General features: G+C 37.1%; 1 protein-coding gene across 1 annotated transcript; it reads left to right on the top strand.

The window, feature by feature from the left end:
• Window positions 1-25,218: 25,218 nt before the first annotated feature.
• LOC131029884 (large ribosomal subunit protein eL14z) lies at window positions 25,219-28,932 on the top strand. Its single transcript, XM_057960539.2, has 5 exons — window positions 25,219-25,424; window positions 26,383-26,484; window positions 28,124-28,253; window positions 28,337-28,449; window positions 28,587-28,932. The coding sequence occupies exons 1-5, from the start codon at window positions 25,422-25,424 to the stop codon at window positions 28,641-28,643; spliced, it is 405 nt and encodes a 134-aa protein (XP_057816522.1). The 5' UTR covers window positions 25,219-25,421; the 3' UTR covers window positions 28,644-28,932.
• Window positions 28,933-72,089: the final 43,157 nt, after the last annotated feature.

Below are 72,089 nucleotides of genomic sequence, written 5' to 3' on the forward strand. Positions count from 1 at the left end.
AATGGGAATTGCTGACAATACAAATTTGACCATTCTAATCTTTCCCACCAATGTGAGCCATCTTCCTTTCTAATTTTAAGTTTTCCTCCTACATTCATCCACCACTTCCTTCAAACATCGACACTCCTAAATAGGTGCCTAGAAGCTTCTCCACTCCAAAACCCAGTGGCAAAGCTATCCTCCTCTGTGTTGTTTTAACCGTATTGAAAAAATATATCCTCGATTTCTCCTTGTTAATATGTTGACCTCACACTCGACAATAGTCTTCTAGCACCTTACTTATGGTAGATGCTTCATCATATGAAGCCTTTCCATACACGATGGTATCATCGACAAAAAGTTGATGAGAAAAGGGGGCAGAGAATGCACCACACTAATGCTTGTCCAAACCTTTGCTCTTCTTAGCACTACTATTTTCATGCTAAGGGCATCTACCATGACTACAAATAAAAAAGGAGATAGAGGGTCACCTTGATGCAAACCTCTCCCCCCTTGAAAAAACCACATGGTAGATCGTTAATAAGAAAAAAATACCTAGGCGAGGATATACAGTTGAACACCCATTCCACCCATTGTTCATTGGTGCAAGAGAGCCTACCTATGAAGGCATGAGACAGGAGCAAGATTATTTTCTATTAGTTAGAAGCAATATAATAAGACCCTATGGGTCCTTTTTGTAATTCAATGTCCTAGGAGTGTGACAAGTTTGTCCATGTTTGGGTCAAATTGTCATCTAGGGTCTGGTAGAGCATATTGAGTAAATAAAGGTCACAATGGTCTAAATTGAGGGGTCAAGTGATCACAAATCTATTTGAGTTATTTTTGATGTTTCAGAATCAAATGTAATCATTTTGGGGGACTATGACATTCTAGAGTCTAAGTTGGTCGAATTATGCAAAAGTTGTCATATTGTCAATTTGTTGTCATGACAATTTTGCACTTTTGTAAATTGGGATTCTCCAATGGTCAATCAACTTGAAAAATAGTTGGAAGAGGTTGTGGTCATTTGGGAAAGACCTTTAAAGGCCCCAAACACCGAAGAATGTATGTTGGTTGAGTTTTGGTGATTTGGAAAGAAATTGAAGCATCAAGAACTATTAGAAACTCGAAAGAACCATCTAATTTCTGTTGATTGCATACTGAAGGTGAATTGGTAAGAATGCTCATGGCTTGGTTCTAGTAACTAGATTGTCGTACCTTTCTTTTTCTTTCAGTGTGAAGTCTTGAAGTGATCTCTGCCCCATTCTACAAGCAAATCCTTACTAGGTATCCTAAACCCTTAAACCCCTAGGATTTGACTGCAATAATGGGTTTTGGCCTATCAATCCTTAACTGAACACTCTATTGTTATAGGAGATGATAGGCCACTGTATCATATGTTAGTACCAAAAGCCATTAAGAGGATACAACAGGCTGAAGAGGATGGAGAACTAACCCTAGGTTTGGCATCCCTATGTGACAGACCGGTTTAATGAGTGCAGTGCGTGAGAATTGAATGATAGAGCACTAAAAAAGGGTTTGAATGTGGTAGAAGATTATTTTGGAGGTTTAAATAATATTTCATGGTCAGTGATGGTCACCCATTGGGAGGAATTAACCAGTTTGTGAAAGGCGTTCAGTCAAATAGGTCTAATAGCCCTATTAGGTCTGTCAGTGTACTACCGGTTGGGTACCAAAAACTGAGATATTGTTTAGAAATCCCAAAAGGGTATCCAAAAATATAACTTGTTTGTCTAGATCCTCAGTGTGTCAAAATTTATCACCAAATTCCTTCAAAAGGAGGCCTAATAGCAATCAGTTCAGGTTTGTGGGCAAATGAGTTTAGATTGGTGTTCTGATGGATCTAAACCATGAAATCCTATTTCATTTGTGTTCAAGTGTTGTGAGAACACCCCTCCAATTATTTTAGTATTGAAATTGTCAAGTGGGTCATTCAAACCCTTAAGCCTAGTAGTAGCCCACTCATTGTATGCAAGGGTGTGTGTAGCCAAACAAGAACTTGAGAAGTGTTTGTTGTTCATAAGTGGACATAGTGGAGCCTTGGGGTTTTCCAAGGTGTTTTTTTTTGTCATTAAACCATTTCTTGACTTGGTGTTGTGTGAGGATCTTTGGAAATAGAGATTACCAGTTGAGTTTGTGAACCTTAGAAGTTGACTGGTTAAGGTTAACCTCCTTCTAGTCTGTTACCTCCTCATTAAATTGGTATCAGAGCAGGATTTTGGAGATCACTTGGGTGGTGTGTTCTTAGTGTATGTCAGAGGAAGAGATTGAAAGAGGGGCTGATAGAATGCCTCCTAAGAGTATGTCACAAGATGCGGTGAAGAAGTTGATTGAAGAGATGCTTGAGTCCAAGTTTGAAGAATTGAAAAAGACTAAGGATAAGCAAGATGGAAGTGACACTGATGAAGAAGGGGATAAAGAAGATGGGGAATCCTCTAAGTGGGTAGAGGAGATACCTGCAGATCAGAGGGCATTTGTAGATGCCTTGAGGTCAGTCAATAGGGACACCATTGATGGGTTGCCTATGTATAGTGGAAGTATGGAAGCAGAAGAGGTGATAGACTGGATTGAAGCATTGACCAGTCATTTTGAGTACAAAGAAATCCCTGAAGATAAGAGGGTTAAGTTGGCAAAAGAAAGGTTGAAGGGGTCTGCTCTTACATGGTGGAACTATGTACAAGGAGAGAGAGTTAAGGACAAAAAAAGTATGATAACCTCCTGGGAAAGGATGAAAGCTAAAGTCAAGGCACAATTCATGCCCATTGACTATGAAGTGCAGATGTATAGAAAATTGCAGAACCTCAAACAAAGAGACCTTGACATGAATGCATATATGAAGGAGTTTCAAAAACTCAGTCTCAGATCAAAGAGACAAGAAGAAGAGTCAGAGAAAGTGGCCAAGTACTTGAACGACCTAAGGATGAATATCCAAGATGAGATCAAAATCTTGGCACCGGAGACAGTGAACAAGTGTTTTCAATTGGCCCTAAGGACAGAAGAGAAACTAAAAAAGAAGAAGTGAGCAGATTAATAGAGGTAAAGGAGGGAGAAGTTTCATAAGCAGAGGCACTTTTGGAGGAAGAAGTCCTAACTAGAGGTCTAGTGGTGAGTCTAGCCAAGGAGAGCAAGTTGGGGACTCAAGTAGCAAAGGAGGTTACCATGGGAGAAGACCTAATGGAAGAGGTGGGACAAATGGATTAGGGAGAGGATCCAAGTTCTCCAATATGAGATGCTATAACTGCAATCAGATGGGGCACCTGACCTACAAGTGTCCAGAGAATTCTCATTGTGGTTAGAGGAGAATCACTTTGACTCAAGAAGATGCAAGGAGTGTGACATCTCCTGAAGTGAATTTGACATCAGAGATGGGAGAGAACCTGATGATCAAGAGGACACTGCTCAAGGAACCAGGGAAGACTGATCCACCCCAAAGAAAGGCTTTGTTTAGAATCCACTACAAGATTCAAGGTAAGGTTTGTAAAGTTGTCATAGATTCAAGATCTAATGATAACATTGTATCTCTGGAAGCAATAAACAAGTTGAACTTGGAAATAATACCCCATAGTTGTCCATATAGGGTCAGTTGGTTGAACAAAGGGCAACACATACTCGTCAATGAACAAGCATGGGTAGAGTTCAGTATTGGGGGGTATAAGAATAAAATTTTGTGTGACATCCTTCCAATGGATGCTTGCCATCTTTTGCTTGGTAGACCATGGCAGTTTGACATAAAGGCTCAACATGATGGAGAAAATAATGCTTACTCTTTCCAAAAGGATGGTGTGACCTTTAGGATACAGTCAATGGTAGAAGGGGATCCATAGCATGTAGGATCTAGTGTAATTATGGTAGGGGAAAAATAATTCCTTGATACACTAAAAGAGGAAGGTGGAGTAGGTTTTTCTTTGATTGTGAAGCCCAAGGAAGAAAAGAAGAAGGGTGTGAGTGAGGTAGGACCTAAGGAGGTTAGGGAACTACTAGACCGATATAAAGGAGTGGTTGTGGAAGATATACCTAATTCCCTGCCAACTATCAAAGATAGTGGTCATTAGATCGACCTCGTACCAGGAGCAGTACTTCCTAACAAGGCAACATATAAAATGACCCCACAATAGAATGAAGAGATAGCTAGGCAAATTCAAGAGCTCTTAGATAAAGGATTGATAAGGAAGAGTCTTAGCCCATGTGCATTACCTACTATTTTATCCCCAAAGAATGATGGGAAATGGAGACTTTGTACTAATTCTAGGGCTATTAATGGGATCACCATCAGATATAGGTTTCCTATTCCAAGGATAGAGGACCTAACAAATTATTTAGGGGGAGCTACCTATTTCTCTAAAATTGATCTCAAGAGTGGGTACCATCAGATAAGGATAAGAGGGGGATGAATGGAAAACTGCATTTAAAACCAATGAAGGGTTGTATGAATGGCTTGTGATGCCTTTTGGTCTTTCAAATGCCCCTAGCACCTTTATGAGACTAGTGAATGAAGTGTTGCAGGAGTTTATATGGAAATTTGTGGTAGTCTACCTTGATGGCATATTGGTGTTTAGCAAGAGCAAGGAGGAGCACTTGAAACACTTGGAGATAGTCTTGAAGCGGTTGCAGGAGCAGAAGTTGATGATAAATTTAGAAAAGTGTAACTTCATGAAGCAGGAGTTGGTGTACTTAGGATTTGTCATCTCTAAGGGTGATTTGAAGATGGATTCTTCCAAGGTAGAGGCTATTCTGAACTGGCCTACACCTAAGGTAGCCAGAGAGGTAAAATTTTTCATGGTTTGGCAACATTTTATAGGAAATTCATTAGAAATTACAATGATATTTGTGCACCTATGTTAGAAACCATCAAGGGTTGTGGTAAGGTGAAGTTTGTGTGGACCAAAGAAGCAGATAAGAGTTTTGAGTGTGTAAAACAAAAAGTTGCCAAATACACAGTCCTAGTTTTGCTTGATTTTCTAGTAAGGTCTTCACCATTCAATGTGATGCAAGTGGTTTGGCTATAGGAGCAGTATTGAGCCAAGAGGGGAGACCGGTGGCCTTTTTCAGTGAAAAAATAAATGAAGCAAAGAGGAAGTATTCCTCATATGATTTAGAGTTGTATGCTATTGTACAAGCTCTGAAAAAGTGGAGGCATTACTTACTTCCGAAGTAGTTTATTGTGTATACTGACAATCATGCTCTTAGTTTTTTGAATGGATAGGAGAAACTCAGTCACAGACATATGAAATGGGTTGAAAGTCTTCAAGCATACACCTTCATCATCAAGCACAAGAAAGGGGTAGCCAATATGGTTGCAGATGCTCTAAGCAAGAGGGTGTTGACAGTGCAAGAAGTACAGTTGCAGAGTATGGGTGTTGAAGCACTCAAAGGATTATATAAAGAGGACCAAGATTTCAAGGAAATACATAAGATATGCTGTGTGAGTTTGCAAATGCTTTTCATGGAGAATTTTCTGACTATACCTTGCAGGATGGTCTTTTGTTCAAAGGGTGTCAGTTATGTATCCCTAGTTGTTCAATGAGGGATAATGTAGTAAAGGAGAAACATAGTGGTGGTTTAGGAGGTCATTTTGGGCTACATAAGACTTTGGACCTAGTTAGGAGATTTTACTTTTGGCCGAAAATGCAGACTGATATTAGAAAGTTTGTGGAGAGTTAGACTGTGTGTCAGAGAGCAAAGGGGGTCTCAACCAATGCGTGATTGTACCAACCTTTACCTATACCGAGTAGGCCATGGGAAAGTTTGGGTATGGATTTTGTGATGGGATTACCCAAGACAAAGATAGGTCATGACAATGTGTTTGTTGTGGTAGACAGGTTCAGTAAGATGGCTCACTTTATTCCTTGTAAAACCACAAATGGTGCTAGCTATATTGCAGGATTGTTTTTCAAAGAAATTGTTAGAATCCATGGGTTGCCTTTAAGTATTGTATCTGACTAGGACAACAAGTTTGTAGAGCATTTTTGGAGAACCTTGTGGAAAAGGTTGGGTATAAATTTGTCTTTTAGCTCATCCTATCACCCTCAGACCGATGGCCAAACTGAAGTTGTGAATAGGTCATTGGGAAATCTTCTTAGATGTTTGAAAAAGGATCATGGAAGTAGTTGGGATGTGGTGATTCCTCAGTCAGAGTATGCCTATAATGATTCAATAAACAGGAGTACAAGTCTGAGTCCTTTTGAGATTGTCTATGGTAGTCATCCAAGGGGAATCTTTGAATTAAGAGATGTCCAGGGGTTGGACAAGAGGAGTGGACATGTTGATGAATTTGCAGAGGCTATGAAAGAGGTGCATCAACAAGTCAGAGATACCTTACAATAGAACAGTCAAAAGGTTAAAGCAAGAGTGGATCTGAAAAGGAGAGATGTGCAGTATCAAGTGGGTGACATGGTAATGGTTCATCTCAGCAATGACAAGCTGCCCAAGGGAAGCCATAGCAAGTTGAGGATGCAAAAAAATGGACCTTGTAAAATTTTGGATAAATATGGTCCTAATGCTTACAAAATTGAACTTCCTGATGATGTTTCTATTTCATCTATATTTAATGTTTCTGATCTAACATTGTATAGGAGTCTTACTATAGGAGAATGTGCAAGTGAATCTGTTCAAGAAAGTGAAGAATGGATAAAACACTTACCACCTAAGGAACCACCTAAAATGGAGTGCATCTAGGGAAGCCAAGAAAACAAGGCACAAGACCTATTTTGAACACTTAGTTAAATGGTAGGGCCTTCCAGACTCAGAAGCTACTTGGATGCTGGAGGAAGTTATTAAAAAGCAGGGTGGTGATTTCTAGTAGTTAGTCTCTAAGAGGACTTGAGACAAATTTCACCCAGGGAGTATGGTGCAGGAGCACCTACCTAAGAAGGCATGAGCCAGGAGCAAGATGATTTTCTATTAGTTAGAAGCAATGTAATAAGACCCTATGGGTCCTTTTTGTAATTCAATGTTCTAGGAGTGTGACAAGTTTGTCCATGTTTGGGTAAAATTGTCATCTAGGGTCTGGTAGAGCAAATTGAGTCAATAAGGGTCACAATGGTCTAAATTGAGGGATCAAGTGATCACAAGTCTATTCATTCATAAAACCCAAATTTCTTCATAACCAGAATTAGGAACCTCCATTGTACATGGTCGTATGCTTTCTTAACATCTAATTTCAATATCATGCTCCTCAAATTTCCCTTCTTGATTGAATGTAGGATTTCATTAGTAATGATTATTCCATCTGGAATGTTACGACTAGGAACAAAATCACTTTGTTCAAGGGATATAATATTTGGGAGAATTCTTTTTAATTTATTAGCCATAACCTTTGCCACAATTTTATATATAATATTGCATAAAGATATAGGTCGAAAATAAGAGAAATAATGTACCTCTTGTTTATTTGGAATCAAATAAATGTTTGTGTTATTCTCTCCTTGAGCATCAATCTTCATTTTTTGGATTCTTCCAGTATTACCCAAATGTCTTTACCCATCACCTCCCACCATTTTTGGAAAACTAGAGCAGTGAACACATCTGGCCCTGGAGCCTTATCTAGGTTCATTTGAAAAGTGTCTTCCTTCACTTCTTTCATGAAGGTCGGAGCCATCAACATTATGTTGTCATCATCTGAAACTAGTGAGGGAATCTCATTAATAAAATCACATTTTAGAACATCCACACTCTCTTTTACACCAAGAAAATTATGAAAGAATTTGACCCCTATGTTCTATATACCTTTCTCTTCACTAATAATTCCACCATCATTATCTACAATTTGAGTGATTTTGTTCCACTCTCTTTTTCTTTTTTTTGTAGAATTGTGGAAAAATTTATAGTTATGATCCCCTTCCTTGAGCCAATTTTCCCTTGATTTAGATTTCCAATAACACTCCTCCCTTGCTAGTATTTCTTCATATTTCATCATTAATTATTTTTCTCTGAAGAGTTCATCCTAAGACATGCCCTGTTGGATGACCTGTTCACTCAATATTTCTAGTTCACCTTTTATCCTCTTCTTTTCCTTAAAAATATTCTTGAAAAATGTTCTATTCTGGTCTCTTAAATTTTCTTTTGATAGTTGGAATTTCTTACAAAAAATAGTCATCCTCATTCCTTTGATATCTCTAAAATCCCTCCACTAATTGGAAATAAGATCTACCATGCCAGGCCATATGAGCCACATCTTCTCAAACTTAAATTGGCTTCTTCATATTTGAACACCTTCTACAATACTCAATTCCATCGGATAATGATCAGATACTGAAGTTGGCTTTATCAGCGCACTTGTGGTTATAGCTTCACCAGACCAATCATCTGTTAGGAGAAATCTATCTGGTCTCACAACAATGTTTGAAAATCCTAATCTTCTGTTAGTCCAAGTGTACTTCCCATTTGAGGGAGCAATACCTGATAACCCATTCGAAGTAACAAAGTGAAGGAAGTTAGATTGAGATTGCATCATTCTTCCCAACACACCTACTTTGTAACTCGAGTGCAAGATGACGTTAAAATCCCCCGCAGAAATTGCTTTATTTTGTCGTCCTTGCAAATCAAGACTCGAGGTTCTCCAAAGATATTTTTTGGGGGGGGGGTTGTATGAATCGTATACATTATAAAGAATAAATTTCAAATCTAATGATAGACTTATGACTTCAAACTTCATCCAATCATGGTTTTCTACCAGTAACGAGTTTGGAAGCTTATTTGGTTTCCATAATATACATATTCCTCCTGAAGTCCCAATTGCTTCCTATACAAATCCTGACCAGCTGAAACAATATTTAACAAAGGCCTCAACATTGTCTTTTGATAGTTTGGTTTGGATTGAAGAAAAATAATATCAACCACCTGGCAATCAATTTGGTGCCTGATCAAGCACCATCTGTTAGGGGCATTTAAGCCCCTAACATTCTAGGTGAGAATTTTCATTGCCCTCCAAGGGAGGGTTTTCCTCGCCTAGATCTTAGAAGATATGTTTTGATGGAAGTCTGATTAGGAAGCAGTTCATCTTCTTCTCTCTTCCTATTATTTGTTTTCCTCCCCGTTTTTTCTCTCATTGGCATATCTTTTTGAGGATTAGCCATAGTCTGGCTAATGGTCCTAGGTTCCACAATTCCTAGTTCATCTTCCTCTTCTTTCAACTTTAACATTGGCATTTTAGACAGTACTTGAGGTTCAAATGCAGACTCCCTCATTTCAATGTTATCTCCCACCATATCAACATTCCTTTGTGAACATTTGCCTTCCTCATGCTCTGTTGTCTCTATGATATCCTTGCTACCATCCACCTTTAGACCTTCCATTTCCTTAATATCCTCTTATTTGTTTGTATGATTTACCGCCTTCTTCCTTTCTTTTTGTCTCCAGAATTTTTTGACCATTATTTTACAATTGTTAACATTATGATTTCTTCTTCTACATCTGATACAGAAAAATTTATCCCCCTCTTTTTCAATTTTTTGATTCCAACATTCAACAACTGACAATAATTTTATTTCTTTCAAGATAGAAATTATTACCAACACTTTTATATGGGCATAGTATATCTGATCACTCTCGCCCATGTCCATTTCTATAGTTTTCCCTAGCATATTCCCAATCTTCTTTGGACAATCTTCACTCAAGAATTTGAAGGGAAGATTATACAAACAAATCCATAATGATTTTTCCTTTGGATTAAGGGCAGATGGATTAAAATTTGCTACCCATTTCTAAACATATATGTAAAGATCCTCAATCCTCCATGGCCCTCTCACAAGATCCTCATTCCTCTTGTCTTCACTTTCGAATTCAACCATGAATAATTGTCTTGGCATAAAATAAACCTCTCTAGATTCCCTCCAATTTTGTCTCACCCATTCTCGAATCTCTTCTCTTGGTTTCTTTGCCCCCACAACACGCTCGATAATGGCCACATGGCAGTAGCCAACAATATCTTTGTCCACAATTTCTGAGAGTTACAAGACCACTTGCTTCTCCTCAAAACCAAGGTTTGCCTTCTTCTTGTTTGAATTCCCCTAAATCGCTCCTCCCCACCTCTCCATCAAAATTCGATTTTGACAAGCATCCCCCAATATTAAATAGTTTTCTTTTATCAGTAAATAATTCCAATATTAAATAGTTATCTTAATGTGACACTCACATTGAATATATTTCCTAGTGTTACACTACAATACTTAAAGTGGCCCCAAGAATGTTAACCCCTAGTGATACACATCCATCTAGGTTTCCCTATGTGCACCACATACATGATAATGAACAATATATTATTATAAACATTATGCAAGGTGTACAACACCTTATTCCAACATGCTAATCACATCATAGGCCTCATTTTTCTTATTAACATCCTCTATATTATGTGTATCCTTGTTAATATCATGAGCCTTGTCTCTATTTTTCCCCCCATCAATATTTGAGGAATTCTATCCCTTGGCTTTTTTTATTGGTAGCAACTTGTGCAATCTTCTTCTTTAGTTTTCTCTCTAAATTTATGCCTATAACTATTGTTGTTTCTCTTCGTCTTGGACAAGTCCTTTTTTGGTGTCTTTCATTATTGCAAAGGAAACACACATTTAGCCCACCTTATATCTCTAGTTTATAAGAAACACTATTATTTCCTATTTTTATTTCTATTTCATTGTGGATATCTACACTAGGTGATAGATAAATTAAGAACCTTGCACCCATGTGTGGTAAAGTGGCCCTAGTTTCTTCTAATTGGGGTACTTTGTCCATAGGCTACAACAAATGAGGAATCAAAGCTTAGAATTGAGACAAAAGGTTGTTAATTATGAGCCATTTAGGCATAGTACAAGCTAGGACTTTTTCATTCAAAACTCTTGGCTAACCAAGCTACAACCTTAAAACTAGATTTTACCATATTCTAGTATCCCTTGTCTAAAGGCCTCTTTTGAATAAATTATTGTGCTTTTTATAAAAGACAACAAATAAATGTTTTTGCGTTTTTCTATGAAATGACACATACAACCCTATAAGTTTTCCCTAGACATTTAAGAGCTATTCATAAAAAACTATTGAAGGAAGACTTTCTCTATCCATAGCAACAAAAATGATAGCAATATTTTTTAACCTACTCCCTTTTCTAGAAATAGTAGAGCACATATCTATGTTGGGCTCCATGAGAAGAACTAATTTGGGAGGAGATGCCTTACCATTTTTCTCCTCTAGTTTGTTGACCTTTGAATACCACTCCATCACCTTCAACTTGAACTTAAAATCTAGCTTCTTCTGGAATCTCCACTTTCTCATCAGTGCTAAGGATTTTTGTATAAGACTTCTTTTTTCATCTTCAACTACCAATTTTTTTCAATCTTCCTCCACTTTTTGCCCCTCCTCTTTCATATCTTCTTACACTTTGAGTAATTATTGCCAACAAGTATATTGGTACTTATAAACTTGATAGTAGTAGGACATTCAACCCAAAAATCAATTAAAAAATCATCAAATTAAAAAATAAACAACATCCAATAAAACACTTAAAATATCTAACATGGACTTGACAAACTAAACCACCCCAATCCAAATAAACAATGCCACAACAAAGAGGAAAAAGTAGATAATCCAATTAGATGCAGTAAAGAACACTAATCATAATCAATTTGAGAAGAGAAAGCTACTTCAAGGTTAACAAAGGAAGGTGTCTATTCTTCTCCATTAACCTCAAAGCACTCTCACATTCTTTCCTCCTTCTAGCCTCACAATTTCCCCCAAAATAAGTTTCTTATTAAACTTCATTACTAATATTTAATGGAGCACATTTCCTAATCACGACCCTAGCTCGTAAGGCTGGTTGTTGTTTATCAACTTAGCTAATTATGTTCCACTATGGAGTGTACTTGGTTACACCATCCACATTGTGAATTTACACACCAATACATGCACTTAGACTAATACCCACCTGTAAACTAGTGTTGTTTGAAAATTTAGTTGTTTCCCTTACAACTCTAGATTGCACTTGGTTATATTATGCACACTGTGAATATGCATGGAGGAACAGATTCTTGTATGTAAGTCAATGCCCTTTAGGTAGGGAAAAAACTTGCCCAATCACTCATGGGAGAGTATGAATCCAACCTAATCACTTGTGAAAGCAAAAACTCAAAATCTTCGTTTCTTTCGAATAGTTGTGTAAAGGATAAAATACGAAAGGAAAACTAGGCTTCTTCGAGAGTAACTTCATTGATTACACTAGGATGAAGCAATAATTTCAAGCCTATTTAAACATGTATAGACGATTTTAAAAAAAAATGTATTTTTAAATAAAAAGACAACATTGACTAACTCATAACTAACAAAGATTTCCAATACTTAACTTTGAAATAAGATTGAAAACTTTCTTTATTATTTGAAAAGATTTTTTGTCATATCATACATATATGAATTTTAAATTCCTACCAATAAAATTTTATGTTGAAGGCATATCTTATATGAAGTTTTCAACTTACTTATTGAAATCAATGGTTCAAAATTGACTAGAAGGATGCAAGACGATTGAATTGATCTCAATCGTATGTTTACATTAGTTTTAATTTCAAAAAAATGATAAAAAATAAAAATAAAAAACATATTTTTTAATTTGATTAATTAAAAAAAGAATTAATTCTTATAATGCTTATGGATTTGATTGTGTGCAAGATTTTTATCACACAATCGAATCCAGAAGCATTATAAGAATCACAAAATCTTGCACACAATTGAAACCAGAAGCATTATAAGAATTATAGCATGGATTGTGGAAATCTAATAGCATGAAAATAATTAATTTAAAAAAAATTAATTAGAAAAATAATTACTTTAAAAAAATGGTAAAAAAATAAAAAAACATATTTTAATATGATTAATTAGAAAAAGAATGCGCACAAAAGAAAAATCTACTATTTTATGCTTTTAATAATAATATCTTTTAACAGTATCTTCTTTTATTTGAATATTCCATTTTTTTTTTAAGTTTCAAAAGTGGAAAAGACAAAATTATCAAAAAAGAAAGAATTGGCTATTTTTTATATTTTTTTAAATGATTAATTGTTCATTCAATGTATTTTATTTTATTTATTTATGTTTTTTAATGAAATTACAAATAATTTCAGAATTATTAGAATTTATTTAATTTATAGTTATTTGTCTTATTAAAATTTTAATTATTGTTGAATACTTTTTTTTTAATTAGAAATCTATCTTTTATTTATATCTTCTTTTGATAAGAATATATTTTAATTAGAGAGTCTAATGAAATGCAGCATGAAAAAATGAAGCGAATGAACCGAGCGAATTTGTCATCGCGATTTCCTCTGCGGAATCTCCAGACCTTGTTCAACAGAGGTGGTTTTTCAAATGAACCAATATGCGCCCATGGTCTGCAACATGGGGAATAGGGCTCCCCAGCCTCAGGATAATTCATAATGGAAAGTGGTGAAACCTAGGAGGTTTCGCATGACAGCTATGAAAAACCCTCTGATGGTTGGAATTGGCGAGCAAAGTAAAATGAACAACCGCTGCCAAGGAGGCACTACGCCGGTCATCTCCAATAGGTTTAACCATTTGCAGAATCTTGAGGAAGGTTTCATAAAACCAGCTCCCTGGGTCAAATCTCATTCCGATAATGTTAGAAGTAGAGAAAATAAGAATTACAGAAGGGCAGTTGGTATTCAAACCAGACCTAGGGCTTTTGAGGGTAAGTGCAAGAAATTTTTTACGCCTCCTAAACCCTCAGGGGCTAAGTCGGTCACAAATATGAGTCCTAATTCAGATTTGGCAAATATTTTAGAGATTAATGACAATTTGGTTAAGAAGATTCAACAATCTTGCAAGGCTTTTGGGGTTTTCGCTAGATGGCGAGGACTTGGAATTCCATCAGAGGCTATTGCAGACTGGTTCAAGTCCTCCTTCAAATGGATAGTAAGTATAGCTATCTTGACTGAGGGTTTTTTGTATATTGATTGAGGAAACTCGAGGTATAAGGAGGAATTCTTAACAGGTAAATCTCCAACTTTCAAAGGTTTTGATTTTATTTTTCTAGAATGGCAATCAAATTTTAACCCAAACAAACTGAAATCTTTTAAGGTAGATAGACCAGTTATGATTCCTAACCTACCAGTAGAATTAATGGACATAGAAATTATCAGGAAAAGAGGTAATCACTTGGGTAAATTTGTAGAGATTAGTGATAAAAATAGGAAATATTCGAACTATGTAATGATAATTAATATGGATATTAGTGTTAAATCTTCAAGGCCCATTGAAATTAGAACTGGGGTGTCGTCTTTCCTCGTCTACCCTGAATTTTATAAAGGGTTTCTGGATTTAGACCCCACTCCCGATTCAATCTTAGTATTCCCCTCCTCTCAATCAAAACCTAGAACGATTCCTGAGGTAGACATTAGTTTCAATATGGAGCAAGAAGGGTTTGTGATCAAGGAAGTCTCTTTGTCGACTAAGCAACTTGAGGAGGTAGGAGAGGGGAAAATTATAGTAGACTAGTGCAGGGATGATAGGTTGATCCCCTCTTCTCTTCACACCCTCAAGGAATTGTTGTTGCATAAACTAGGCATGACTGCCTATCTAGAGATACCCCTTGTCAAGAAGGGGGAACTTTCTCCGGTTTCTAAGGATGGGAAGGGTGGGGAGAAGGAAGCCCTTCCTATTTCCTCTGATCAGGTTTCTAGTCTGGATGCTCGAAGCAACTCTAATGGCTCTCCCCATCTGAGGGAAGGCCCCACTAGATCAGAAAGGGTTGATTAAGAGGAGGATCAAGCCAACAAAGAGGTAGAGGTTAATTGCATTATAGACTATTTATGTGACTCAGATACCGAGGAAATTATGGAGAAACTATTGGATGAAATAATAGACAAGGATGAGCTCAATCTTCAGAAAAAAATGCTTAGTAAAGAGATTTTGGGCTTCTCCCCCCCCCTGGTGTCTTAGACATGGATGAACTTTTTTTAGATTTAGACAACAAGGAAATTTAAACATTGGGTATCTAACTCTGGGCAGATGACAAATCTACTCCAGATTGTGCCAAGCTTTGCAAAAAGAGAGGTAGGAAATCCTTATTGGAGCTAAGAGCTAATGATGGTACTGCGGAATGTCAGGTTAAACTCATGGACATGTTTCGTGTAGGGAAGGGGAAGTTCCTTCCCAAGGCATCATGAAAGTAGTTTCATGGAATGTTAGGGGCTTAAATGCCCCTAACAAACAAAGGATAGTCAAGCGATGCCTATCCTCTTACAGTCCAGAATTAGCTCTGTTACAGGAGACCAAATTAGGGAATGAGGATTTATCCTCCTTCGGCAAGTGATTAGGCTTTAGAAGGGACTCCAACCAATGGGGCCTCTGGAATACTTGCTATAATATGGGACCCACACAATATCCTCTTCTCACTTATGGATTCACATAACAATTGGATGAGTGGGAGGGTTACCAGCCTGAAAAATGATCTAGACTTTGTCATTATTAATATGTATGGGCCAATCCTTAATGAGGATAAAAAGAGAGTATGGGAGGAAATTGAGAATTTCACGGGTACCCTTAATCAGTTATGCATTTTAAGAGGGGACTGTAATGCAATTTTGCATCATATGAGAAGCGAGGAGCCTTAGGTAAAAATAATTGTGCTTCTCTTGACTTCGCAGATTGGATCCATCACTGTGGCATGATAGAGATCAATATGGTAAAGGAAGCCTTAACCTAGAATAACTGAAGGTTAGGTTTTAGCAACATTGCGGAGAAACTTGATAGATTATTTGTATTGGGTAGTCTCATCAACTTTCCCTATACCTTGGAGGCCTCTATTCTACCTTTCTCAGGACCAAATCACTTCCCTATTCAACTTGACATTCAGGGCACGGTTGGCCCAAAAAGATGCCCTTTTAAATTCTAGAATATGTGGCTAAAGGATGACAATATCCTTAAGCTTCTTAAGGAATGGTGGAATGCGACCAAGGTCTCTAGGTCTGGGATCTTCAAGGTTGTTAACAAACTTAAGATTATTAAGCAAAATCTCATCCATTGGAATAAGGAGCACTTTGGCAATATTTTTGACAATAAGGCCCAAGTGGAAGCTGAGTCGGCAGAAGTTAATGAGAAAGTGATGAGACGTGAGATGGATGAGGCCTTGTTTCTGAGAGTAAAGAAACTCCTTGCAGATCATGAATCTATTCTTGCCAAAGAAGAAGTCTTTTGGAAACAGAAATCTAGAGAGACTTGGCTAGAGGAGGGTGACAAGAACACCAAATTATTCCACAATAATGTGAGGATGGGAAGAGTCATTAACAATATCTCCAAGATTAGGTTGAGTGATGTCTTTGAGGTGGCTAACCCTAAATTCATTGTGAAGGAGGGTGTAGATTTATTTTCTCTTATTCTTAACTCCAACTGGAGCCCACATGGCTCTGTCCAGGACAAGTTTATTAAGTGTATCCCAAAGCTTCTGAGTAAGGACCAAATCGATTCGCTGACTACTAAATTTTCTTTAGCAGAAGTAGAAGCAACTCTTATGCAGATGAGCCCAGACAAATCCCCTGGGCCGGATGGCTTTCCGACTAGTTTCTTTCAAAAATGTTGGCCCTTCTTAGGTGAGGAAGTGATGACAACTCTTGAAGGGATGAGGAACTCAGGTAATATCCTCAAGGAAATCAATAACACCTTTTTGGCCCTTATCCCAAAAAAGGATAAAACTAAGCGTTTTGATGAGTTTCGAACCATAGCCTTGTGCAACACTATCTATAAGCTTCAAAAACTCCTTCCCCTGTTGATCAGTGAGGAATAGACATGTTTTGTTCCAGGAAGATATATTTACGATGGGGTTATTATAGCTCAGGAAGCTATTCACTCTGTCCAGAAGAATGGAACTCCCAACATGCTCTTAAAGTTAGACATTAGGAAAGCATACAACAAGGTGAATTGGAGATTTCTATGCAGATGCTTAGAAGCTTTTGGATTCCCCTCAGCCTGGATTAACTTGATTTTTGAATGTATCTCTATGCTTAAATTCTCAGTTATGGTCAATGGTACCCCTAAAGGTTTTTTTAGCTCCTCTAGGGGTTTGAGGCAGGGAGATCCTTTATCCCCTTTTCTCTTCATTATTATGGAAAAATCCTTAGGGAGATTGATTTCTAGAGCTAGGGAGAGCAGTCGGATTGAGGGAATTAGAATTACTAGCAACCTTGACCCTAAAACGCATCAACAATTTGGGGATGACACTATGCTATATGGGCTTAGTGATTTAGGTGAGGCTCGGGCTTTTAAGCAAATCTTGGACTCTTACTGCCTCAGGTCAGGAAATCAATCCAGCTAAATCTAAAGTCCTCTTTTTCAACACTAAGTTAAGCTTACAAAAAGATATTTGTGGTAGTTTGAATTTCAACCTAGGAAGTCTCCCCTGTAAGTATCTAGGTTTACCCCTGGATAAGGGCTTTGGGTCGTCAAATCTGTTGGATGGAGTAGTAGATAAGATTAGAAGCATGGTAGCAACCTGGAAGGGTAAGTGGCTATCCTCTGCGGGTAGAGCTACTATGGTCAAATTGGTTCTAGTTGCCATGCCCATCTATCAGCTATCATGTTTTAACCTGACCTAGTTCAAAAAGGAAATGCTAAATAGACATCTAAGATCGTTCTTTTGGCAAGGGGCAAAAGAGAAGAAACAAATGTCCCTTATGACCTGGGATAAGATCTGTAGGCCCAAGTTGGTAGGGGGTATTGGGATTAAGAATATTAAGGTTCAGAGTAAGGCATTAGGGGCCAAATTAGTATGGAGAATGTTTAGATCTCCTCATCTTAAGTGGGCCCAAATTCTTTACCATAAATATCTTTGAGGCAGGGACCACATGAGCCTCTTCATAGACTCCTCCCCCCCGAGAGGCTCGCATATTTGGAACTTTATGCTAGATTGTAGGAAAATCATCTTAGACAAATTATCATGGAATCTGGGCAAGGGTGATAAAGCCCTTTTCTGGTCTGACTCTTGGGGAGGTTTCTTAGTCCTTCAGCAAAAAGTTAACCTGGTATCGTCGAGAGTAGTGTTAGAATCTGTTTGGGGTAGGTATGTTAAGGATTACATCAGGCCTTCTAAGGGAGACTTAGCCAAGGGATGGTCTTGGAGATCCCTTGACCAGGTGAACATCCCTGCAAGGGAGAAATTGTTGCTTCAAGACATCCTTAGTAAGAGGATGGTCACTTTCAACTCAGGGTCAGATACTCTTGTCTGGGATGGGTCGAAATCGAGAGAATATACCTCAAAAGATGGTTATAATCTCCTCCTAAGTCAGTAACTCTCCTCTTCCACTTCTGTCCCTTCAGCCTTATGTTGGGATAAGATGTGTTTACCAAAGGCAGGTTTTTTCTCATGGCTTGCTCTCCATAATAAGATTTCAACAACAGATAGATTCAGAAAGATGGGCTATGAAGGCCCTAGTAGATGTCCTTTATGTGAAGAGGCTAAAGAAGATAAAGATCACATCCTTCTTAATTATAATTATGCCTCTAAGTGTTGGCTTTGGTTGTGCAACAAATTAGGGTGGTACTCAGCCTTTCCCAATTCCATCCTTGGGATGTTTCAGGCATGGCCAATCCTTTTCAAGAACTCCCTATATGATGGGCTTTGGAACCTGGCCCCTTCTTTGGTTATTTGGGAACTCTGGAAGGAACGCAATAGGAGACTCTTTAAGGAAGAGAAGATGGAGTGGACCCTTCTAGTGAATAAAATAGAAGCCTCAATTATGGAGACTCTAAATAGTAGAACTTCTAAATTTCCTAATAATCTCTCAGAGATGACCTACTGGGATGAGAAGATGAGGGGGCAGTGGTTTGGTTTGAGGATCCCTCCCTTTGTTGGAGATGGCAACTCTAACAAACAGGAGCTGAGAAAGGCCTGCAAGTGGAGAGCCCCTAAAAGTGGTTGGGTCAAGCTAAACTTTGATGGAGCTTCCCGAGGGAACCCAGGTCCTGCATGTATCGGATGTTGTTTGCATGATGAGGGTGGGAGGGAACTGGCTAGGCTAGCAAAACCTATAGGATTTGAATCCAATAACAAGGTTGCAATCTTAGCCCTAATTGAAGGTCTCCTTCTTTGTCAAAATAGGGGTATTCACAAACTGGCCATTGAAGGAGACTCGACCATTATTATCAATGGCCTTAGAAAAGGTTCTCTACCTGATTGGAAGCTGAATGCGCTCTTGTCTAGAGCTCTTGGTCTCCTTAAAGATTTCAAGAAAATGACCTTCAATCATATCTATAGAGAAGGAAACTCTAGGGCAGATGAATTAGCTAATGCAGGAGCTGATGTGCAGTTCATTAGTTAGGAGGGAGTCCTCCTCCTCTGTTTTAGCTAATTGGGAGGTTATCCCAGGCTTCTAGTCTTGTTCAGCTTGGCTTCCCCTTCTTTTGAAGGAGGTGAGTCTTTGCTACCTTAGGGGGCTAATCCTAGATCGAAGATGGAAGGAAGTGTTCCTATCATTGCTCTAAGTTGGGGAAGTTTAGTGAGCCTATCTCTAAGCTCTCAGAATATATTTATGGTTCTTTGGTCTTTTTCGTGGAAAGCTTATTTTCATACATCTTTAGATCTCCTCTTAGAGCCTTATAAGATTTTACGTCTATTGGTATACATATGCATATTTATATAGACATGCATATACATAAATAATTATATATATATGCATGGATGTATATGTATTAATATTCATATAGATATATCACACACCAATAGGAATAAGAGATTATGGTTCTTTAAGAGTTAGAATTATCTATTAATTTTTTTTATATTCTATATGTTTTTTTATAGCTACGATTTAGACCATATTTATCTATGGCTTTTAGCCATATTTTAGAGGCAGTCGATACTTTTTCGGGACATCTTCTGTTAGCAACTCCCCTTGATTAGTACCAAATTGACGACATTCTTGTGGTGTTGATGTGACTTCCCTTACCGTGATAGCCAGCAATTGCTTAGTATCTCGTTCGTGTAGAGGCGACGATATTAATTACCTTGATCCGGGAATTGTTTCAATTGCATCTTGGCCCTTCGATCTCTGTCATCCATTAGTGTCTATCATCCCTCTCAGGCAAGATGAGTCGTATTTCACGATGCCTTTTAATAATAGTTCTATTTAAGTTTTTACTTGCTTGGGCTCTAGCTTATCTTATATTCTAGCAGCTCCTATGGATACCCTGTTAAGATTATTAGGGCTCAAGTGGCAAATGGCTTTTGTAGGAGAAATTAAGGAGGAGATATTGAAAGGCATCCTGGTCTTTCCAAACCCCCTGGTCATCAGGGTGGTCATGAAAATCCTCGGGAATGATTATATTATGAATAAAGACCACACTAGAGCCAATTCAGACATTGCCGCAATGTTCTTGGCAGTGGCTATGCATTATGAGAATAAAAAAGAATGTGGTAATGAAACTTTGTAAAAAGGTCTTCAAGAAGGAACTGCTTGGAGAATTGGACTGGGTGGTGGTTAATATTGACGAGGAGCTCTCTGCTCCGAAGCCTCATGACTATGATATTCTCATTAGGATGAATAACCGAGTGCCTCCATACCAAATTCTGTTAATTGAGGATCTGATAGCCTTTGAAGCCTACAACCCAATTAGGTGAAGGAATCTCTTCTTCCTCATGTGGCTTCTGCAGGTTAGGAAACTGACGTGCAACAAATGGTTGGCTAACTATCTAGAAGCAGAGAATATTGAAGTGGTTCCAGACGATGTGGAAATCCCTCCATCCCTTGCTTCCTCCCCTGCTAATTTTGCAGCTAGCTCTGGAGAAAGGGATCCACGGGAGTGGGTTAGGAGATGTCGGGTTGGTTAGAGGGGTCCGTTGTGGTTTTAGGCTTCCCACCTCTTTATGACTTTCAAGTGTTTATAGTTTGTTTTTTGATCTAGATTAGTTCAAATCCATCTTTAGACATATGGTTGTTAAGTAGGATTTTTTACTCTAACTTTTGTTTTGCTTCTATCCCTTAAGATGGGTCATCCCTTCGTAGCTTGGACTTAGTTTTTTGAAAGTGTTTATGGATTAAGTATATTAAGCTTATCGTCTTTACTCTAGTAGTATTTATTTATCTTGTGTGAATTGATGGCCTTTTTGACTGGAAACAAGTTTCAGTTTGTTCCAAGCTTTTAATCAGTTGCTATCTTATTTTCTATCTATTTATATATATAGGTATTCATATATATGGGTATAAAAAAGTAAAATTTCTTATCTAGATGTATAGAGATATCTATCTGGTTTCGTTTAAGCAGTGTTTGGCCTCTGCTTTCTTTTGAATGATGATGGATGATTCAGTAAGGTGGTTGTCTTACTTCATCTGTAAGCTTCTATGTTGATTATGCGAGCTTCTTTCTATAATTCGTTTCAAGGTTTTCTCCTTCTTCCTCCTCTCTTGCACAAGATGATTGTCTATATTTGAAAGGTGGGGAGAAACGATCTAACTTTGATAAGATTTGGTCTTATCGTCCTTTTCGATTGGTTCTATCTCCCAATATAATGCTATGATATTGCTATTCTATGATTTGGGTTTCAAAAACTCTTAACATTACTTATAGTCTTTGAAGATGTTGTAGATTAATTATGAAGGTTTGGAACCACTAGTTGTGCAGTTTTTTGGGCTAACATCTCTTGGAGTGATTGATGTAGGATAAGTTTGAAGGTTTTATGCAGGTCTAGTTATGATTAGTCTTGCAGGGCCTTCCCCTTGAGGGTTCTGGAGCTTTATTATTCATTCAGGGAGTCTCTTGACATTGTTCTCTCATTTAAGCTCTGTAGTGTATTTCCTGACACTGATCTTGGCCATAAGATCTTTTGTAGATCAGGAGATCATTTTGTAACCTGCTTCCGAGAGACTAGATCCAGGCAATAAAGGGTGATGCAGACATCTTTTTTTCAGAATAAGCAGTTCTTTCAAAATTTCAAAATTTTAGAATGATATCTCTCTGTCATATAGCTCATCTTGTTGGGATTTTCCCAAGGACTATTGTATCTTGTTCTCATTCTTGTTGAAGTGTAATTCCAATCCTCTAAGGGATCTGGGCGAGACTAGAGGTTTTATTCCTCCATTATTTCCTACCGGTGCCCACACTGAATGGAGTATGTAATCATTTTCCTTAATTAATAAAAATTTTAGGCTTCGGCCTTTTACTGATAAAAGAAAAAGAATATATTTTAATTGAATCTTCTTTTATTAGGATATTCTATCTTATTTTTTATTACATTATTATAATCATCTTCTTCTTTTAAGGTTTAATTTATATTAAGTTAAAATTTAATTTTAATTATTTAGGAAGAGGCATGATGTAGCCGAAGGTGTTTTTGCCTACTGTTAGGGTTTCTACGGGAGTGTCTTCTATTTTCCTCGTGCAGGCTAAGGGCTTTGGGCAAGTTTCGGGGTATTTTTTCCAATGGTACGGACGATGCCTCCCTTGCTGTTAGGAATGGATCGCGTGGTGGGAATGCAAAGTTCGCCCCTCTATTTAAGGAGGATTTGCATGGTGGGAAAATGTTGCCATAGAAAGACAGTCGCTCAACTTCAGTTAATAGGGCATGAAAGGAGCTTGATAGTTCAGGAAGCAGTGACAAAGAGGTTTCTATGTTCCCTATTTTTCAGACTGGTCCAGACCCTAATAGGCCATTGGTGGGTTTTGATGTCGAGATCTTTGAAGAAGTGAAGGAGAATGAACTTTATTTTGCAGAGATGGGGTTGATTGGGCATTTTCATGGTGTTTAGCCAAGTCTGGCCGAACTACACAAATGGATTACAGATTGTTGGAAGCCCATTTTGAAAGGTGATGTGCAGATTTACCCAGGTGCTCGAGGAATTTTTGTGTTGGTTTTTGACAATGAGCTAGACTGGAAGAAAATTTTGTGTGAACAATTATGGTGGTGGGATGAGAAGCATATGTTATTATCAAAACCTTGGTATCCTGCCTTTAACCCTACGACATAAGCCTTTGATAAAATTCCAGTTTGGGTAAGGTTACCTAATTTGCCTCTATAGTTTTGGTTTGAAGCTAGTTTCAAAGCTATTGGTAACATTGTAGGTAAGTTTCTGGGGGTGGATGAGGGCTCTTTGGATTACTTACATACCATGTATGCACACATTTTAGTTGAGATGGATTGCTCAATTGCTCCTCCTGCTGAGATATCTTTGAAGCTTGCAAACGGGGTTTGGGTGCAGTAAGTAGATTATGAGAATATTCCTTTTAGATGTAGAAGATTCTTTCAAACTGGTCACTTGACAACTAATTGTGCCAAGCAGAAATCAAAGGATGTGGCTTCTTGGTGGAGGGAGGCCTCTCCCCATCACTATTCTGTGGGAGAAGGAAGATGGTATCATTCAGGAAGGGGATTTTGGGAAGGACGGTGGCAATAGAGCTATGGTTAAGCCAAGCCCAAATACGACCACGATGGTTGCTGATAAACCTAAGAAGAAAAATTGGGTAGGGTGGATAAGGAACCAGGAGAGTTGGTGCCTGTAGTTATAAACAATGAACCTATTGGTGTTTCTACTGAGGGAGGTAGTCATGATGTTTCACTTGGTGAAAGGCAGGGTATTGTGGCCTTTTCTAGTGATTCTGTCAGGGTGCCTCAGGGTGTTATTGAGGAGGAAGAGGGGTGGATAGAGGTGCTTGGGAAGAAGAACAAGAGAGCAATGAAGGATGTCTCACTTTTTCAATCAATTTGTCCCCTTGTTTCTAGTGGAGTTAGTGGATGATCTAATATTTTTGACTTGTTGATGGGTCTTGGATATTTGGTACTTTGTAATTTGGGGAGGTGGCTCCCTGGTTGTAGCCCCACCTGGTTCGGGCAAGGATTAAAACCCGACTTATTATTAATAAAATAATTTTTACCGATCAAAAAAATAAAAAATAAATTTTAATTATTTTTGTCTTATAGAGTTACAAATAATAATTTTTAAAAATAGAATTAATTTAATTTATGTATCTATCTTATTAAATTTAAATTTATTGTAGAATAATTATTTTTATATCTCTCTACTTATTTTCTCTCTCTAACTCATAAACACACACTCCTTGTTTCTCTCTCCCTCCCTCTATCTCTGTCTCTCTCCACATCCCTCTTCATTTCTTTATATTTCCCTCTATCTGTATCTCTCCCTCTCTCTCTATTTCTCCCTATCTCTCCCTCCTTCATTCCCTTTGTATCCCACTATCTATCTCTTTATCACTACCTCTCCCTCTTTCTCCCTTTCTCTTCTTGTATATATCTATCTCTCACTCCTCTTCCAATATATGTCCATCTCTTCCTCTATCTCCCCATATTTCTCTCCCTCTCCCTTCATATCTATTTGTTTATCTATAGTTCTCTCTATATATCTATATATCAATCTTTGTATGCCTCTCCCTCTCTCTATGTCTCCTTATATCTCTATCTCTCTCTCTCTCTCTCTCTCTCTCTCTCTCTCTCTCAAACCTCTATATTCACACCTATTTTCCTCTTTATATCAATCTTTCCATATTTCTTCTTTTCATCTATCCATGCATCTCTATTTGTTTATCTCTCTATACTACAATCTCTCTCTCTCTCTCTCTCTCTCTCTCTCTCTACTTATTTTTTGAGATTCAACATCTATCTAATCCTATCTCTTCTCTCTGTTTTCCCTCCATATCTCTATTCATATTCATATTCATATTCATCTCATCTCATCTCCATCTCTATCTCTATCTCTATATTTATCTCTTTACCTCTCTCTCTTTCTCTCTTTCTTTTCACCCCTCTACCTCTCTCTCTCCCTTTCACTTGATTGCAAACATAACATGAGCCTGTTGGTTATGGAACTTGATTATCTTCCTAATTGAAAAGTTTTGTTTCAGTTATAATTGGAACCTTGTAAGAGGATGCAAAAGTGCATTTGAAACTAGCACTTCTCCATCAAGACCTTTGTTGCATAAGCAACATTATTTTCTAAATTTGCCTTACCAATTGATCTCATGTACTATGCAAATTTATGCAAAAAAGGACCAAATTTTGCCCTAATTGACCTTCCACACCTCTTCAGCATACCGATTGCAATTGCTAATATATATATATAAACTAATTTGTAAGAATAACTATTTTACATTTAGATTTGCTTGGGAACACTCCACATAGAGTTTAAACTTATCCACTACTAACTATAAAATCCCTAGACCAGGTCCTAACTTTTTTTTAATAACATCCATTAAAATATTAGGATGCCCCCTCCGTGAGACCGCTGCTTTGGTCCCGGTTAGGTTAAGTGAAGCGGTATGCGTTTGCATTTCATTAGGTATGTTACCCTAGACTAAAAAACCTATGCACAATTATTTCTCATCACACCCGTATATAAATGCTGAACCTCTACTGTGATTATCTCGAGGGGAGGCTGTGAGTGAGAGGAGCTGAGAGGAGCACTAATCAACGAACCAGAACAGAGTCAGCCATGGTATTTTTGTTCTCTTTTATTGCTTTTCTGCTAATTAAATCTCGTCTTTTCCCATAATATATTTGCTTTATGGTTTAGGGATTAGGGTTTATGTATTATTTTGCCTTATTTCTTTCGAAGAATCTTGCTCTTCTGAATGAAACACGCAACTGTATAACAAAGAATGCAGCTGTGGAAGATCTCTGGGTGATTATTAACACCAGATCTTTAATAGCTATAGCATTTCCGCAGATCATGTAAGGCGCCTACAGCTCTCATTCGAAACACTGAGGTAGAAACCCTAAGAAAAATGCATAATACCTTTATTGAAATTTAAGTTACGTTTAATAGATTTATGGTCCCTGATCATATGAGGTCTGCCTATCCCATATTCCTGAAGAACTAACTAGGCTTAGGCAGGGATAACTAGAACTGCCCTCGGTGTATATACGCACCCTGCTCCACTTTGGATTCAAAACCATGCTTCTGAGCCACATCTATTGGGTACACGAGCTTTCACCATCAAATGCACTTAGGATTTCATGAAAAATTTACGGGCTGGACATTGCTACTACAGACCGTGAACTTTGGGAGTTAACTGTCGGATTTTTGTTTTTCCTTATCTTGCACAGTTTTAATCAAGAAGCAATTTTTTTTAATCACTATGGACTTAGGAAAATCGAACGGAGTAGAAAATTGCCAAAAACCTAGGCACTTGCAAATGCCTTCATGGAACATTCTATTTCTTTTATTACGACATGTTGTGTTTATGATATGCTCCTGTTTCTAGATGGTTATCTAGGTTAATTGGCACAAAGTTATTGGGTTGTTGGATATTTATGTCCGATGGTCAGAATATATTGCTAGCATAATGTATGTTGTACTGTAAACTGTTTTACGTTAGATTTGTGACTAAAAAGGGGTTATCTCTCATCCGGGATGTTTGACATGATACTGTGCTAATGGTTTTTTTTGGCAGCCTTTCAGACGTTATGTGGAAATTGGGCGAATTGCTCTTATCAACTATGGCCCAGACTATGGCAAGCTTGTTGTGATCGTGGATATTGTTGACCAGAATCGGGTATGTACTACCGTTTGTTCTTTAACATAAAAAGCCCATTTTTCACAGCAAGCTGCACTTAAGATTGTCGTTGACTCGTAGGAAATGCAGAGATACAGGTCTTAATTAATAATATTATTTTTATGATATGCTATGATTTTAAAATTCGTCCAGCGATGGTGTTGAAAAGTCAATTTGCACACTTTATTTTAACCTTTATCTGAAGGATCAGCATATATTATTTCTTGTATCTAGTCTTTACTTAAGTCCACAAAAATTCAAGTCGGAAGAATAAATGATTAAAATTTCAAACTTTTACCTCTGCAATCTCCTAGTTCTGATGGCCTGAAGCTATTGTACGTGATGCAAATGTATACCTTCTCGGTGGTTCCATATATCACTTTATTTTCTTGTTAGCTTCCAAACTTTATTCACTTTGATCTCTGACATAGGATGCTGATGAATAATGCATTTTTTTTTTCAATCAATTATAATACATTGTGCAATCATTCTTCTCACAAATTGATGAAATGCAAGGAATTTTGGTGTGGAGCTTGCTTTGCATTGATGAAATTGATTAGCAAGTTGCAGGCCATTTTTTAATCTTTTTAAGCCTTTACACTATCTGTTATGTTTTATTATCACTCGAAAGCTTTTATCAAAGTGCATCTTTTCTCTTGAAGGATGAAGTAAAGCCGAATTTTAGGAATCTGTCTTCTTTCGAGGTTCGTATAGGTCTTAGGATTAACAGGCCTGAAGATAGCACTGATTTTACAGGAACTTAATAAATCACTCTAGGTAGTGATATGTACAATATAATTTTAACCAAATTAATTTCAGGTTTAACTGTAGATTGAGGTCTCTTCTAATGTTTTAAAAATTATGAAGAATAATAAATTATTCTAGCCTCATGCCTTGTAACTTAGCTATTTCAAATATTGAGGTTCAATAAACACGCTGCCTCAAAAAGAACCATCTTCCTATTTCAGGAATATGTGACAGATTAGTGATGACAACCAATAATTAATTTTTACTTCTGATTTCCGTCTCTCGAGTAGCATCTACCTTTGGTCCTTGATAATTGTCGTTGCATGAATTGAAAAGGAGAAACACCATAAGATCATAAATTTTTTTAGGACTTGCACTAATCTGAATACTATGTCAATTTTTGATGGGATCTCTGTGCATATCTACTTGTCCTCAATCTTCTCATGTGACGTATTGTAGTTTTGAATTTTCCTTTTAGTATTAGTTCTAGTTTGCACTTATACCCCATGTAAGAGAAACCTCGTTGATAAAGCTGTGTGTGATTATTAATACTCCCATTTTTTTATTAAGAAAACTTATCTTATAAGTACACGGTACACCAATTAAAGCTTTTTGCATAAAACTGATGCTTCACTGCACTGCTTTTTACTGTAGTCTCTGTTATTATTTCACTTTTTAATCCAGATTTCCAGGATTGTCTCCACATATAGTACAGAGAAAAGGATGCAAATGTGCTGCCTTAATGGCCTGTGGTAAACTTGAGAAATGTGATCCCAAGTTGCAGTTGATTTCAAAACTCCTGCAATGGCCCATCCAGATTCATCCTTTGTAATGCAAGCAAAATACCTGCATCGATGAATGCTTGTTTATCCATTTTTAATATTCTTTGCAGGCTTTGGTGGATGCACCCAAAATGGTGAGGTGCCAGATGAACTTCAAAAGGCTCTCTTTAACTGATATCAAAATTGACATCCCTAAGATACCAAAAAAGAAAGTCTTGATTGAGGCTATGGAGAAAGCAGGTATAAAATTTTAACCTTGTATTGGGAGGTTGCCATGGATGTTAGTAGCTGCATAGTGATTATCCATTGTTATTATTTAACAGAGGTTCAGAAGCGATGGGAGAATAGTTCATGGGGAAGGAAATTAATTGTGCAAAAGCGAAGAGCTCAATTAAATGACTTTGATCGGTTTAAAGTCATGCTTGCCAAGATTAAGGTTTGTTTTTTTCTTCTAAAAGCTGTGTACAAAACGATTAACTAGACAGTAAAATTAATTGATCTCTCCAGGATTGTTTCAACTATGTGATGAATCTGTAGATGACTCTTCTCATTGAAATATTGTATTTTATGCAGAGAGGAGCATTAATCAGGCGCGAACTTTCTAAGTTGAAAAAGGAGAACTCTGCTTGAACCATAACTGGTTTTACCTTTTTTGTAGACGGATAATATTTTTAGTTTCTGTGGGTTTCCATGAGGATATGAACAAATGCGAAGTAACTGTTTTATTTTGAGTTTTCAGAGGCTAGCTAATCCAAATTAGCTGTTATTCCTTTCAGTGTTCTTTGGACATGCATATTAAACTGATAATGCCAATGTCTTTATTAAAGATAACTGAGCTATAGGGATATGTGGCAAGAAACATGGGCATTAATTATTTCAAAATTTAGAATATATTTTATGTCTTGTAGTTTTAACTCAATTTTAGTATTAGTACATTCCGTAAGTGCTCTGTTGTGCATGTTTTTTTAATTTTTTTGGATAGGTAATAGGCTGAAGCCAATAAGGTGTACATGCCCTACCCCCTTTTGTGAGATTTGAACTTGTGACCTCCATTTCAAGAGCACAAGTTCTCCACCACTAGGCCAACTCAAGTTGTACACTCTGTTGTGCATGTAAATCTCACGACACCTTGTGTTTATTAAAGATAACTGAACTATAAGGATGTCAGGAAAATGGATATTTGAATTATTTTGGATTTTAGAAATTAGTTTTGAAACATTTATCTTGATGCCCTCTTTAATTATGAATGTTGTGAGTAAATATCTTAAGTTTTCTGTCGTTAATGAGGATGATTAGTGAGATGTTCAATAAGAGGAGTGATTGAATACAAAGAAGCCAATGGCAAGTTTATGCAAATGCTATCAAGAAAAGTTAAGAAAGAAGCCCTATCCTATGGCGCATATGGGAACCTATTTGTCTTGAAATAGAAAGATACCTTTAAGAGCAGATTAATACCCCAAGACCTGTGTTATGGTATATGCTTCTCTCTTGGATAACGGAACTGAAGCTTATGAAACTGCAGTATTTACTATCAACTAACAAAGAAAGATCAAATATCGTTCAATGAAATTAGGCAATGTCTAAGGGCACTTCGAGCCTTTAAATTCATGAGCTGTCTGTGCTTGCATCTCATGATTAAGGCTACCATTAAGACTTTTTTAGCTGAACTGAATGTTGAAATTATATGGCATTTCTTTTCTGGTTCATCTGGAGTTTATCCTATATATGTATCCTTTTATTGTTTCAGTTAATGTTAACTTTTCAGCTGTTAGGAGGCTATTGTTAATATACTGGATGCAATTTTCTTGTACCCATGAGCTCCATTATTATCCTATTTGAATGGTTACTTTTTCAGCTTGTAAGAGGGTATCATTATTATACTGCATGCAACTGTCTTGTACCCATGAGCTCCATTATTATAATCTGAAGCAACTTCCCTGCTTGCATCTCATGACAAAGTGATCATTAAGCTTCTAAGATAAATTGAATATTGAAATCATATAGCATATCTTTCTGAACCGTCTGGGGTTTATTTTATGTATTGTTTCAGTTTACTTTTTCCTCTGTTAAGAGGATATTTTTAATATAATGCATGGAACTGTATTGTAACCTCGAGCTGCATTATCATACTATCTGTTCAACACCTCAAATATAAATATTCTTTGGCAACCATTTTACTAATCCAATATATCAAATATGACTAATATTTGCACCTTTTTTAATAATAATTTAACTAAATTGAACAATGTGTATCTACTTTACCTTTCAACTCTCCAATTATAACTATTCATAGCTAGTTAACACCTCAAATAACATACAAATTGGAACTACAACACAAGTACCTGACTAAAATTTGTCATCATATGTCAGGATTTAATTGTGAACTCAAAGTGGACTATATAAATTTTGCTCAAACGCCCAAATCGTTATTGGCTAAAGTTTCACTTTTTTTTAGTTGTGCTTATGTATATTTGATTGTCGACTTGGTAGCGCCTGTTACCATGTTTTAATTGGCTTTTTCCCGTCTTTATTAAGGTGTAGGGGTCCTAGAAAGAAGTGGTCTCATTTTTTTTTTTAAAATAAAATTATTTGAAATCTTTTTTCAAAAAAATAGTATTTCTACTTTTTAGGTCTTCAAATTTAGGTAGATGAAAACGGTATGTGGCTAGAAATTGCTCCACCAGCTTAAAAAAAATTGATGTCATTTGTCAATCATCTTAAATTGATTTCTAGCAAAAAATAGATGAATTTCGTCAAAATGTTTTTGAGGGAAAATTAAATTTATGAGACCACCAACTTGCTTAAATTCATGAGCTTAAACCTAAGCTGATCTTCTCTACAATGTTCATGGGACTGTGGCATCCTTAAATTTATGAGCTTAAACTTTTAAATTGGACTGCTTTACAAAATACATGTGAACGCTTACTTTGCTTTGGTTGTTAGTGTATGTCACTCCCTAATTTTTTGTTAGTGTATGTCACTTCCTAATTTTTAAGGTTTTACAAAATTATGTCTGGAATAAGTTAATTGTTAGTGTATCCACGACACAATTGGGTGGAAGCCCATAGGTTGTATGAGCAAATTCAAGCCAAAATTAGAACTGAAAATGGGCTTTTTTTTTTGAGACTTTTAGGAGTGACATCAAAGTCAAACAAGGGTGTTCATTGTCTCCCACTTTGTTTGGGATCTACATAGACAAGTTAGAAGATTGGATGGACAAGTCATGTGGCGAGGGTGTGCATTTGGTTTGTTAGCAGTGGGAATTTAAGTGAAAATTGGAAAAACCAAAGTCATGATCTTTACATTGACAAGAAAAAGAAGTAAAGTTTGAGCTCGAGGAAAGCCCCTTACAAGTGGTAAATGGATACAAATACTCGGGCCTTAACTTTCATAACAATCTTAGTTGGGATGTTTATAGAGTAAAAAGGATACAAGGGGGATGAATTTTTGTATACATAATTCAAAATGGATACAACTCAACCAAGCTATGAGATTGGAATCAAAGATGTCATTTGGACTGCTTGTCATATCGGTGGTAGCATATGGTTGTGAAGTATGGGGTAGCAGTACACCAATATCAAGATGGGACAAATAGAAAGATCACAAATATATCATCACAAGCTATTTCAAAATTAAAACCACTCTCTCTTATGAGATCATCTTAGTTGAGGCCAGAGCCTTCATCGTTGCCCCAAAATTGTAGAAGAGGAAAAGCTAAACAAAAGAAAAAACACCAAAATATCAAGTGGTTGAATAGATTGGGAATCAATATGAATGAATGCCCAAATGTAAATCTAGAAATCAAAAGGTATGTGAGAGAAAGTTATAGTGGTGTTGTGATAAAAATATTTCAAACTAAAAAGGGAATACTATGCCAAACATTTCAATCCCACATGTGACCACCAACAAAAACACTACCTAGAGGTGGGTATAAATTAAAAAGCTAAAATGCTAATAGCCTAGTGAAAAACTAGCTCGCACCATCGTATATGTAAAATGGAAAGGCATAAAACACCCAAAGAGGAATGGGCTAACATGATTTATCATTTTTGTACTTCAAGGTTGGTGGAAACAAAGTGACATTACATCATGGAGTGTTCGACATATGAGGACATTTGAGACAAATATGCTAATATTCTAAAAGTCGAGTCTCTAAATACTTGGTTTCAAGGAGGAACAAATAGAAAATATGACAAATTACTTGGTCAAAATTCACAACAAAAGAAACTTGATCAGCAAAGATTAATGGTCACTTTATGTTTGTGACTGGGGTTTGTTGGTTGGATCTTTTAGGGTCATTGCATTGTTTTCAATCTTGGGTCCCATAGATTGCTTGGTCTGACAAGCATCATTAAAAAATTTCATTCATTCATTCCATGTCATCAATTAAGAAAGATTTTATATTTCTATTGATTCATGAACTGCATATGACTCATTGTTTCCTTATAAAAAATAGTGAGTTACATGACAATTGTTTGTTTGCATTGCAAATCTCCTTTATAGTGGCAAGTGATACTTTTTTTGGCCTTTTCCACCATGCTGTTTGACATTGAAGATGAGGTGAGTTAATCCTCAGTTGCACATGAGAATCTTTGACTTCCATGGAATACTGGTCTTTGTATAGGTCTTTTGTTGATGACCCATGTTGAGACTAAAAACTTCATCATAATACTATTTCTTTCTCCCGCGAGTCTTTTCTCACATAGCCTTGCGAATTTTTTTTGATAACAAAAGCCTCAGTTTCTTTACTCTTAATAGGACATTCAAGTAAATGTCCCATTATTTGGGAGAAGCCCTTCAATCACTCACACACATTCACAATTTAGCTCAACAATCCCCTATAGAAGACTATGGATCAAGATTGTCATATTGTAATGACCGAACTCTAGAACAATTCTTTATTGGCTCCTATTCTCATACTCTTGCAACAACGCAAATAAGGAGAGCAAACCTTGATGGCTTGATGCATATGGTTTGTCAATGCTACTGACACAAATCTCCTCTATTGCACAAGTCAAGAGGGGATGATTCATATTCACCTCAAGGAGTTGGATCACCATAATTAATCGCACAATCAAACCTAGTAGATAGCAGTTGAAACAACTTCATATTTCATTCATTTTCTACACAAATCTCAACCTAGCTATGATGTCAACATGGGTATTTTTATTTGTGTGAGAAGTGCAGGACGTGGTTGAATAAGATATTATGAAGGGTATTAATATCTTGGTGTATTTTAAGGGGACTCAATAGCGTTTTTTCTTACATTTTGGTCAGAACTTGTGCAATGGGTGAATTTGAAAGGCCTTTGGAATGCATGTGATATTTTGATATTATAAAGGAAGGAAGGAAGGAAGAACTTTTAATGATGTCCACTAAATCCGGTGGTCTAAGGGATCAAGAACTAAAAAAAATTAACTCGTTTTCAAGTTCTTTTCCATGTTGATTCTTCTATTATGAATCTTGAATATTAATATTATAATATTGAACACTAAAAAAAATCATTAATGTTTTACCTAAAAATATTAAAAAAAATGCAAACTAAATATTAGAGAAAAAATATTTTTAAAAATTAATTGGAAACTAAACATTAGAGAATTGATAGTTTTATAATTTCACTGTGCACAAATAGAGTAGTAGTAATGTGGGCCCAAAGAGGATGACTGGCTTCACTTTCTTTTCTTTTCAAAAAAGTCCTTTTGTCCTCCTAAAGCTCCAAATCCTAGGGCTACTATAACATGAATCTCATAAAGGCATTTAGAATGGGAAATATTATGAACCTTCTCGTATATTTAATTATGATGGTTATTTTCTTAGAAAATTTAAAAACGTTAAATGAATTTACATTCTATGGTAGGGATTAGGAACATATAAATAATTTAAATTCATATTATTTGGTAATAATTTATAAATTTTTTCATTAATTAATTATTTCTTTGGTATGTACGAAGAAATTAGGCTTGCATGAGATCGATGGGATTTAAAACGAATTCTCTGTATATATATATATATATATATATATATATATATATATATATATATATATATATATATATATTTCGAATTCTCTGTATATATATATATATATATATATATATATATATATATATATATATATATATATATATATATATATATATATATATATATATATATATATATATATATATATATATATATATATATATATATATATATATATATATACAAAAAGATCATATCTATATACATCGAACCATATACAAAAAAACCATATATATCAACCCACACACAAAAAGAACCATATACATATGTGATCCATATACAACCTAATGATACATATGCAAAAGACTGAGATTCACTATAAATAACTTTGATCCATATATTGTATTATGCATGCAACTACAAACAAAATCTATATCATTGACTATTCTTAACATCATCTTACTCCTCTATCCATCCCGTCCACCCTAGGGGCCCTTCCATCCATATGATATTCCTGTTCCATTGTGCCATTTCAACTGCATCTACTTGATGATCCTGTTGCTGCCTTTCCGCTCTCTTAGCTTCATTAAGTTCATTCATGAATACCTCCAATGCATTTACAAATGGTGATCTCTCTATCTTGAATCTGGACCAAGTGTACCTGTGAGACAGTTGCAATAGGTAGATTCTGGTTGTGCCATCCTCAATAAATATTTCATATTTCTTTTTTGCTAACCTCATGACAATGGTGACCTGCATTTCAACATTGTTTAAGCAATGAGTCTTCTTAAAGACTCAGTAAGCAACCTACCCTTACCTTGAAATTTCTCTTCATTCCTAATGGACCAAATACTCTAAAGTATTTCACATGATAAGAGAGACCACAATAGATTGCTATCTTTTTAATGCTATTAATGAATCTAGCAGAGAAATTAATTCCAAAACTGTTCCATATTTCTTTAGCCAAAACATAGTCAAAGAAAATATGCATAGTAGATTCCTTAACTCTGCAAATACTACAAACATCAATATCTTGTTGCTTATTTTTAATCGATAATCTATAAAGATTAAACAACCACTTAAAACCTTTATTTTTGGGCATGATATTTTTTGTTTTATCAGTAAATATTTTTTCATTCTATTGATTCAGAGATTTTAAAATACAAAATTTGCAGTCATTCACCATGCATAAACGCAGAAAAGGAGAAACCCATACTACCCATAGTCCAAACTTGTAGATTACCCTACCCTACTGCTTATAGCAGCAAACAAAAAACCAGTTCTTTGCTGGTTATCCGAACCAAATGTTCCGACACTAATAAAAGTTTTGGAATTAAAACTAACAGATGAAATCATTTGGAAAAACAACACTGGCCGATAGGCCGCTCACTCACTATCCCCCTGGGTCGCCTCCTCCCTTACCTCCTTGGAGGTCGATGCTTTCCCTTTTGCCACTTCAACTTTCATTTTTGGAATGCAGTCTAGGCACCCGAAGTCGAGGTCGCTCTCCAAGCTTGCAAGTAGTTGTATGGCCCTTCCTTCTTCAAATCTATCTCTCAATTCCCTACCAACCTCCATCCTTGCCACCACATGCAGAGCCTTCAGGACTTCATCCACTCTGGTTAATTTCACAAAGAGTTTCATCACTTCCCACCCCACACGAGCACGTTCACGACATTGGTATTTGATTTCATCCTCTGGACCACGAATAAAAGGAAGCAATTCCTCCTGGTCGTCCCCTTCCTTGATTTGAATGCCAACTCGTGGTACCACCCATTTCAAGATTGAATCCAGGTTAATCAAAAACTCCCCATCGATCAATTTGATCAATGTGAGTTTTACCTTTTCCACCTATGGTTTGAACTCACAGGCCCACGCCAGAATCAGGGAGTATACCTCCATGTTGGTTCGATATCGGTGACGGATATAAGCCACCTCCTCTGCAAGCATGAGTCGAGCTGCCACCCACAACTTCTCCTCCTTAAACCGGAACAGTCCTTGCATTCGTTTATTCGATACTTTGCCCAAAAAGGGCACCAATTTCTTGTCTGTTCGCAGCGTGAAATTGGCCTCCATGGTCACCTGCAATTTCAAAACAACACTTTCTACAATACAATTTCATACAGAAGCTACAAGATACAAATTAGTTCTACTTCAAAACAAACCCTGGCACACAGCTCAAAGGGTAATAAATCATGCCTCCATCGTATAGGACGTGTAATGAGTGCGAAGGATAAGGCATTAATGCTATGAGATCAAGAACAAGATTTCCTGCCATCCTCCCCTCACTCCGCTCATGCGACCTACCACAGACAACTCCTTCTTCAAAGAGTAGTCACCACCTTGGCATTTGTACTTGCCAAATTTTACTCGCCTTAACAAGTTGAGGACTGCACATTTTTAAAACATTGCAATTAGTACCACTCCCACACACGACCATCGCCTTTCCACCATTTGGCTGCACAACTATCCAATTCACTTCCAATGTTTGACAACACATCTGCCACTGCATTTGCTCCCCTCCTAATATGCGTGACACAAAACTCCACGAATGTGTTGAGTTTCTCTTAGATCATCGCCACCCATCGATTTAGCTTCCAACATGGCGTGTTGCCTTTAGTTATTGCATTAGTAACTATCTGAGAGCCCCCTTCTAAGTGAAGCCTTTGGACTTTCATGTTTAAGGCTAGTTCTGTTGCTAGAAAGGTCACCTGGACCTCTGCTTCATTGTTGGTGCAATCCTGCAATCGCTGAGCTCCTTTGAATAGGATAAATCCGTTGTCATCTCTCGCCACCACTCCCGCACATGAGGTTCCCGGGTTTCCTTTTGATGCACCATCGAAATTGATCTTTATCCACTGTTTGCTCAGTGGTTCCCATTTAATCTTCTCTACAGAAAAAACTGGATCAACCCCCGAAGACCCATTAATAGGTTGGCAATGGTTCAGAGGCCAATTTGCCTGGATATCTCTATCTTCATTTGTGAACGGATATTTTGTTAAATTATGATTCCTGGCCGCCACAGAAACCGCTTCAGCTATTGCCCTTTCCACCCTTGCACACAACTTCTCCTTAGATTCTGATTTATCTTGGAAAATTCTCCTGTTTCTCTCCTTCCAAATTTCCCATACTACAAGAGACGGGGCTACTAGCCATAAGCTGGAAAAGACTGATTTTCGGCAAGGTAATCTCCAACTTGTAAAAATGTCAGATATCGAATTAGGAAGCAGGGTGGCCCAATCCAGTTTACCAAGAAGGAATTTCCATACCTTCTGTTCCTCCTCACATTGGAGTAATAGATGATCCAAAGTTTCTTCTGCATTCTTACACATTGTGCACCTAAATGGACCCAGGAAGCCTAATCTGCACAGTCTTTCTCTAGTAAGGATTCTCTTTCTTAAAACCAGCCATGAGAATGCTCCTGCTTACGGTAGGATAGGAGAGCTCCACAACACTTTAGTTGGATAGTCCACCCTTGCTTCCAAATTTTCTAAAATGCCATAGCCAATTTTGACCGAATACTGCTCAGATTTTGATCCACACCATCTGAGTGTATCTTCCTTGTTCGACATAGGTGGCGTATACTTCTGTAAGATGGACTTAAACTAAGCCTTCTGGTTTGGAGTCATAGGAAGATTGTCTGACTTCTTCCATTCCCAAAGGTCTACTCCATTTATCCTGCACTTAGTGATGAAATCTGCTTCCTTCACACCCCACTGTGTTTCCGTGATTCGTTTGATTTCCTCACAACCTTGCCTTTGATTGAGTGTTGGCCTCCATCCAGAATTTGGCCATTGTCCCTTTACCTAGTTCCCATGTGATATGCTTAGTGATCACATGTCTGCAAGAACATATGAAATTCCAGATAGCAGATCCTTTGGGGAGAATTCTGAGGGTGAAGATTCGTTCAGTGCTCATCTGATCTAGATATTTATGTTTTAAAATTTGTACCCACTTTTGGTTCGGATGAGAGTACATCTGCCATACCAATTTTGCTCCCAATGCCTCATTAAGCAAAGTCCACTTCCTCAAATTTGCCCCCCCCCCCTCGTCAATTTGGGTTGACAGACTTTGTCCCATGCCATCAAGGGGATCTTGTCACTCACCTCTTTTCCATTCCAGAGAAATTTTCTCATTCCTCTGTTAATGCATCTGATCACTTTCTCCAAGATCTTTAGAGCCATCATGGAATATATAGGTAGGGCAGATAGGATCGATTTGAGAAGCATTAACCTTCCAGCCAGAGTAAACCATTTACTTTTCCATCCTTCAAGACGATTGACACTTCTGTCAATAAGGTTATGCCATAATTCCATATGGTTCGGCCCCCCGAAAAGAGGGATACCCAAGAATTTTCTAGGTAAAGTGCCCACTTTGACTCCTAGAATGTTCATGATTTCTTGCTGTCTTCCACCCACTGTGTTGAAAAATAGAACTTTTGATTTTGTCCAATTGACTTGTTGACTAGAATCCGTGCAAAATGAATCTATTGTCCTTCTAATTACTCTAGCCTCTTGTAGTGAAGAATGTCCGCATAACAAGGTATCATCCGCAAATTGTTGATGAGTTATCGAGTCCATTCCTTCCGCAATTATAATCCCTTTCCAACTACCTCGATTCCTCTGAGAAAGAATAAATCTGCCCAACACTTCAACCAAGATGATGAATAAGAAGGGGGATAAAGGATCCCCTTGTCTGGTTCCACGAGATGTTTTGAAGAATCCTTGTGAGCTACCATTTACCAGCACCGAGGTCCAAACTCCATCTAAACATGCACAAACCCAGTTAATCCAACCTTCTGAGAAACCAAATCTGTTAAGGACCTGGAATAGGAATTCTCGATCCACCATGTCATAAGCTTTCTTGATATCCAATTTAATCAACATTCGATCCACTTCTGCTAATCTTACAGTATGGATGGCTTCATGTACAATTATTATTCCTTCAATAATCGATCTTCCTGGAACAAACCCGCTCTGCTCTTCTGAAATTATGTGATTTAGAATTGGTTTCAATCTATTAGAGATAATTTTTGTTACTATTTTACACAAAGAAATTGGCCCGAATTCATTAAAGGATGTTGGATTCTCCACTTTGGAGATAAGGGCTATCAGTGTACAATTCAATTCCTTTGCGACATACGCCTTTCTTCGCGACTCCTCCACCACAGCCCAAACATCTTTCCCAACTAAATCCCAAAAAGTCTGATAGAAGAAGGCCGAGAAGCCATTCGGACTCGGGGCTTTGTCCCCCATCATGCTGAAACTGCATTCCGAACCTCATCAAACTGAATAGGTTTCATGAGTGTCTAATTTTGTACTTCTGTGATCAGCTTCAGAATAGCATTAAGACTATTTTGTTGATCCTCTACACTAATATTTCCTTCCTTTGACAATAAGGTCGAGAAGAAACTGACTGCCTCACTATTGATATCCCTCGGGTTTTCCAAAAGGATATCTTCCTTGTTATGTATGGAGGTGATTTTGTTCCAGGATCTTTTGGCCTTGACCGAATTATGGAAGAATTTAGTATTTATGTCCCCTTCCTTAAGCCAATACTCCCTCGATTTTTGTTGCCAATAGATTTCTTCCTGTGCTAGAATCTCATTGTACTGATTTTTAAAATCATGTTCCTACAAAAAGGACTTCGAGGACATTCCATTTTGAATTATTGTTTCTTGTAGTGCGGCCAGCTTCTCCTCCAACTCTTGCTTAATAGCAAAAACATTCCCAAATTTAGTCCGGTTCCACTCTTTAACCTTAGACTTAACAAATTGCACTTTCTTAACAAACTGCAGTTTCTTAACAAACCTAAAAGCCATTGTACCAATCACCTCAGGAGTCTCAGCCCACCATTCCGCAATCAGGTCTCGCAGACTCCCGTCCCTCAGCCACATCTTTTCACATTTAAAGGGGCACCTAATGGGAGGGCCATCAAATGCTATAATGAGTTCCACTGGTAGATGGTCAGAAGCAACCATCGGTTGGATATTTGAGACAAAAATGAGGGGGGAATCTGCCCAAGCCCCTCCCAAAAAAAAATGATCCAGTTTTTCTGCTACATGATTCCCCAGAATCCTTCTGTTCGACCATGTAAATTGTCCTTCTTTGGATTTGATTTCTTTGAGGCCATTATTGATCACAAAATTTTGAAAATTTGCTTGGGAAGATGTAGGACTTCTCTTGCCCCCCACTTTATCACTTATTTCCAGAATTGCATTAAAGTCTCCCCCAATAATGATAGTTCCTTCCTCCAGTTTTTGGATGAGAGAGGAAAGGGATTGCCAAAAATTTCCTTGTTGATTTGGTTTAGTCGGTCCATACACATTAATAAAAAAGAAATCAACATTTAAAGGGAAAGAATGGAGCTTACACACCTACCACATACGGGAGTCATCTAATATCTCTACCCTATGATTGGTGGGTTTCAGAGAATGCCCAAACCTCCCGATGCCCCCTCCGAATCAACAAAGACTCCCTTCCATTGCTTCCAAGATCTAATCAGCATATCTCAATCCTCTTTATTAAGCTTAGTTTCCTGTAGAAAAACTACATCCGACCTTAATTGATCCAAACCTCTTTTGATCAATTGACGTTTATCAAGGGCATTGCAGCCCCTGACATTCCATGTTATGCTTTTCATTATCCTTCAGGAAGGGTAATTTCCTTCCCTACTGTGAGCTTGAATTGACCCTTATCGCTTCCGGCCATTGCAATTCTAACTTGGTTTGATTTCCTACCTCTAGATCTTTTTTCTCCTAGACGAATCTTGTTCCATTCAGGCTCAAACTGCTCTAAAGTCCTTGTCTCCAGGATGTCTTCCTCATCCATCCAACCCCATTAATCCTCGTCCTCTTCTCCCTCTAATTCTCTACTTACATTAACTCCACCCTTTTTTAGGGCATCCTCCTGCAAACCCTCCATCTTCTCAAACATCTCCATTGATTGTCCCTTTCCCACAAGGGATGTGGCTCTTGACTTCGCTTCATCTAGGACCTCTACTGCCTTCTCCACCCGAACAATAGCTTCTTCTACCCACCTTGCTGCCTCCAAATGTTTATTTCTAAGGGAAACTTCCCCTAATATCTCTTCCTCCGAAGAAATATTCTTATTTGTGTCCGACGAAGCCTCCTCTTGGATCAGGTGCATCTGTGTATTTTGAATAATGCTAATCTCTGCTTCCTTCTCACCCATATCTTTAGCATTGCTCGCTAATACATTTAACTCTTCTTGGATCGTTGATTCCACATTTTTCCCTTTTGGGCCAATTAGACAAGTCTCCTCCAAGTGACCATCTTTTTTGCAGTATTTGCATCTTTCACTTGATTCTTCAATCTGAATCTTTTGGAGCCATTGCCCTTCATTGGTGATGATTTCTATATTTGCTCATTCCAGTATTCTCTGGGCAGGTTGTATAAACGTAACCAAATGGATATCATTTCAACTGATCCCTGCAAAGGATTGAAATTTGGTTCCCACTCCAGAATATATAAACCTCTGCCCCCCACAAAAAAGGGGCCACTATTCAGAATCCATTGTTTATCCTTTGTTGGGATTATGTGAACCGGTATGAGGACATGATGACATTGTATGTTGTCATTGATGTCAATATGCTGAAGAGGAGAGAACCGGTATATGTGAGAACCGGTATGTTACCAAGAACCGGTACATGTGAGAATCGATATAACATTGTGAACCGACATTTGTGCCAAAGTGAAGCGGTGTGTTGGTTTAAGGTGAACCGGCATGTGGTTATGGGAACCGGCACATGGAAGCTTTGTATGACTACCGGTTGGTAGTCTCAACTTTAGGGTTTCCGGTTGAAGTGCCTCAAGCCTGTGTGACTCAATCAGTGACTTTGTGTGATGAGTTAGCATTGTAATGAAGAACATATCATATTGCCATGTCAGCCTTGTGCGCGTGGAGGATCTTGCATGAAGGAGATTGTTCCTATCTACCTCAGGAATGTGCGAAGTCTGTAAATGGTGATAATGCGTGATAGGTTATCAGCCGCCATGAAATTGGTGGAAAACGAACGATGGAGAACGTCTTGAGATTGGTTCAAGACTATTGCATTTAATGCAATGTGCTCAACGGTCATGATTGAACCGTTTGAATTGCTTAACCTAACAGGTTTAGGGTTTAGGGTTTATGCTACCAACCTATCTATTTCCTATAAGGTCGATGTTGTGTTTCTTTCTGAGGTTGTTGGCAAAATTTGTGTGTGTGTATCCAAGTAAAGGGATACATGATACTTGCCAAACCAGAAGAGAGAAGTGATACCTGCAGAGTGTAAGTGCAAAAGGTGAAGAGGAGCTAAAGTGGATCTGCATTGACATTGAGTGATATTACCAGATCATTGTAATACCTGTTGATCTCTAATCACTTCAAAAGCTGGGAAATCCCTTAACAGGGTAGCTTTAACCGGTTGTTGTAAATCCTTTAACAGGGTGACTCAAAACCATTGAGTTCTTGAAATCCTCTAACAAGGTAACCTTTAACAGGGTTTAACCCTTAACCGGGTATTCTAGCCATCCCTTAACCGGGTGATCCCTAACAGGATCGGTTCCTAATAGAACCTATTGTATCAGTCTTTAACCGGACAAGGCTCCTAACAGAGCGGACTTCTAAAGAGTTCAAAAACAGCTTGTGGGTATTCATCCCCATCATGGTTTTTCCCAGTTGGGTTTCCACGTGAAAAATCTGTGTGTCATGTGTGGTGTTATTCATGTGATGGTTTGAGTAATTTGTGTCTGAAGGTAAATCATGTTGATCTAGCTATTTATATATCTTTTGATGATAGATTACCTGTTCATGCACTAGGGTGAAATAGAAATGAAGTACTAGATTGTATGAGAAGATAAGTGTCAACCGGTTTATGCTTGTCTCAGTTATTCTGGGCTTTGTTGGTTGTACTTTGTTTAAGACCGGAGTTACTGTCTGTCTGCCTATGCACAATGTTTGCTGACAAACCGGTTTTAGGATTGTGTTTTTGTCTGTACTAATTCACCCCCCCTCTCAGTACTAGTTTGGTACTATCCATTCATCATTGAGTTATCAATTGGTATCAGAGCGTCCTCCAGGTCCTCTGTGTTATAAGCTTAACCGCTTGAGGTAAAGATCCCAGTCTAATAATGAAGAGGGAAGGTCCAAAGTTCAACAGAGAAAATTTCAGTATATGGAAAGATAGAATGAAGATATACATCAGAAGCATGGGTGCTCAACACTGGAGCTATTTTGAGAATGCCTATGTTGCCCCTACCCGTACTCTCACCGATGACCAAAAGAGAGAGATGCGGGAGAATGGGCAAGTCATGGAAGCCCTAATTAGTAGTTTATCTGACATTGAGTTTATTGATGTCCAAGATAAGGTAAATCCCAAAGAGGTATGGGATACTCTTGAAAATATCTATGGCGGTGATGAGCATGTAAAACAAGCTAAGGAAGAAAGCCTTAGAGGGAAATTTGAAGACATGCGGATGGTTGAAGGTGAGACCATTTAACAGTATGGAATAAGAATCAAAACTGTTGTCGGAGATATCAAGAGTGCAGGTGGTAAAATGGAAGATTTCACTATGGTAAGCAAAGTCCTGAGATCCTTATTACCGGTCTATGCAATAAGGGTTGCTACTATTCAAGAGTTGAGATTAATAGACAAGACTAAGGTATCCCTAGACTCCATCATTGCAAAGTTGACATCCTATGTGCTAAATAGTTTTGATGGCAGTGTTCAAAAGACCGAATTAGCTTTTAAAGCTTCCATGGTACCATCCAGAAAAGGAAAAGAAGCTAGCACTAGTGGTGAACCAAGATAGAGCAGAGAAATGGATGATGAGGAGATTATAATGGCATTTGAAGCTCTTCTTGCCAGGAAACTTCCTAAAGGAACCGACAAATACAGAGGTAAGCTCCCTTTGAAATACTTTTCTTGTAACCGGATAGGACATATTGTTGTAAACTGTCCTAATGGTGACAACAAGGACAAACAAGAAAGGTTCAAGAAATTCAAAGGAGGAAACCAAAGAAATTGTTTTGTGGCAGTTGATGAAGGTGTCACAGATGAGGAATCAGAAGATGAAGAAAATGTAGATATTGTGTTTGTTGCTGTCAAGGAAGATGTGTCAGACAAGAAGGCTCTTGTCTCCCGCTTTGATAATTCCAATGAGTGGATTATTGACAGTGGCTGTTCTCACCATATGACTGGTGACCAGAGAAAGTTTCTATCCTTGGAAGAGTATGATGGTGGTGTGGTTCACTTTAGTAATGATGCACAATGTATGGTCAAAGGCAGAGGGTCCATCTCTCTGAACGGAAAGAGTAGTGCTGACAATGTGTATTGGGTTGATGGTCTCAGACACAACCTTCTGAGTGTTGCCCAGCTGAATGACAATGGTCTCACTCTGGAATTCAAGAATGGAGTGTGCAGAATCAAAGGAAAGAATGGTGAATTGGTGGCCACCGGTATGCAGACCAAAGGTAACCTATTTCAGCTGAATGCAAATATAAGTACATGTCTTATGGCTAAATTTGATGATAGCTGGATATGGCATAGGAGACTCTGTCATGTAAACTTTGATAACATTGTGAAGGCTAGTAAGATCAAGGCAGTTAGAGGATTGCCGGTGCTAAGCAAACCGGAAAATACCTTGTGCAGAGAGTGTCAATTGGAGAAAATGTCTTCCTCAACCTTTAAAGGTAAACCTTTCACTGTTGACAACTTGCTTGATCTTGTGCATACTGATTTGTGTGGTCCTATGAAAACTAGGAGTGTGCAGGGTGATAGGTACTTCATGATTCTCATTGATGACTGCTCAAGAATGATGTGGGTCACATTCTTGAAAGATAAGTCTAAAGCTTTTGTAAAGTTCAAAGCTTTTAGAGCATTAGTGGAGAAGGAAAACGGCAAAAGGATCAAGTGCCTGAGAACTGATCAAGGAGAGGAATTCACTTCTGTTGAATTCAACAAGTACTGTGAAGAACATGGCATCAAGAGGCAGTTGTCCACCCCCCGGAATCCACAGCAGAATGGCCTAGCAGAGAGGAATAACCGGACTGTGGTTGAAGCAGCTAGAACTATGTTGATTTGAGGAAAAGTTGCTCACACCTTTTGGAGAGAAGCGGTGAGCACTGCAGTCTACACAATGAACCGGGTACTCATCAAGAAAGGTAAGGATAAAACTCCTTATGAGTATTGGACTGGTAAGACACCCATGGTTAGCTATTTTAGAGTGTTTGGTAGAAAATGTTACATCAAGAGGAGCGAACACCAGAGCAAATTTGATGTGAAATGTGATGAGGGAATATTCCTAGGGTATTCCACCAAGAGCAAAGCTCTCAAGTGTTTCAATAATAGGACTCAAAGAATTATGGAAAGCATCAATGTGAGAGTTGATGAAGCCTCTGATAAAATTGAGGAAACCAACAGTAAGCAAGCGGTAAATGAACCGATTGCAACCTTTTGGGAACCGGTTGCTAGCCAACCAAGTACCAGTAACAGTGCTCCTGCACCAGTAAATGTAGATACTGATACTGATGGAGATGAGGATGAAGAAGAAAAGCAAGAGGAATCTATTTAGACCATTCCTCAGTATGTCAAGCTGAATCATGATCCTAAGCAGATCATAGGAGATAAGGATGCAGGAATTCTTACAAGAAGAAAGGTCAGAGAAAACTCATGTATGATCTCTGAATTTGAGCCTAAATCATTCAAAGAGGCACATAAAGATGAAGACTAGATCAAGGCAATGGAAGAGGAACTTGACCAGATAGAGAAAAATAGTAAATGGTCTTTGGTACCCAGACCAGAGCATAAAAATGTCATTGTCACCAAATGGGTTTTCAGAAATAAGCTGAATGAGGATGGCACAATGATTAGAAACAAAGCCAGAATGGTGTGTAAAGGATATGCCCAAGAAGAAGGAGAAGACTATGGAGAAACCTTTGCTCTTGTAGCCAGATTGGAAGGAGTTCATATGCTTCTTGCATATGTAGCTTTTAAAGGATTCAAAGTATATCAAATGGATGTAAAATATGCATTCCTAAATGGTGTACTTGAAGAGGAAGTGTATATAGAGCAACCAGATGGGTTTTCCCTATCTGAAGACAATGACATGGTTTGTAGGCTACATAAAGCCTTATATGGTCTAAATCAGGCACCTAGAGCATGGTATGAATGCCTGCATTCCCATCTTGTGAAGATTGGATTTGAGAGAACAAGCGAAGATAGCAATATCTACTTGAAGTCTGAAGGAGATCAGATCCTGATCTATGAGGTATTTGTTGATGACATTATCTTTGGTGGAGATGACAAGATGAGCCATGAGTTTACAGATGAGATGAAGAAAGAGTTTGAGTTGTCACTCATAAGGGAGATTAAGTTCTTCATTGGACTGTAGATCCAGCAGATGAAAGATGGAATCTTTATCACTCAGTCCAAGTATCTCAAAGAGGTGTTGAAGACCTTTGGCATGGAAGATAGCAAACCGGTTGGTACACCGATGGTGACCGGTTGTAAACTATCCAAAGAGGATGACTCAGCATTGGTTAATGAGAAGGAATACCGATCAATGATTGGTAAGTTGCATTATGTAGTGCATAGCAGACCGAACATTGCACATGCAGTGGGTATTACCGCTCTGTTTCAGCAAAGCCCTAGAGAATCCCACTTGGTAGCAGTCAAGTGGATTCTTAGATATCTAAAGGGAACTATTGACTATGGGTTATGGTATCCATACAATAATGATTTTAACCTGAAAGTGTTCACAAATGCTGATTGGGCTGGGAATGTAGATGACCAGAAGAGCACAACCGGTGGTGCATTCTTTCTCGGTGGTAGACTGGTCTCATGGATGAGTAAGAAGCAGACTTGTATCTCTCAGTCTACAGCGGAAGCAGAGTATGTTGCAACTTTCATGAACTGCACTCAGACAATTTGGAGGAAGCATGTATTAAATGGCTTCAAAGTTCCTATATCTGAACCAGTAAGTATATTTTGTGACAATACTAGTGCAATTAACATCTCCAAGAATCCGGTTTTACATTCTAGAACCAAGCACTTTGAGCTTAAGTATCATTTCTTGAGGGAAAAAGTTCAGAACAAATAGATTGCATTGGAACATGTTTCCAGTAAGGAGCAGTTAGTAGACATATTCACCAAGCCTCTCCCAAAGGCTACATTTATGTACTTAAGAGGTGAATTAGGGGTGCTGCCCCTTCAGGAGGTGAACTAAAGGTATATGCTCCACATCGGTCAGGTATTGCATAGTCAATTTTTTTTTGATTGATGTGTTGAAGGATGCTACTCCTCAGGGGGAGCAACATAATGGAGCAGGGAAGCTTGTGCCTCCACTTTGGCATTGTTGTCAAAGGGGGAGAAGAAGAGAAGCGAAGAAGATATCTACAAAAATTGGGGGAGAAGATGTGAAGCAGAGAGATATCTTTGTATATTGCCATCAATGCCAAAGGGGGAGATTGTTGGCATTATGTGAACCGGTATGAGGACATGATGACATTGTATGTTGTCATTGATGTCAATATGCTGAAGAGGAGAGAACCGGTATATGTGAGAACCAATATGTTACCAAGAACTGGTATATGTGAGAACTGGTATAATGCTGTAAACCAACATTTGTGCCAAAGTGAAGCGGTGTCTTGGTTTAAGGTGAACCGACATGTGGTTATGGGAACCGACACATGTAAGCTTTGTATGACTACCGGTTGGTAGTCTCAACTTCAGGGTTTCTGGTTGAAGTGCCTCAAGCCTGTGTGACTCAATCAGTGACTTTATGTGATGAGTTAGCATTGTAACAAAGAACAGATCGTATTGCCATGTCATCCTTGTGCGCATGAAGGATATTGCATGAAGGAGATTGTTCCTATCTACCTCGGGAATGTGCGAAGTTTGTAAACAGTGACACCACGTGATGGGTTATCAGCCGCCATGAAATCGGTGGAAAATGAATGATGGAGAACATCTTAAGATTGGTTCAAGACTGTTGCATTTAATGCAATGTGCTCAATGGTCAGGATTGAACCGTTTGAATTGCTTAACCTAACAGGTTTAGGGTTTAGGGTTTATGCTACCGACCTATCTGTTTCCTATAAGGTCGATGTTGTGTTTCTTTCTGAGATTGTTGGCAAAATTTGTGTGCGTGTATCCAAGTAAAGGGATACGTGATACTTGCCAGACTAGAAGAGAGAAGTGATACCTGCAGAGTGTAAGTGCAGAAGGTGAAGAGGAGCTAAAGCGGATTTGCATTGGCATTGAGTGATGTTACCAGATCATTTTAATACCTATTGATCTCTAATCACTTCAATAGTTGGGAAATCCCTTAACATGGTAGCTTTAACCGACTTGTTGTAAGTCCTTTAACAGGGTGACTCAAAACTATTGAGTTCTTGAAATCCTCTAACAAGGTAACCTTTAACAGGGTTTAACCCTTAACTGGGTATTCTAGCCATCCCTTAACCAGGTGATCCCTAATAGGATTGGTTCCTAACATAGCCTATTGTATTAGTCTTTAACCGGACAAGGCTCCTAACAGAGCGGACTTCTAAAGAGTTCAAAAACAGCTCGTGGGTATTCATCCCCACCATAGTTTTTCCCAGTTGGGTTTCCACGTGAAAAATCTGTGTGTCATGTGTGGTGTTATTCATGTGATGGTTTGAGTAATTTGTGTCTAAAGGTAAATCATGTTGATCTAGCTGTTTATATATCTTTTGATGATAGATTACTTGTTCATGCACTAGGGTGAAATGGAAATGAAGTACTAGATTGTATGAGAAGATAAGTGTCAACCGGTTTATGCTTGTCTCAGTTATTCTGGGCTTTGCCGGTTGTACTCTGTTTAAGACCAGAGTTACTGTCTGTTTGTCTATGCATAGTGTCTGCTGACAAACCGATTTTAGGATTGTGTTTTTGTTTGTACTGATTCACCCCCCCCTCTCAGTACCGGTTTGGTACTATCCATTCATCATTGAGTTATCATCCTTCTCATTCTCAGTGATGACCAAGAAGAAACCATTTGGCATTGTTTTTAGCTAAACCTTGCATTTCCAGTTTTCCGCACACCATCCTTTCATTTTACCCAGAGATGGCCAATCTCCAAAACATTTTAAAAATAGGCCCCGTACCCTTAAAAATGCCACTAATCCATTCCAACTTTGGTTATCCAATAGCAGTGAGATTTTCTCCAATCTCTCCTCCTCTCTCCTCACTGGGGCAGTATTTGCCTTTTGCATTTTTGACTTTGGACACCATTCTTTCTCTTGGAAATGCTGCCATATAGTTTTTGGGCCGTACTCCTTATTACGATGCCCTGAACTGTTAAAATTCTGCTTTTCTGTCTAAATTTGCCTCCCTGACTCTAGGGTCTTCTCCCCATTGTTTGTGAGGGTAAAAAAACCTGTTCGGATCCTCCCAGGCCCTATTTGGTTTTTGCCAGGGTCATTTACCATTTCGCATTTGGTTGAAACCTTGATGCGCATTCTGAATGTAAAACCTTCTCTCTTGAGAATATCCTCTCTGTGCTCGAAAACCCTGCAAATCCCTTGGCCGAAGCCCTAGTCTCCTGCGATGCTCCATTAACCAGAATTAGGCTTGTTTAAAGGCCTATAATATGGTTTTTTGAACCATTGACCATTTGGATCACACCTTTGGGGATGATATTACTACCCAATAAAAGGATGAAAATGTTATGCCAATCATTATTGTTGCAATTCAAATTCTACATAGAGTTGATATGAGCAATTGAATCAATACTACAACATAGAGCATCATAAACCGCTTTGACTTTGGTGTTCTTCAACAGATTACCATCTACCCATGTGAACATTAAGAACCTATCTTCCTCCACAAAACATCGCTTGGGAAGTTGGAGACTAAGACAAGCTTCCCTCATAACATAGTATGTTCTCCAGTTGGAGGGAGGCAGATGGTATTTTTAGCTAAGAACATTCCAAGAAATTAATTGACCATTAATAATAATATCATTGAAACAACAAATACCATTAAGATTTCAATTATTGGCAAATCATCCTTGGGTAAGGGCAAGGGGCCTACCTTTGTAGGATATGTTCCACCAAATTGACCTGTCGCCCCATAAGGTGTTATTATCACTAAAGATTCTATTATGAGAGATCAGGCTTCTAAAACACTCATATTCCTTTCATATCACCTTGAAAACATTAGAGCCAGCTGGGGAGACAGGAAAACTACCAATAATAAGGTCACTAAAGGAGAGCAACTTCCAGGTCTTGGCCTGTTTAGGAACAACAAGCCTAATGTTATTTATAATTAGAACCTTCCATCATTCATTACCCTCTAAAGCATTAAATATCAATTTGGCAACTAAGGCAATCCCTTGCATCTTAACATCCTTGAGACTTAATCCACCCATCTTCTTGCTTAGGCAACACCATTTCCATTTGACCAAATGCTACTTCCTATTACCTTAACCATCATACCACAAAAAATTTCTAATAAGTTTATAAATATCATCGATCTAGTAATTGTTTAATATCCACACAGAGGCATAATAAAGACTATAAGAATAGAGAATCTTCTAACACACCTGCATTCTACTAGCCATAGATAGGTATTATTTATTCCATTTATCAAAATTGTTCTCTAGTTTCCCTTTGATCCACAATCACATTTCTTTTAGACATGGGTTGACAACAAAAGGAATGCCCAAACACCTAACTTTCTTAGAGGAGACCTCCACTGATAGTTGCAGTTATTGAGCCACATGGGGAGGGAGGGGGGCATCATCCCATCCAAGCAAGGTGGATTTGGCTGATGATATCTTGGCCCCTAAAGCTTCACAAAAGGGATTAAACTTCAAAATCAAGGAATCCATGTTTGCCTCTTCAAGTTCCAAAAATAGGGTTGTATCATTTGCAAACTAAATATTGATTAGGTCTTCCTTGTTTGGCAAGGAGATGCTCTTGACCCTTGGGGAGTGAGTAGATTCTCTAAGAGGATAGAAGATAGCATCAAACGCTATAAAAAATAAGGCAGGATCCAATGTATACCCTTGCCTAATAGACCTCTTCAAATTAAGGGATTGAGTACGGGATCCATTGACATCAACCTGCATAGAGGCATCTTTAAGAAAAATCTGAACCATTTGACAGAATTCCTTTGGGAAGTTGAATGCTTCCAACATCATGATTAGGAAACTCCATTCTATCTAATCATATGCCTTCTCAAAATCAATTCAAAACATAGCTACTTTTTGGTTGGTGCATTTGGTCCAATTCACAGCTTCCCAATTGGTGATGAGATTTCCAGGTATGTATCTGCCCTAGATGAAACCAGTTTGAGTATTACTCACAAAGTTGGGTAGGATATCCACTAGTCTAAGTTCAATAATTTTTGCTAGGATTTTATATGATACATTTAGCAGTGTCATGGGCCTCCAATTTGTGATGAGGGACTTGTCCCCATCTTTGGGGTGTAGTTTAATCACCCCTTTATTGATTTTAGCTCCCAATGAGCCCCTATTAAGTGCTTCCTCATATACCTAAAGTAAATTCATGCATATCCATTCCTTAGTTTCTTTGTAGAACTCGATAAGAAACACATCAGGGCCACGAGCCTTTTCATTATTGAGGATGTTAATGGTCTTGATGATCTCCTCCACTTAAATTGGTTTCTCAAGATTATTAGCCTCCTCTCAAAAAGATTCCTAAGGATGAGGGCTTTGCATTTCTCTCTTGCAATCTAACTAGTAGGAGATTTTCCTTCAGAGCAGAACAACTTCTGGTAATATAGGAGGAATTATTCTTTAATGTCATCTTTGTCCACCAACTCTCTACCCTCTTCCCATATTCTATTTATTCTTTCTTTAAACTCATCCTGCTTCAACATGTTAAAGAAGAAATTATATCCCTTGTCTCCCTATTGCAACCAGTTGATTATAGCCCTCACTTTGATTCCCTAAATCTTTTTATTCTGAATGCTCCTTAGAAAATCTATGGTGTGGGTCAATGATTAAGATAATTCAAGGTTGGTGGGGTCCATTTAGGTTTGAGTCTCTAGGACTAGAAGGTTTTCAACTAGGTCTCTTTCTAGCTTTCTCTCATCTTTGGCTTTTTTCTTCCCCACTGTTTGAAGCAGGACCCTCCAACTATTAACATTCTTGTTTTATTTATCAATGGAAGAGGAAGTGTGGTAGTCACATTTATTTATTTTTCTAATCATGTAGATTGTGTACATAAAATCTTGGTCCTTTAGTAGGCTATTATCGAGGATAAATCTTTCCTCCCTCTTAGTAGGAAGATCAACACTATTATTCAATGCAAACTGAGCCTTAATACAATGATGATCCAATAGAGTGTATGGGTATACTCTAACTGTGGATCCATCAACTTCTTGTTAAAAAGAGAATAAATCTTTATTAGCATAAAATTTGTCCAACCTACAATAGAATCTCTTCCTTCCTTGCTGGAAGTTGCACCAAGTGTACCAAATTGACCCATAACTATTCTTGTTTCCTTCAAGAGAATCAAACAGTTTGAGCTTTTCCTTCATTCTAGTCCAGTAGAGTTTCTCACCACACTTCCACTCTAATTCAAAATCTCCTAGCTTATCCTCCTAATGCTCAATCATGTTAAAGTCCCTCAAAATATCCAGGGGATATGTGAGAGTGTACATAGCCACTTCCATAGTTCTATACTTTCTCTGTAGTCATTAGAGGCGTAAAAGGAGCACACTCCAACTTTAGTGTTTTGGATGTTAATTATGGCCTACACAACCTTGTTGCACGAGGAACAACCATTATCAATGATCTTATTACCTCATTTTCCTCCTATAAGAATGAAAAATCCCCCTTGTCCTTTGTCATGTTTGGTAGAAAATTGGAGCACATATTTTTAGATGTATCTAAGATTCACATCTAATGTGAACTTAGTGGCTTTTATTTCCTAAAGAAGAATAACATCGACGTGCTTATGTTGGTTCAAGAACCTCTTGACCACATATTTCTTGTCTGGGGATTCTAGTCCCCTAAAATTCCATGATACACACTAAATAGTGATGTCTATAGCAACCTTAAAGCTATCAAAACATTTAGGAAGCTCTTTGTTATTATCCTTCCTTTTAGGCAAAGGAGAGTGTTTTCCTTTTGGTCTCCCTCTCTTCCTCTTAACCTTAGTGAATTGACTATTTTCAGTAGGAATTGATACATCATAGTTTTCTTTTCTAGACTCCTTCATGTTGTCTTGACCTAGAAGTTTCTCCTCTCTAGTGGCCATATCACTAGATATTGACTCAGTTCCTAGGTTTAACTATAATGGGTGAATTTCATTGTTGTTAGCATTAAGACTCACTTTGCATTTTTCATATGATACTATGGCCAGGTCACAAACCTAATTAGAAGCCTTATTTCTGATAAGAGGATCAACAATAATAATATCAAAGAAGGATTCATCCTTTCCAAGTTTAGAATCATGGATATCGTTGGTAGGAGCCATGCTACTACAAAGTTGGGTAGAGGGGGTTGCTTACTTTTCACCAAGGGGATTGAACCAATTGTCAATCTCACAATCTTGGGGCTTCTGAATGTGAGACTCTACAAGAATACTGAAATTGTTTGAAAGCTTTAGGGAGCCGGTTCTCCCTTTGGGTTTAGCCAGACTATCCAACTCACTTAGCTTCATACTAGCATGTCTCTTATCTTCGATACCTCTAACTATAGATTTGACAAGGGAGTGGTTATCCTTTTTAGTCACACTAACCACTGGCAACAAAGATTGAGAATCATCATCCATTGGAACAAAGGCATGTTCGATAGGAGAGGGCTCATTAGGAGATTGTGTCACCTCCATCAGACAACCCTTGGCCTTCTTAAGATTATCTAGAGCAATTTGTTGGGCATTTTTTCTCTTAGTTTTGTGAGCCCTACGGTGAACAAATTGGTCATATATATCATTTTTGGTATGTATTATCTAAAATAATGAGACAAAGATGGCCGAATGTGGGTTGGGGGGAGGTGGGGCTCAGCATTAAAGTTCTCAATTTTTAAGGATTTTTCAAGGGTGGGGGGGGTTAACAAGCAGAGCAGTAACTGCAACCTGCACTGCCTCCTTCAAAGAGTTGAGTCACTCCATTACAAGCCCTTGTACATCATTAGATGTATCGTTAGGAGAAGCTTGATTGAATAGGGTAGACTCTCTAATAACTTGCTCAGGATGACCACCAATTGAGGTGCCATTCATTTTACCAAGAGGCTTGCATTTCATCAGAATAGGGCAATTCCTTTGGATATTGCCCTCATGTTTGTAGAGAAAACAAGCATTAATCCCGCCAAGGGTTATTTATCGACATTGATTTCAATAAACCTGGGAAGATCTTTGCCCAAGTTAATTGAGATTAGCACCCTAGCATCCATGTGGTGAACTAAGGAATGGGTATTATCCACCATAAGCACTTTCTTGATGGATTCTAACATTTGGGTGATAAAATTACACAACAGATGGGGGAGGTTCTTGACCACAATCCATCTAGGGCAGGATAGGGTTAAAATCTCATCACAAACAATATTAGGTGACCACTCGAGGGCCCTAAGTGTACAAATCCCAATTGACCAGTACTCCTTCTCAACCATTACGGTTTGAGATTTAGTATCATTGAAACAAATAAAAAATAACCCCCTTTGAATCATTCTATAGAAATAAAATTGAAACCCTAGTTTCTTAACCCATACATTTTTAAGCCATTCATGAGAAATTTGCGGGCCGGGCACTTAGCAATATCCATACCGCAAGAAACACAATGATACTCTTTCAGCAAGATTTTTCATTATTTAAAATGTTAACCATTTAAAGGTTAGGAACAATACTAAACCTAGAAATAGTAGGGGTAGGCTGCTTACCTCCTCCTCTTCCTAATTCACCATTATCTTTAGATAGGGTAATAATGTTCGCGTCAATTTTTGCAGAATTAAAATGGCATGTTTAGTCAAACTAAAGCCTCATTAATTGAATTGCCATCCATACGGTCGCATTAACAATCCCTCTCATGTGAACTAAGAGAAAAAACACACCAAACATGAATGAACATTATATGTAGGGAAATATAAAAAAGGGACAGGTTATTTAGTTTAGTAGAGGAGGCTGTACACCCTACTCCATAGAATTGACAACCCCTACGTTGGGGTAAACCCTAGATCTTCATGTTGTCCACCTTGCATAACCTTCCTTCTTGAGAATATAGTTCAAAATTTTTTACTTCTATTTGATAAATGTTGATTCATTTAAAGATATTTCTTTTGCGAGTTTAGAATTCTTAAAATTATTAAACTTTGATTCATTTTAAAATTTAATTAATTAAAATTATTTTCTAAATTCATAGTTTTATTAAAATGGTATCTTGTTTTAAAAATTATAAATTCTAAGAAAGGTTACTTGCCCATTCAAGTAACTAATTGATAATCTATTATAACATGTAAGGGTTCAATTAAATTTCTGAAAATTAAATGCAAAAGGTAAAATTAATGCAGGATTTGAGCTTGGAAAATAAAAATAAAGAAAAGGGGGACACAAAATGGAGCAAACTAAAGTCAAAATTAGGAAGTTATTGTTCAAAAATATGGGATAAAGCCACAAAGTAAAGATGAATTGAATCCATAATGAAAACTTGCTAATAGAAGAACTTGCTCACACATTTGAACTTGAATAAGACAGATTCAGAATTAAAAAGTTGAAGCTCTCAAGGGAGTATTTCCTTTTCTCGAGTACTTGTAGGCACTTCCAAATTAGAATGCTTCATTTGTTTCCTAAAAGGGGTTTCATTTCAAAGGGAACTATGGTTTCAAGAGGAGTATATATTGGAACATAATGCTCATCGTAAGGGTTTGGAAAGTTAGAATTTATAGGTTAGAAGTTCTTACGTAGACTCTCAATAGTTTTAGGATTTAGACTTGAAAACGTGCAGAGTGTGGCTACAAGCCGCTCCATTTCAAGTTTTTATTTGCATCTTCTTGCTAATGTAGTTGGAGACAATCTAGACATAAGCAAAAATCAAATGTTTGGTGAGACAATTATGCTAAACAAGTTTATGCTTTTAATTTGATTTTATGTTTCTTTCAGTTGTTTCTCTTCATATTATGCAATGTTTAATGTCTATTCTATCCAATTTAACTTCCTCGATATGGAAAAACCATGTTTACTTCTCATTGATCTATGAATTTAATTGGTGATTAACGTTAATGTTAGAAGTGTTAGATAATTTCCACCTTCGAGTTTAGCTACATTAACTTGTTAAATTAATAATTTTCATGTTAATGTATCAAACATTCCAATTCTGTTTGGATTTAGTTGATATTGTTAGATTGAATGGATATTAATCATTCATCATTTTCTTGCATTCCCTTTCAATTTTGTACTTTCTTTACCCTTTGCTTAGTTTAGTTTAGTTTCTCAACTTTTGCAAATGAATCAAGAGATCAAACTAACAAGCACCAAGTTATCCAACGTTGTCGTGACCCGTCTATAGAGACCTTGGGGTTATCAATCTTTTGAGATCGGTTACCTATAAGGAGAGGTGGTATATACTTTCATGTTCCACCTACCTATTGGTGAATGTGTCAAAACACCCATCAACATAAAGACTTCCAATCTTGGCCATGCAACTGTCCAAGCTTATTTTTTGTCATCTCCACAATGCCTATTTCTCATAGTTTTTCAATTAATTGGGTAGAAAATACCCAATTTCTAAAGGGATTTGGAGAACCTCTAATAAGAGAAAACTATCACAAAAGAGTGCATTACTCAAACTTGCACGATTGGAGAAGTGTTCCCTGTTGTGTAAAAACATTTGAGTGTGTATGGTCTTTGCAAGTTTTTGACTTTCATCTATAATTTCAACTACATCTCATCCACCTCCAGATTCACTTGCAAAAAAAATAAATTACAAGCCTTTTCCACATCTTAGCCATTTTTTGCTCATCTTTGCATTTCCTCTTGCAAGTTTCAACCCTCCAACTAGATGTAGAACTTTTCCCTTGTATTTATAATTGAAACCTCCACTTAAAAATCCTTTTTACACCAATTCCTTCTTTCCTTCTTTTGGAGTTCCATCTTTCATTTGAACTTCCAATTGATGCCCTTCATCTCTTGTATCTTAGTTTGATGAGTTTTCACACCAACCCCTTCATACTGACGTCACTCCTACCTTCTAACATCACCATCATCCAAGAAAAATTCCTTTCCATGCTAATATCACCCTGATGACATCTTTTCCTTTATCCATCTTATTAACTTTTACCCTCAATTTGAAATTTATTTTCACATGTTTATATTCATAACTATAATTACACTTGTATTTTCCACAAATTCCTTGTGTAGGATTTCCTTCTTTATTTGAACATCCTTATATTTGGATGATCCTACATCTCCCATATCATGTTAATCATTCCTCATTTTTCCTTCCTTATGATAAGCTTATAAGGCATTGAGAGGGGGGGGGGGGGGGGAATCAGTGCAAGCAAAAACAATATGAATCTGATCACCAACTTAAACAACTTAAAACTTAACAAGCATAAGAGGAATATCACCACATAAGCTAATACCCAATAAAACAAATTACACATAACACAAGAGATTTATACGTGGAAACCCAAAAGGGAAAAAACACGATGGGAGTTAATACCCACAAGATTCACTATCTGCAGAATAGAAATCTTGACCGGTTAAGGTCTTACAAACATGCCATGTTAGGATAAGACCTAGTTAGGAGTCACCTGGTTAAGGGATATAAATGATTAGCCCTTTTAGGAGCTTTGAACTGTTAGGATCAACCTTGCAAGAGGATTTAACACTTTGATGTAGAGCTACCTTTTTAGGGGATTTACAATGTAAGGCCTGTTAGGACCTACCCGGTTAGGGGATTTACAATGTAAGGCCTGTTAGGACCTACCCGGTTAGGGGATTTTACTGCTGTAACTATTAGGATAACAGTAGTTCAAATGATCTTCATATAACACCTCTATGTCTGATAAGATCCGTTTCAGATCCTCAAAACTTCAATAACACATCAATACAGAGCTTCACTAATCACCGCACAATCACAATCTCAATATTTGCCTTCGATCTTATGTCTATCTCATAACTCATTACACTTTTTATAGACATTAACTTAGTCGGCTACAACCTTGGAACAATTTCCTAGGTTCAATTAATCTAGATAAATTAACTTTGCATGCCAAACTTATGTCGGTCATCGACATAACAAATCAAAACCTGTGTCGTTTTATCGATTTAAGTGACTTTATCACTACTGGTTAAGTATTCATCAAAATACCTGCTCTGTACATCAAATCTCACTTGTTCGGTTGAATCTATCAATGCGGTCATGAACATAGCTCCAAATACCTATATCCATCACTCCTTTAAAACTGCATCATTCAACTCTTCGTCAATCGCCTGTACCGGTTGCATGAATGCAACTCTGTCTTTGTTTACCGGTTAAGAACCTATTTGTCGGTTCACTGGTAAACTGTCATCTGTACTGGTTGACTTCCAAGACTTAGATGACCACAAAAATATTGTTGCCATCAATGACAACACAAGGCTTAGTCATCAAACATGAATCTCAATATGTTCATCACATTGACCAATCAATCATTTACCGGTTGCATTTCACAATAGTCTTTATCGGTTCAGTCAAATGCCAACAAAAAGAATATGAATCTGATCACCAACTTAAACAACTTAAAACTTAATAAGCATACGAGGAATATGACAACATAAGCTAATACCCAATAAAACAAATTCCACATAACACAAGAGATTTATACGTGGAAACCCAAAAGGGAAAAAACACGATGGGAGTTAATACCCACTAGATTGACTATCTGCAGAATAGAAATCTTGACCGGTTAAGGTCTGGAGAAGACCTGGTTAGGAGTCACCTGGTTAAGGGATTTAAATGATTAGCCCTATTAGGAGCTTTGACCTATTAGGATCAACCTTGCAAGAGGATTTAACACTTTGATGTAGAGCTACCTTTTTAGGGGATTTACAATGTAAGGCCTGTTAGGACCTACTCGGTTAGAGTATTTTAGTGCTATAACTGTTAGGATAACAATATTTCAAATGATCTTCATATAACACCTCTATGTCTGATAAGATCCATTTCAGATCCTCAAAACTTCAATAACACATCAATATAGAGCTTCACTAATCACCACACAATCACAATCTCAATATTCGCCTTCGATCTTATGTCTATCTCATAACTCATCACACTTTTTATAGACATTAACTTAGTTGGCTACAAACTTGGAACAATTTCCTACGTTTAATTAATCTAGATGAAATAACTTTACATGCCAAACTTATGTCGGTCACCGACATAACAAATCAAAACCTGTGTCGTTTTACCAATTTAAGTGACTTTATCACTACTGGTTAAGTGTTCATCAAAATACCTGCTCTGTACATCAAATCTCACTTGTTCAGTTGAATCTGCCAATGTGGTCATGAACATATCTCTAAATACCTATCTCCATCACTCCTTTAAAACCGCATCATTCAACTCTTCATCAATCGCCTGTACAGGTTGCATGAATGCAGCTCTGTCTTTGTTTACCGGTTAAGAACCTATTTGTCGGTTCACTGGTAAACTATCATCTGTACCGGTTGACTTCCAAGACTTAGATGACCACAAAAATATTGTTGCCATCAATGACAACACAAGGCTTAGTCATCAAACATGAATCTCAATCTATTCATCACATTGACCAATCAATCATTTAAAGGTTGCATTTCACAATAGTCTTTACCGGTTCAGTCAAATGCCAACATTCTCCCCCTTTGGCATTGATGGAAACACTTAGGAAAAATTCTGTCAACTAAGTGTGAAAAACAAAATTGACTTCATGACATATACTCCCCCTTAGCAATTGCGTGATATTACAAAAATTAAAAAACTTATACTACTACTCTCCCTTTACTTTTACATACAAAATTTTGACTGACTCTTCAACTATTACTCCCCCTTTGACAACAATGCCAAATAAAGAAGTAAATACATGAAAGATAAATACATTTACATCAAAATTTGCATCAAAATTGCATACCATATATAGATACAGGAGTTCAAATTTTTTTTACAATGCAATCTTAGAAAAAACATCACTAATATGTGATTTTAATTGTGTCAAATCATTATGCCAGGTCTCCAAAATAGTGTCGATTATCTCCACATGTGTCCTCATTTGTCCAGTAAACTCCTCCATGGCATCTAGAGTGCTCATCTCCAGTGTAGCAAGAATAACTTTAGATTCTTTATAGGCTCTCTGCAAGATTTCCACCTTTTGTATCAGTTGTGTCTGTAATTCCTGCAGTGATCCGATCCTCTTAACCTATTCAATTTCATAAGCTTTCAGCTTATGCTAAAGTTCAACAACCGATCTTCCATAATTGATAGCAGAGTCATTAAGGGGATTGAATAACTCACTAATAACTTCAAGTTCTTGCTCAGCTTCCTCCTCCTCCTTCTTCTTCTTCTTCAAGTAAGTACAAAACAATGAAAATTTTGAAACAATTGAGATTATTTTACCTCTAGTTTCAAGTCCTTCTTTCAAACAGTCCTTATTGACAGTAAGAGCAAATTTCCCTTTATCAATTTCAGTCATCAATTGCTCAGTACTTTTCTTCTTGTAATCCTTCTCAACACTAACATAAGCTGCATCCTCAAAAGATTTCATTTGTTCTCCAGCATCAGAAACAAGTTGTCCAAGCTTGTCAATAGGAGTAACAAAATTATCAGTATCAGTCTTCGGTAGGAGACTTGACAAAATCTCAACAACATTCCTTATTGTCTCTACCTCCTTCTGTTGTTCTTTCATCCTCTTCTTCTTGGCCCGGGATTGCATGGCAGTCACAATCTCTATCAACTCAGTTGAGCTCAAATTATCCATGTCTAGTGGACCTTTGATTCTTATAGCATCATCATCTTCATCATCCACAATTTTCTTTTTAGAATCAAGTGACAAAGGTGTCACTCGAGGTTTAGTATCCTCTATTTTCTTTTCTTCAGTCTTCTTTTCCTCTTCCTTTTCCTTTTCCTTTTCTGTTTCCTGTACCGATAGGGGCTGTGTATCAATAGTTTGAGTAACTACTGATGGATCCTCATCTTTCTTTTCTTCCTGTCCCTGTTCCTATTCATGTTGCTCAGACATTTCAACATCAGTATCCTATACATTTACATTGTCAGGAGCACCAGCATCATCATTATTATCGGTATCATCATCATCAGGGATAATCTCAGGTTCAGTTTGTGTGTTCATTGGTTGATCATCCAACACAATTTCATCAGGCTTAAAATCAATTATTTTAACACCTTTTAAATGATCTTCAGCCTCAAACCTCTCTGATTCATCTTCCTTAACTTCTTCCTCTTCATCCGGAATCAGACCCAGTACCTTTTTCAAAATGTGTTTAGTCTCCTCATGGACTAATTGGGTCTCGCCAATTCAAATTCTTGTCAACCTTTCCTTCGACCTAAAAGATGTCTTTGCCTTAGCAAAAATTTCATCTAGCTCTTCCTCAGTAGCTTCAGGTTGCAAGTTTTTCAGAAAATATTCAATGTATTCTCTATCTTGTTTCATGGTTGCCTACCATCTAGCATCAATTATATTATACAATGAATTTGGAATTTTCCCTTGCAATTCAATTAGGGCCTTGCTGTATTTATTCATCATGTAAACAACTGCATCTTCTATTTCCCTTTGTTCATCTTTACTAAACTTATCAAATATTTTCTTCACACCAGTCAATATACCATACTCTTTAATGTTTATTATTAAATTATCAAGAGGTGTGAGCTTGATTACCGGTTTCTTTGGAGATTTCATAGTTGGAGTACCAACACCCTTTGACCTTTTGCCAGTGGCCCTTAGGGCTTTCTTCTCTCCTTCAGACTCAGTCTCTTCTTCATCAGCATCTACCGGTTTATGTGCTTCTTTCTTTTTCCTTTTACCAGTCTTAACCAGTGTAGTAGGTGGTTCAAAGATCTTTCCTTTTCTCCGAAACCGAATCTTCGATGGTTTCTCCTTTTTTGTTTCCAATGGTTTCTCCTTTTTAATAGCTGCTAGTTTTTGTTTCTCTGCAACCTTCTCCTTTCCATCTCTTGTCTTTACACCAGTTGGTGCACTTGATGTTTCAGCCTGTTGAGCAACATGCTTTACTTTTACTTCAACAATGGCTTCCTTTGAGAATCCTGCTTGCTCTGCAAATGCTTCAACTTCTTTTCTAACTTTCTTTGCAATTACCAATCTTTTAATTTCAGAGTGCACTTGAAGGGATTTCTCCTTGTAAGTGTCAAACCATTCTGTTGTTGTATCTACTGGTTGGGCAAGCAAATGATCAGCATATACAATCAGAATATCTTTGTCCACTTCATATCCCATGGGCATAACTATTAGAACATAATGTTATTAGGGATCACATCCTTATAACATTTATATATAATGTTCTAATATAAGGTTATCAAACCTTATATATTAAATTCTTTATAAGCATATCCAATTTGAAAGAATTATAATCTAATAATTATTAGATCATTAATTATTTATGAGTGGGGGTTATTGAAAAGGTGTGACTAGTGAAGCCACCCTTCCTCCTATATTTATGGAGGTTCTCTCTCATTTCAGAGTTGTATAAAAATTTGGAGCTTTATGGTGAGTTGTATCAATATGCACAAGAGGTATTATTGGTCATGTGGAAGTATTGGAGGAGTATCCCTAGGTTCATGTCTATTTTATGATAGACTATATTTTGTAAGTGTTTTAATTAAATGATGCTTTATGGGGTTTTTTACCTGAAAGGGTTTTCCCCATGCATATCTTGTGTAATGTGTACATTTATGCATGTATGTTTCTCATTTCATTTACTTTATGATTTTGTTTATAATGATTAGTATCCTAAGATCCTAATTTCTAACATGGTATCAGAGCCTATTAGGCTATACTAATCATTTTGACAGGTTATACTAGAAGATATGTTGAACTTAAATGGAAATTGCTCCATGCTCTTGCAAAATACCATTTGTGCAATATATTTGGTGTTATCCTTTAAAAATTTTACCTTATTTTTTGCTCTAAAATATTTGATTGTGATTTACAACTCTTTGATTATTAGGTGATAAAAATTGATTATATGCCCATATCAATAGATCATTGTCCCAATTTTAATATATTATAGAACATCTATATGCCTTATCCTTAAAATGACCTTTTTTTTCATGTATAATTAGTTTTTTTTGGATATATAAAATAAATATAATCTTGTGATTATCAAAAGACTTATTACAAAACAACTTATATAAAAACATTCACAAGACTTAATTAAAAATATATAAAAATATTTATTTTAAATATATAAGTAATAATATGATTATTATCTTTCAATGATTACATATTTTATTTCATCACACTATCAAACTCTATTCACTATGGATCTTTTTTTCGGCAGGGCTATGCCTTGTGACTTAATGTTTTTACCATCGTCTCTAGATTTAATCGTTGTCTACCATTAGAAGATCCCAAGCCCCACACTTCAACAAAAAGATCCTATGTTGTCTTATAAAAGTCAAAGAGCTCAATTGTAAACATAAGGTAAACTATGTTAAAGTCATGACCTTTCCTCGTTTTCTTTCATTAGTTTTATCTTTATCTATAAATGAGTGGAATATCGACCATTTTGACTACAATTTTATGCTCATGGAGCGTATCTTCATTCAAACGTAAAATCTCCTCTCTATTAACGAGCTTGTTCTTTACTTAGAGCTTGGAATGTATCTACATTCAATATATTTTTGGGTCCTATGATATACAATTTCTCAATGTTGAAGAACGCATACCCTTCTGAATGGTCGACACTACAAATGGAATAACAATGATGACATTGTGAACTGAGACACAAAGCGGATATCTTCCACCATTTCTCAAACCCAACTATTATCTCATCGATATTATGAACCATTTACAACCTTGTTTCTTCTCACTCATATGATCACCATATTCATCTTATTTATTAGTTCCAAGTCTATATGTTGACCAGATATGGGAACAAAAATGACTAATTTATTATTCAAGAACTTAACCATTTAGATTGTCACTAGCCTACGGCCTCTTAATACAACCATTTGCATTGTCTGTCACGAGATCGCATTCTTATGTTTTCTATCAAACTCAAGAAATGAAAAGTAAATGTTGTTTAAATTGATACACCTAATAGATATGATTTCATCTATTATGAGGTCTTGATTGATTTCAGAGCTTCTCGTCTCTCGGATTGTATTCATCACTGCCAAGGCTATGGAAACGATATGCTTGTCCATACATTAACTTGGTGAATTCAATAGAATTTCCAAAGAGTATCTCTAAGGACCTATAATGCCAATGAAATGGTTTGTATGGGTTACCCGCAAATACTATGGGCTCATTGTTTCTCTGCCTTAGTCGTTGCTCCTCCAATAATATATCATTTAAACTAGTGCTCCTGAAACCACATAGATAGTCGATAAAGAAAATAAAACCAATATCATACTTAGTTGAACATGTGATCAAAGTTCATTTCCAAAAAACATGAGAGAGATGCCTATCAATATCAGTGAGGAATTCACGTACTTCCACATGTTCTTCATAGCTTATTTTGTTTGAGTGGTATTTTCTTCATGTCAAGTATGACTTTCTTGACCATAGAATAATTGATAAAAGCATGTGGATCATTCCTCTGGTTTCTTAATCTTCCATCCTTTGTCAATGCAAGCACATTTTTATCGGATCACTTATAATGCTATCTATATATTAAAAATGGACCTACAAAAGAGTTGGAAAACATTCATTGGTAGGGTGTGTCATTTTGAACATTTCAACCTCATACTTGAATTCCTAATGTTATGAAAATTCAAGAGAGCGTTCATATAGAAACTTTTGGTGACTTGGGTGAGGTTCCAATCCCACACATAATTTGCTTCTCTTACTCTCCACCATGTTATACTACAATGTTAAGATTTTATGTGTCACATTATACCTTAAATTTCAAATATATTTTAGTTGTACACCTCACATATATGTAAATAATCTTATCATTAAAACTTGTCAATGTAAGAAAATCACATTGTCTATGATTAATGTAAGATTATTTTTCGTTATCAAACACATTCTTTGGAATAAATGTTTACAATATTATTTAAAGGGGTGATGTGTAATACATTCCTTAAGAATATTATAAGAGGTGGTGTAGACTTGTACTTTCCTAGACCATCCATTATAAGTGTTGATACATCACAATTTCCTTATTAAAGACATCTTATAATATTTTTTTATGAAATGTACAAGCTAGCTAATATGCATAAGTAAATTCAAATTGATAAATTTCTCACTAGCATCCTTTTTTGGAGATCAAAGAGATTTATTATTCTATTTTATATTTGATCCATTTTTTAATCATATTATAATAAATAAAACACACTATATTGATCATTATAATGGGTGGCTATCACCCTTATAAACTGTCTGGGGAGCAAACCTAGAAAGGATAGCTCACTCGTTGCCTAATTTTTTTTGGATCATTACTATATGTAGTAGCATGACTATTTTGTATTTTAAACAAAAAAAACTAATTATTCATGTTATTCTCATGAAATTATATTTTGATCTCCTTGCTACAAATTATTGGACTATATTTTACATTTATGAGGAATATTATATGATCTTTGGCAAATGACAATCACATAATATTATGTTCTTTCTTTGCACCAAAAATCAAGTTTAATTGATTACTATGTTACTAACTATATTATTTCTTTTATGGCGAGGTTATGCCTTCAAAATATATGGTGCAAGTGTTATTACATGGATGATGCAATACTTTAATAAGAAGACTATCTTGTATTCATCTTTGAATCAAATAAGAAAAATATGAGTGTAGCTCCCAAAGAATCAATACGACCTTGAAGATTTATGGAAGAGTTCCATTTGGATACATGTAAAAGTACCATCTTACTTGAAGTTATTTTACTCTTTCCAAATAATATCATTTCTAAAGTTCAAATTTAACTTCGAAGATTATGTGCACATCATTCAAGTGAAATTATTTTGTAACAAAGGCACCTTGAAGATTATGGGCACATCACTCAAGTGAAATTATTTCGTAATAAAGACACCTTGAAGATCATGGGAACCTCACTAAAGTGAAATAATTCTATAATAAAGACACTTTGAAGATCATGGGCACATGCTATATATTAGAATTTTAACCATCACTTTGAAATCCTCTGTGCAGTGGTTGATTTTAGGTGATGCCATTAAGGGGGAGTGTACATGACACCACCTAGTGGCTAAATCCTAGATTTAAGACCTTTAGGCATTATATGCTCCAAATTCAAATAACACTTGGCCTTAGGTGATACCATTGAGGGGGAGTGTGTATGTCAATGACACCACCTAGTGGCTAAATCCTAGTTTTTAAATCCTACGGGTAGGCATATGTCCTAATAGGTATGAAATACGACCTATATAGGCATTAGTTAGACCTTTAAGCCTGCAGATAGGCATATGTAAGTCCTATTTTGTTTTAATTACTGCAAGTAGGCATTAGTAAGTCCTATAGGCACATTTGTGCTTAAGTCCTATAGGCACATTTGTGCTTAAGTCCTACAGGCACTATGTAATGAACCTAGGGAGAGGCTAATTTGAGGAGACCGTGGCTCCAATATAATTTTTAAAGACCTCATAGCATCATTTTTAAAACATTGGGATTATAAATTATGACAAGATGACTTTCATGTAGTCCAGAATGCATGATCTTCATGTTGGCATATATTTGTGTCCCTGTTTATCATTGTCAAAGAAGTCCTATGTTACTGGGGTACTTCATTTTTTATTTTACGGAAATTGACATGTGATCCCTTATTAACATTAAGGGGGAGCGTTAGAACATAATGTTATTAGGGATCACATCCTTATAACATTTATATACAATGTTCTAATATAAGGTTATAAAACCTTATATATTATATGCTTTATAAGCATATCCCATTTGAAATAATTATAATCTAATAATTATTAGATTATTAATTATTTATGAGTGGGGGTTATTGAAAAGGTGTGACTAGTGAAGCCACCCTTCCTCCTATATTTATGGAGGTTCTCTCTCATTTGAGAGTTGTATAAAAATTTGGAGCTTTATGGTGAGTTGTATCACTATGCACAAGAGGTATTATTGGCCATGTGGAAGTATTGGAGGAGTATCCCTAGGTTCATGTCTATTTTATGATAGACTATATTTGTAAGTGTTTTAATTAAATGATGCTTTATGGGGTTTTTTACCTGAAAGGGTTTTCCCCATGTATATCTTGTGTAATGTGTACATTTATGCATGTATGTTTCTCATTTCATTTACTTTATGATCTTGTTTATAATAATTAGTATCCTAAGATCCTAATTTCTGACAATAACCCATGTAGTCCAGGGCATAATTGCCTCCATCATGCAAGTATCTGTATCAACCATAAAGAAAATTGTGCTTTCATACCAGTTGACAACCTCTGCCGGTATCCTTTCCCTTGCATGTATTTTCTTCTGAAAGTCCTTAAAATATCCCCATGCATTTTTTCCAAAATCATTACCAAGCATTCTAATGTTGTGCTTCATCTGCATCAATGCAGGAGTGCCATCTATCCTTTGGATAGCACCAATACTGGGGAAACATTTTTGAAAAATAAAAGAATGGACCTAGAATTAATTGACCAAATTTAAACCTTTACCTCTTATCCTTTTTGATGGATTCTAGGTTCAACACAAGTTGACTCCTCAATGCCTCTTACAAGTCATAGTCAACATCTTCTTTGATCATCCGATAAGCTATATGAATAGTTGCAACATGGATGCTATTCATCCTGCTAGAGTAATAGATCTGGTAACCGATCACCATAGAAGCATACTTTACTACCAGATCATTGATATTATTCACCATCATTTCTCTTACATCCCATTTAGATCCTATTAACTTTTCTACATCATTCTTGGGAATGGATCTCAAAATTGGAACCTCACCGGTGGCACAAAATCCGATGACTGCATGAATACCTTCCTTAACAAAATTATATGGTCGGTCGAGCCACATAAACTGGTCTTGAATCCTACTAAGCACATATCTCACAAGTTCATCATCAAAATCATTAATGAAATTTAGGGCATGGTGAAACCCTTTCTCGGTAACCCTTTTGAACTGGTCCTTCAAAATACCATTCTTATCACACATTGCTTTATACTGATAAAAAATAGCATCAACACCAAGATCCTCTAGTTTGGAATGATATAAAGATCTAACATATTCAACATGCAATACACCATACGGAACTTCAGATAGAGCTCCGACGAGATCAATTTCCTTAGACTTAAACAGATGCCTCTTAAATTTAGGATGAGGTCTATCGGTATCATCAACTAAATGTGGGGTGTCCATCTTCAATGATTCAGAAAGATAAGCAGATAACAAGATATCTGGATAAATACCTTTTATCATTTCTGCACTAGGGTTCTAAACACCGTCAAATCTTTCTCACCGATTCCTGATTGCAAATCACACCAGATCACTTCAAATCTCTGTCAATACTGCAACACAAACTCTGCTCTACTCTCCGAGTGCTCACAAGAGTACAATGTGACAAATAACATTCAAAAAGTTCCTTTTATTTTCCCATTATCTACTACATTAAATGCCATTACTGGTAAACCCTAAAATATCTTATAACACACTACCTGTTCTTATAGCACATCAAACCTGCCAGTTTGATCACAAAATCACTTCTTAATATCATAATACATCAAAGTATGCAGATTCAACATACCTCATGGTCCTTTAGGAGGTTCTGAAATGGATCTAACATTAAGCTCCCCCTAATCTTTTTAATAACTTAGTTTTCCGGTGAAGGGTTCTCTACAGTAGGTGAAGAAATAGGATCTTTAGATGTTTTTTCTTCGATTTTCTCATCATCCTTATTTTTCCAAATTTTTTTCATTTCAGCTTTGGTCTCCTCCACATCAACTTTCATCTTCCCTTTCCGGTCAGCAAATTGATTCACCAGTTGGTTCACCTTAGGTCTGCAAAACTTTGCAATGTCCCGGTTTATGACAATGATAACAAGCCATAGCAGATTTGCTCTCCAAGGTCCAACATTGTCTCTACCAGTCCTTCTGCAGTTCATAGCTACATGATTGTAGTTATGATAGATTGTGCAAACCACATTCATCCACATTTCCATCTCATAGGGACTAGACCTGTTAGCATAGGGTCTCTACCAGTTAGGACTTCTTCGGTCATTAAGGGTTCTTTGCCAGCCACCACCAGACCTCTGACTCATGTGAGGTGCCATATTATTTGTTCCATACCTGCACTCAACAACTCTATGTCCATGCATGTTTCAAGTGAAATAACAACCATTAAAGGTTCTAGGCTTATATCCTTGATAAGCATTGGATCTTTAACCATTAGCAACATCAGATCTGCTTCTACAAACATTAGAAGTATGTCCTGGCTTATGACAATTGAAACAAACAGGCTTATAGGATTTTTTACTGGAGGGTTTCTAAAATTTAGGTGCAGATTTACTTTCATGCAAGTTGTCCTTAGTACCAGAAGACTCACCTTTCTCAAATGTATTGTAACCCAATCCAGTTGTATCACCGTTCATCCTTTGAGATTGGATCTGTTCATCAAGCATGGTAGAACTTTTGTTAAACTTTGCAAGCTTCTCATTAGCATCAACAAGTTCTTGAGTAAGGTCTTCATTCCTTTTCATGAGAGTCTCTCTAAGAGATATTTCCATATCCAGTTGTGCCTTTATCTCTTCTTTTTCTTCTTTTTCCTCATGCTAGTGTGCATATAAAGTGCCATTTTCCCAATTTATCTTGAAGATCTCATGTTCTTTCTCTTTGATCTTGTCTTCTGCTGCCCTCCTTGCTTCAAGTTCCTGACTCATCCGAATAGTTAGGGCTTCTAGCTATCTCCTCAAGTTAGTCTTCTCATCATTCAGTTTCTCCACCTCATCAACCAAAGCATCTATGTTTGCTTCATCAGAAGATCTGCTTTCAAAAACCTCCAATAGTTGTTCGGTTAGCTCTCTTCTCTTAGCAAGTGAAGCTTTATACTTGCCTCTTAATGTTTCTAGGGCTTCCTCAGTTTCTGCAAGTTTATGAGACATCTCTCTATAACTCATATCCCCCATGTATGCCTTACGAATCATTCTCAAGCGGTTAAGCCTCAAAGAAGGTTGGCTCTGATACCAATTGATAAACTTATAAGGCACTGAGAGGGGGGGGGGGTGTGAATCAGTGTAAGTAAAAACAATATGAATTTGATCACCAACTTAAACAACTTAAAACTTAACAAGCATAAGAGGAATATCACCACATAAGCTAATGCCTAATAAAACAAAATCCACATAACACAAGATATTTATACATGGAAACCCAAAAGGGAAAAACCACGATGGGAGTTAATACCCACAAGATTCACTATCTGCAGAATAAAAGCTGTTGGGAAAAATGGTGTCTCAACCTTGCATTTATGTGAGGTTACTATTTATAGTAAGTTTTCATTTGAGCACGAAATGGTGCGAAACTCTCCCTGAAGCTTCTGGTTGGTTAGATAAGCATTTCGGTAAAGTTGCGTCGCAAGGTCACAGCTAGTTTTGAAGATATTAAAGTTTTCATCTTGGAGGGGTGCAATAAAATGTTTAAACTTAATTTTGGGGACTTTAGAGGCTCCGAAATGCCCTGAAAAGTGGCCGTAATCGGCGAAGTGGGTTACGAGGTGATAGAGCACTTCGCGAGCTTTCCGGCGCTTCAAACGGTTCGTCAATCGGACACCCGGTTCTCAAGTTATGGCCTCCGGAAGTTTGTACTTCTGAAATAGGAAAAATAATTTGTATCGGATACATAAATGAGCTGTAAAAGGGAGCGACATGTGTTGATGTGTGCTTTAACATGTCATAGAAGGGAGATAAGGTCGGCTACACCTTATTGGGTGGTTTTAGCCCATGGTTTTGTAATACCGTTTGACGGTTTCTTGTATTGTATCTCCTATTTATGAGGTGTGTGAGATAGAGGTTGTGTGTAAGAGTCTTATGGCTATTGAGTTGCCTCTGAATCTCTGATTAGTGCTACTCCTGCGAAGAGATTGCTTTGCAAGTATTTTGTAATCTGTTTTTGATTGCTGAATAAAATATTGAGCTGCTTTTGGAGGGTGGGGTTTTTCTCCCGAAAGGGTTTTCCCCACGTAAATCATTGTGTTGTGGTATGAATGTTATTATATCTATTTCTATTTTCTGTAACTGTTGTAATGATCTGAAAAAGTTTTGCATTACCCTCCTCTCAAGGTTAGTGTAGGAAGTTGTTTCCGCTACTTAACTTCCTTACAAGTGGTATCAGAGCCTGATCACCTTTGGTTTCAATTGTGGGCAATTGGGTTTTTTGAACTAATCCAGATTTGAGTGGGAGCTTGTGCAGAAAACACTTTTTGATCTTGTTGCAGGAATATTCAGATGGCGAGTTCGTCAGGGAGAATAGAGGTGGAGAAATTTAATGGAAGTAATTTTGAGATGTGGAAGCTGAAGATGGAAGATTTGCTAATAGATCGAGATCTTTGGGATGCTGTTGATGCGAATGTCCAAAGGCCCTCAGATCCTACTGCGGCAGCTCAGTATGATGTTATGGACCGAAAAGCCAAGGGTCTAATCAGACTGTGCCTGGCAGACTCTGTTCTAATCAATGTCCATGAAGAGAACTCTGCAAAGAAGCTATGGACTAAGCTTGGTGAGATGTATCAAGTGAAATCCTTATTAAATCAAATTTTCTTAAGAAAGAAATTGTATTCCTTGAAGATGGAAGAGGGTGGACGAATTGCAGACCACCTAGAAGCATTCAATATGATTGTGGCTCAATTAGTATCCGTCGGTGTTAAGATGGATGAGGAGGAGAAATGTCAGATCTTGCTTTGTTCTTTGCCTGATTCATGGGATTCTCTTGTTATGGCTATCGGTAGTACTTCTGTTGTTTTGAAATCTGAAGACGTGGTGGGTGCCCTGCTCGGTGAA

The sequence above is a fragment of the Cryptomeria japonica genome, chromosome 3, assembly GCF_030272615.1.
Source record: "Cryptomeria japonica chromosome 3, Sugi_1.0, whole genome shotgun sequence".
Lineage (NCBI taxonomy): Eukaryota > Viridiplantae > Streptophyta > Pinopsida > Cupressales > Cupressaceae > Cryptomeria > Cryptomeria japonica.

What these genes read in the sequence shown, in the direction of transcription:
- LOC131029884 (XM_057960539.2), top strand. An exon ending in TGAGGCTATGGAGAAAGCAG is followed by an intron (nt 28,254 to 28,336) that starts GTATAAAATTTT and finishes ATTATTTAACAG; the next exon opens with AGGTTCAGAAGCGATGGGAG. An exon ending in TCATGCTTGCCAAGATTAAG is followed by an intron (nt 28,450 to 28,586) that starts GTTTGTTTTTTT and finishes TATTTTATGCAG; the next exon opens with AGAGGAGCATTAATCAGGCG.